The following is a 72089-nucleotide window of genomic DNA, read 5'->3' on the forward strand; positions in this document are numbered from 1 at the left end:
TTGAGGAAGATTAGCCCTGAGCTAACTACTGCCAATCCTCCTGTTTTTGCTGAGGAAGACTGGCCCTGAGCTAACATCCATGCCCATCTTCCTCTACTTTATACGTGGGACGCCTACCACAGCATGGCTTTTGCCAAGCGGTGCCATGTCCACATCCAGGATCTGAACCGGCGAACCTCGGGGCGCTGAGAAGTGGAGCGTCCAAACTTAACCACTGCGCCACCGGGCGGGCCCCTAGTCTTTTATTCTTTACTGTCTCCTTTCTGGGGCTCAAAGGAGGCTTGCTATTCCAGTGTCAAAATGGAAGTTAAAGAGATCAGAAAGAACAACAAATAAATGTTGATTTAAAGGATGATTTACTTCCTCTTTTCCACCATCCTCAGGTAATTCATCCTACAAAGAAATGTCAGCAAAGCTTATCTGTCATATAAAAATGTAGATACTTCCTTTCCTGCTGCTTCAATCTGATCTCTAGGAGATGTTCATTTTTAAGTCATCTCTTTTGTGGGAGGAAGAACACAGGGGAGACTACACATACATTTGCTGACATATTATGAGTCAGATGCTTTTTGAAGGTTTGCTTATTTCTCCTACTAACAGCTCTCTGCAATACGCCCATTTTACAGATGAGCAAGTTCAGCATCACAAAGGGTAACTCACTACTTCAGTGTTACACACATCTACTCAGTGGCAGGAATGGAATTCTTAAAACAAATGATGAGGATTATATCTATCTATATCGAGATATATAGAGATGGATACATATATATCTTGAGATATATATATATATATCTCAAAACATGTTTAATTATATATATTCTTTTCCCAAATTACTATGTTATTCTATTTTTAAGCAACTTGTCTTTTTCACTTAGCATGATAGCCCAGGATATTAATTTGCATCTCTTTAGTTAATTAATTTGCATAACACACATCTACTTAGAGGCAGGAATGGAATTCTACAAACAAATGAAGATTATATATATATCTCAAAACATATTTATTTACATATATTTAATGTATTTATATATATTAATATATCTAATATATTTACATATACTCTTTTCCCAAATTATTGTTATACATATTTTTAAGCAACTTATCTTTTTCACTTAGCATGATAGCCCAGGACATTAATTTGCATCCCTTTAGTTATTATAACTTGGCATACTTTTAAAAAGTTTAATGGTCTGTATACTGCTTGTTATGTGAATTATCTGTTCATGTCATTTGACCATTTCTCTATTCACTAGTACGACTTCATTCTGTAGCAAGGATATTAAGTAGGGTGGTTAAGGATTTAGTGCAAAAGTACCACTAGAACCAAACAATAACCATTATCAATACTAAATAAAAAGAGAGAGTAAATAAAACACACAGTCCAGTGTAAGAGGATATAATTTCTATTTGTTTATAAACAATATGACAGAACTGAACACAAATGACCAAAGACACAGATCATATCACTAAATGGAGACGTGCTTAACTCTCTGAGGAAAAGAAAAGTGTTTTCAGATTGCCTATTGAAGCAATTCCAAAGCTATGCTTTTACAAGAGATATACGTAAAACAAAGGAATTCAGATAGGTTAAAAATTTTAAAATAAGGAAATATATATAATAGGCAATTGCCAATAATGAGAAAGGAGGGGTTATAATCTTGACATTTAAGACAGCAGAATTGAGACCAAAATGGATTTTAAAAAACAAAAAAAGCACCATTGTTAATGGTAAGGGCTAAAATTCACAAGGAAGATGTGAGATATTAATATTTATGTAGCCAATCACGCAAAGTATTCCTAGAGCGAAAACTACAGGAGGTGCCAGGGGAAACAGGAAGAGACACACTCATAATAGGTGATTCTAACACACTTCCTTCAACCAAAAATGGTCAAGTGGAGAGAGATGAATAATTGGAGAGACGACCTAAACAACCTAATCCCAAGGGTACATCTTATAGGTAGATCTGCTGAACTGTGAAGACTGTTAGACAATGCACGCTTTTCAGATGAGCATGGGACACTCATGAATGTTGACTCTGTTGAGGCTGCTAAACAAATCTTGGGTCCAAATGGAAATATCAATTAAAATTGCAGAATTTGATGAGGATAATGATAATGAAAACACAGCGTATCAGAATCTAGCTAAAGCAGCCATCATATGATATTTTAAAGCATTAAATATCTATATCAATAAAAATTAAAATAAATGAATTAAACATTCAATTAAAAAAGCATGATAGGGGCCAGCCTGGTGGCATAGTGGTTGAGTTGGTGTGCTCCACTTCGGCACCCCAGGGGTCACCAGTTTGGATCCCGGGTGCAGACCTACTGATGGCTCATCGGCCATGCTGTGGTTGTGTCCCATATACAAAGCAGAGGAAGACTGGCACTATGTTAGCTCGGGGACAATCTTCCTCAAGCAAAACGAGGAAGATTGGCAACAGATGTTCGCTCAGAGCCAATCTTCCTCACCAAAAAAAAAAAAAGCATGCTAAAGAACCACAACATAAACAAAGACAATGAGGTGGAAAAAAGAGTTAAAGGTAAAAGAAGAAATGACTTGGTTAAGAAACAACATCTCTGTTAAGGATCAGAGCAGTTGGGATGGGAATGCAGCAAACACTGGCATTGTGGGTGATGCGCCAAATACTGTGCTGGGATCTTGAGGGAGGTTTCCTCTTGACCTCCTCACAACACTCCCTTGAGGGTGAGGATCACGTTTGCGTGTATACATACATACACATTATATATATATATATATATATATATATATATACATACATACACACATCATATATCCACATATATTACAGATATACACATTATGTATACCTATATACATACACAGGCGTGTGTGTGTGTGTGTGTGTGTGTATGAGTGTATGCATACATATACACACACACATAAGTTTTGGAAAGGTTGTGAGGGTTGGAACTCTCACACAGTAAACGCAGTTTTTTAATCATCTGTAGCTTTTTTAGCAAATTGGAGGATAAGGGCACCTACTGCCTTTCTGTGTGTGTGTGTGTGTGTAGTGAAAACATCCAAAACAATACTGTATTTTGTTTGGGGAAGCTCTCATATGGAGCAAAAGGATAAGGCAATGCATGGGAATGATAATCACCCCATTCTGGACAGGGAAGAAGGAAGAGTAAAGTTTTTTCTCAACCTGAATCAATTTCATAGCTCTCTATGCTTTTTAGCTGAAATATTTCATATGTGACAGAGCATTAGAGGCTACAGTTTTTATCATAAATGTAATTTATACTCATTTCTGCAAATGGTTAACATTGAGCTAAGTGCAGAGGTTAAAAATATCAATTCCCAGCAATCCCATCATGACCAAAATTCACATTGTGCTATTTCATTCCATTGTGGCTTTTTGTTGAAGGGTGCGTGCACAGGTACTACATATGTCCTACATATACAATTCATGTAACTGTTATCATACCATATGTACAGATTAGTATCCTGTATTTTTTGTTATTTTTGGTTTTGCTTTTATCTTAAGTACTAACAAGTGGATAAAGTATTCTGATTAAATGACAAGGATGAGATATGATCTAATTTTGCTTGTTAATGACCCCTTTACCAGCTGACCCAACCCCAGTTCTTGAACAATGCCTCTGATTGGAATGCCATCCCTATAGCATATTAAATAATGTTATATGTCTAGGTCTGCTCATGAGCTTTCCATAGACTTCCTTCAATCTGTATGTCAACCATTCTATTCAAAATTATAAAATTATAGGCTCATAGAACATTGTGATATGTGGCAATGCAATCCTCACTCCTATAATTCACCCTTTGGATGGGTGGTAGGAATAATAATAATAATAATAATAATAATAAACAATGATAAAGACATAAAAGATTACAGAACACTTAGATAAATTTATAAAATTGTAGGCTTATAGAACATTGTAATATCTGGCAATGTAATCCTCATTCTTAAAATTCACCCTATGGATGGGTGGCAGGAATAATAATATTATTTTATTTCTTGATTTTTTTATTTTATTGAGGTCATATTGGTTGATAACATTATGTAACTTCAGGTATATATTACTATATATCAGTTTCTGTGTAGACTGCATCATGCTCACCACCAATAGTCCAGTTTTTATCCATCACCATACATATGTGTCCCTTTACCCCTTTTGCTCACCCCCACCCCCTTTCCTTCTGGTAACCACTAATCTGTTCTTTTTGTCAATGTGTTTGTTTATTTTCCACATATGAGTGAAATCATACGGTGTTCGTCTTTCTCTGTCTGGCTTATTTCACTTAACATAACACCCTCAAGGTCTATCCATGTTGTTACAAATGGAAGGATATTTATCATTATTAATAAACAATAATAAAAGATACCAAAGATTATAGGGCATATAGCAGATAAATTGCTCGCTCTAGATCACATAACCAGAAGTAATAATTCCCAGTGTCACATTGTGGTCTTCTCACCCCAAAGTCCATGCCCTTAACCACTGTTTCTATATTGAGTGTTCTTCTGTGTTAAGCTGGAGGCCAGCAAAGGGAGGGACACACCAAGGCCCTGTGGTGACTTAAAGGGTCTGGCAAGTGGGTTACAGGTTTGGTGACTTCCATCTTCTATCTAGCCAACCCATTATTATTCTTTGCTCTTCTGTACTGTTTTTGCTTCCTAGGACTCAATGTGAAATTGTTTCACCCAAACGGATCTCATCAACCAAAATGGATGATGAGATAGGACCAAAGTTCACTTCTTGCTGCTACATTTCCAGATGCATTCTGTTCCAAACCTTCTATTTTATGGGATGTACATATTTTTTCTTGGAATTAGGAATCTCTCTTCTAAGAATCTATCCAAGAGATACCGTGCAAAGAGACAAAATGTCATAAGCACAAAACCATTCCTGGCAGAACAAATCATAAGAGCAGAAGACTAGAAACATGACAGATGTCGACCAATAAGGGACTGGTTGAATAATCTAAGCTACATCTACATCCTAGAGTACTATGCAGCCATGAAAAGGAATGAGGACTCCCTCTCTGTACTGCTGAGGAGTGATCCCCAGGATAGATTAGGTAAAAAAAGGAAGTACGGAAAAATGTATAGAGCTGCTGCTGTTCAACATGGTAGGCACCAGCCACATGTGCTATTTAAATTTATTAAAGTGAGATGAAAATAAAAATTTAGTTCCTTTGTCCCACTCATTACGTTTCAGGTGTTCCATGGCCACAGGTAGCTCGTGTCTCCAATGTTGGACAATGAAGACACAGCAATTTCTATCTTTGCAGAAATTTCTGTTTGATGGTGTTGGTGTGAATATGCCATTTTTTTACGTACGAAAGGGGGAGAAAACCAACATACATCTTATATTTGCTTATATTTTTAAAAACTGGAAAGATAAAACGAAAAATTGACAAAAAGGATAACCTGTAATGGGATGGAGGAGCAGCCCAGGATGGAAGCAGATCATGCATATATATTCTCTTTAAAAAAGAATATATATTTATAGGCTCCATGCACAGGAAAGTGCAAGAAACAATGACCAACCCAGTAGCAATGAACAACTCTAGTCCCCAGAATGAATCCTCAAGAACATTTTCCACTAAAAGGAACCTGGAGGCCTTGGAGAAATGGCAGATTCCAGGTCTGGGTAGAGATTGTACCAGGTGAGTCTGGACCAAACTCTCCTAACAGCAAGCTCGTCAAAGACTCAGAAGCCAACATGAAAAGGCCCCCACTGGCCAAAGATAGAACAATTTGAATTCCAAATGAAATAATGAGTGCAATGGATTAAAACACATCAAATATAGAAAAATCTAGAGCTCATGATGACATTCTAAAAGAAAAAAATCCCAACAAACCCAACTTTTTTCACTTTTGAAGGACCCTAAGGAAACAACTCATTGTTTTGAAAAGTGGAAATATTGCAAAAGAATCAAACGTTCATCCTCTCCTTCCTGTGTGAACCATACCTCAGTGGAACCTAATAGTTGATGAGGGGAATTTCCTTTTGTAGAAGAATTCCACCCAATAAATGCAGAAGAAATGACACTATTAGAACATCACCCATGTTAAAAAACAAAATTGAACTGAGAAAATTTTGAAGATCTTATTGGCTTTATTCGATGACTCATGAATCAGGCAACATCCAATCCAGCAGATAGAAAGGAGTTCTGAGGAGCTGAACAAGACGAAAGACTTTTATAAGCAGAAGGGAGCAGGAACAAGAAAGTCACAGTAGGCGAAAAAGCAGCTTGGTTATTGCAAGGTCACTTTCCTTTATGGAATGGCAGGTGGGTAAGAGGCAGTGTATATAACTAGTCCTGATAGGAGATTCTTAATAGATTGGTTTAAATTCCATTTCTGGGAGAGCCACAACTGAAATTAGGGTAAGTCTCAGTTTGGTGATGTGGGGTTTAGCATAAGCAGCTTGATTTGGGGCCAGTTGTCTTGTTTTTAACACCTTTTTGTAGCCTTTAATGAAATGCAGATCTAGGAAATGATCTTGGATGCTGCAAAAAACTTAAAGGTAAAAGCAGATGGGAAACTTTATAATGGCTGGATCAGGCTGACAACACCTGAGCCCAGCGATCAATCTCAACATCCCGAGAGGACACACAATGAGACACAATGGGCCTCCTGGTGTAATGCTCTAAGAATACACAACAACACATCTGAGGTCCTTTTGCCAAGAAATCTGAATGGGATCAAGCTTCTAAATCTAATCACCAATTTAATAGAAATAGCAGAGAGAAGCAGAAGACCATAAACAACACAAGCGGGATATAATCAGCAAAATCCAGAATGCAAACTCCATAGGACAAGAGATGCAGTTTCTTCAGCAAATAAATTGGAAAGTATGATAGTTAATTTCATGTGTCAACTGGATTGGGTCACAGTGTTTAGACATTTGGTCAAACAGGATTCTGTGTGTCTGTGGGCGTGTTTCTGAATGAGAGTAACATTTGAACTGGTAAAATGAGTACAGCAGATGGTGTACTCCCTAATGTGGGGAGGCATCATCTAATCACTTGCAGATCTGAATAGAACAAAAAGGTGTCTTTTACTGCCTTCAGACTCAAACTAAAAAATCAGCTCTTTTTGGGTCTCACGCTTGCCAGCTTTTGGAATGGAACTCACACCATCGCCTCTCCTGGTCCTCAGGCCTTGGACTTGGACTGGAACTACACCAATGGCTCTCTTGGGTTTCCAGCATATCTTGGGACTTCTCAGCCTCTATAATTATATGAGCCATTTCCTTATAATTAATCAATCAATCTCTCTCTACATACTATTTACAAGACACACAACTAATCACATACTATTGATTCTATTTCCGTGGAGAACCCTAATACAGATTTTGGTACTTAAACTGGTTCTAAAGGAACAGAAATTTAAGGATGAGTTTTCTGAATTGGTTCTGGGGTTCCTGGAATTGGCTCCCTAATTTGATTAAATGTAAAGATGCTAATGAATCTGTTTCCAGTGGTAAAGAGAGCACTGATACTCATGGTGTGACCTGGGAATACAGGTAAACAAAAGTACAGGCAAACAAAAATCACCACTGGATACTCCTAATCAACCGCTTATAAGAAGAAAGGAGGTGGGTGACTGTGTATATGATACTTTTGAACATTTTTGGAAAACTAACAAATATAGTGAGATTGGCAGATTGGTTCTAATGTCACTGGGCAAAACGGAGAAAGAAAAGGATGAGTTCAGTAATTGGAACTCCCAGCTGAAGCACCACATAAATCACCAGTAAGCTTCTATTTGTGCCCCGAAGGAGATTCTTATTTCCTGTAGCCACAGGGCTGGGACTTCCAAAAAGCAAACACAAATCTCATCCTGTGAAAGGACAAGCCATTGACTGGAAGAAAACAGTTGCAAATGATACATGTCATAAAGGACTTGGGTACAAAATAAAGAAAATCTCTCAAAAGTTAAGAAGAAAATAGACACTCCAGTAGATACAAATCGACAAATGATTTGAAGAGACACTTCATCAAAGATATAGAAATGGCAAAGAAGCACATGAAAATATTCATCATCACTAGTCACTAGGAAAATGTAAATGAAAAGTACATGAGATACCACTATAACCCATTAAGAATGGCCAAAATGAAAAAGTCTGACCATGCCAAATTTTGGCAAGATTGTGAGGGATGGAACTCACATACAGTACTGGTGGCAACGAAAAATGGTGTGAGCACTTTGGAAAACAGTCAGTTTCTTAAAATGTTAATCTTACATCTACCACATGATCCAGCTGTTGTGCTCTCAAGTATGTATTCTAGAGGAAGAAGGCATATGTTCGTGCCAAGACATACACCAATATTCATAGCAGCTTTATTTCCAAGAGACTCAACTGGGAAACAACCCAAACGTCCTTCAAGAGTTAAATGGAAAGAACAAATGTTGGTATATCCATATAATGGAAAACTACTCAGCAATAAAAACGAAAAAACTATTGACACATGCAAAAAATTAGGTACATGAAAAGATAAACAGGTGTCCAGTTTCTTGTCTGGCATGTAAGGAGCTTGGAAGTCGGCATTCCATCCTAACAAGTAAAGAGTCGAACAAACTGAAAAATCTGAAACTGGAAAACAACTCTTCTTAGATCCATCAGAGAAGTGAGGTCACAGGGCAAACCAATGCCCCCCAGTTGGAGAGACAGACAGGCAAATATAGATAATCATAACTTGCCAGAGCAGAAACCCATGAGCAGAAAACTCCACACGAACCAGCAGTGAGGTAGGAAAACCCAAAATCTAAGTGACAAATTCTAATGAGGCTCAGTGTGGACAAGTCTGAGAGTTAAAAACTCCAGTCATAAGCCTAGTCATCAGCCCCTCCCACTTTTGTGAGTTTTACCTCCTGGATTTCTACTAGGTCCTCATAGTGAATGCTGGAGAAAAATCCCCTTGTGTTCCAACCAGGGGCGGGCAAAGGAACTATTCTGAAATATGCCAGAGCATTCTGTTCTTAACAAGCCGGAAGGTCTGCCGCCACAAGAAACCATTTAACCAGAGCCTAAGAAGCTGGGGTTTTATCAGATTCTACGTGACTTGGGGGAAGGGAAATGCCCAACTCCAGCTGGTTCTAGCCTTCCACGTGGCAGAGGGGAATACCCAAGTCCAGCTGGCTCTACACATCCTGTCCCATCGAAGTGGAGGATAAAAAGCTGAGAAGCAGCATGTGTGAAGTACACAGTCCAGAGGCACAGGCTCACTACCAGCCTGAGACCTAATCTGGACCATAAAATGCTCTCCCTACCCCCATGGCCTATCACCACATGACCAAAGGCCTATTTACACAGTTCCTTTTACCCAGGACATTATGGCCAGCTATTAAAAAGAATTTCAAGACATACTAAAAGGCAAGAAACACAGTGGGAAGACATATAGCAAGCATCAGAATCAAACTCATATATGGCAGGGATGTTGGAATTATCAGACTGGGAATTTAAACTAATTACAATAATTACGCTAAGGACACTAATGGATAAAGTAGACAGCATGCAAAAACAGATGGGTAATGTAAGTAGAGAAATGGAAATTCTAAGAAAGAACCAAAAAGAAATGCCAGAGATCAAAAACACTGTAGAGAAATGAAGAATGCTTTTGATGGGTATATCAGTAGACAGGACATGTCTGAAGAAAGAGTCTCTGAGTTTGATGATGTCTCAGTAGAAACTTCCAAAACTGAAAAGTAAAGAGAAAAAAGACTGAAAAAAAAAAACAGAACAGAATATCTAAGAACTATCGAACAACACAAAAGGGGTAATATACATGTAATGGGAATAACAGAAAGAGAAGGAAGAAAGGAACAGAAGAAAGATTTGAAAGAACCACTAAAAATTTCTCCAACTTAACCTCAGACAACAAACCACAGATCCAGAAGCTCAGGGAACACCAAGCTGGATATATTCCAAAAAAATTATACCTTGGCACATCACTATCAAACTACAGAAAACAAAAGATAAAGAAAAAATCCTGAAAAAGCCAGAGGAATAAAACATCTTAGCTATAGAGGAACAAAGATAAGGATTACATCTCACTTCTCCTCAGAAACTATGCAAGCAAGGGGAGAGTGGAGTGAAATATTTAAAGTGTTGAGAGAAAAACCCCAGCAACCTAGAAATCCGTACCCTGTGCAATTATACTTCAAAGATGGAGAAATACTGACTTTTTTAGAAAAACTGAAATTGAGAAAATTTGTTGCCAGTAGACTTGCCTTGAAAGAAATCTGAGTAGAAGTTCTTTAGAGAGAAGAAAAATAATATAGGTCAGAAACTCAGATCTACATAAAAAAGGAGGAGCATTGAAGAAGGAATAAGTGGAAGTAAAATAAAACTTTCTTTTCCTTATTCTTAGTTAATCTAACAGAAAACAGTTTGTTCAAAACTATAATAGCCACAATGTATTCGATTATATGTTTTTATATAAATATATATGCTTATGCATAAGTGAACTGAATGACAGCAATGATACAAGAGACAGGAGGAAGGAATTAGGATTTTTTTTTTTATTAGAAGGTACCTGCTCTACCTGTGAAGCAGTATAGCATTATTTGAAAGTGTACTTGGATTAGTTATAAATGTATATATGAAGGGAGGCAGGGTCCGTCAATGAGCAGCTGCTCAACTCTGATCTCTGCCTTGGAGATCAACCCATTGGAGCTGCAACCCATTAGCGGGTTGTAACATCAATTTAGTTGGTGTTACCACCAGCAGTTTTTAAAAGGAAACTAAATGAGAGTTTAAATATGAGTGGAATTAAATATATACTAGGCTGTAGGTATTTTTATTGGTTTCAGCTATAAACATATGTATGTTTGTACTAAGTCAAGATGTAAAATATATTTTTGTGGATTCTGGTCCAAAAAAGAACTGAATAAAATGTAGTCTACAATAGCTAGTAAAAATCTCTGATACAAACACTAACATTACATAGGCATAACACAATGTATTTATTAAATTCTTCAGTATGTAGGATAAAAATTTCCATATTTATTAGCCCATATACATGCAAGAAATTGTATCTAAAGATATGTTACATGAAATACCTATAAAATAAGTTTCTGAAGTTAAAAATATTCATTCGATTATTACTTTCCTACTAACTTTCCTATTCTTGTAGTTAAATATTTATGTAGGAAACAAAACAACCCATTTCTATGCTTTGGTTTTTATCATCGTCAAAGAACAAAATTTTGCATTACAACTGGAAGAAATACTAATCTCTATTGTGACTTCTTGGGAGAGTTTAATAACTCCAACTTGTTATATTCATTTATTAAATATTTACTGTATCTCAAATCTGAAGATATTTCTGTAGGTTGTTCTACTTCAGCGTATAGGAAATAAATGATTTGGTGATTTACAAAAGAATTGGTAATGTATGTGATTCTCCAACAGGGGTCTTCTTCTAGTGGATATTAGGTATTCAATATTCAAGAAAGTGTTTCCCAAGTGTTCATAAATAACATATTCATGTCAAATAAAAGATAATTTACAAACTATAAATAAACAAATAAAAGGCTGAATGTAACTAGCCAGATGAACATAAACTGCAACCTGTGTGATTGCATTTACATAAAATTATAGGAAATTAAAATAATTTAAAAATAATTAAAATAACCTATTGACAGAAGATCAGGCTCTTAAAAAAATTTCATTATAGTGTGGATAAAACCAAAGTCACCAGGAAAGAATCAATGTTGTGATCTCAAATTGGGAGGAAGACCTTGTAATAACTGCATATGTTCACATCCATTTGAGAAAAACATAGAAATCATTAATTATTATTCATAATCAGAAAATATACATCTATATTTATTGCAAATGCAGGTGAAAGATCATGTTTCTTTCTCAAGCCAGACAATTCACTGCTTTCAGACAAAAGAGGGCATCTCTAGGATGGCTCTCAGGGCTGCTACAGAGCATGCAGCTGCTGAAGGAATGGAGTCCACCTGCTAAACCTCTTCTCTCATGATGAGATCAAAGTAGCTTCTCTCCTTTGAGGCTCCTTTGTGAACCTCACAGGACGGATTCCACAACATGCTTTTGTTCAGATGTATGCACTCACTCGGGCCAGGCTTCATATCCCAGCAGGGATGTGAAGTGTTGGGGTCTCCTGAGGACGGCTGCCCTGGAATCTGGAGCAGATGGTTCAGCAGCCAGCAGGACACAGATCCTCAGAAGCTGTCTCCTTCAGACGCCTGATATGGGCTCAGCCAACGGCACGAGGAGCTGCACAGGGAGAGACAGATCCAGCAATCACTCTGCTTTCCTGGAGTAAGTGTGCCCTGCACCATGCTAGGCACTGGGTTAGTGACAATGACACTGATACAAGTGGGTAGTGATCATAACAACCGGAACACACAAAGGGCTTCTCACCAGGGTCTCTTTTCTCTTTTCCACCTCTATCCCCTAACAACAACGTTGAAAAGGAGTAACAAGTGGTCGGAACTCATGCAGACATTTACGGTCCCGCAATAACCACAGGGCCATGGGCTTGCTCATGTGTTGTCACTGAACGCTCACAGCGAGCTTGGGGGTTGAGCATTCTCATCCCATTTGACAGAAGCGGGAGCTGGGGCTCAGAGAGAGCCGTTCCCTGTGTCACCTCCCGCGCCCTTGCCTTTAGAAGGAAAGTATCTCCAGGACACCCCTGGGGCAGGAAGCCACACGCACTAGGACCGGTGGGACCCCGGTGTCTTTACCCACGAGCCCGCCTGGGCACCAAGTCCCAAAGCGGGAGAGAGGCAACTTGGATGTGGGCCCCTTTGTCTCCCCCACACCCCGGGGCAGCTCAGCCCCCACCGCAGAAACCCACACCCTCAGCTGATAACCAAATACCTGAAGGTGAAACCTGCACTTCCCATCAAGCACCACTTTCTCTATAGAAAAGTCGTGACGGGCGCCACGATGACGTCAGATTTCTACAGCAACCGCGAAGCACAGGCAGTTCCTCCGCGCCGGAAATGCTTCCTTTCTTGCAGCCATCCTTTGCCGAGTCCCGAAAAGGTGCATCCTCTCAGCCAATCAATACCATGGGGTCAGTCATCTGCATGAAGAGCTCTGCCCTGGGAGATAAAAATCCATGAATTCCCAGCACGTGTTTGACACATTTTGCATCCGTTCATACAGTTAAGAGGCATTAAAACCAAACTGTACACCATCTCGTTGGTAAAGTTTTAGGCTTCTCCAGAATGGAAACAAGGGAGTAACGTGTGGTGTGGTAAATTCCGATGTTAAATCTAAGAAGAGAGGGCTCCTTCCCATTAAGATATCACCCCGCTCAAGGCGCCTATAATTTATTATTTTAGAACATAATTTAATGCCCTGGACCTCTCTCCACAACTCTAGTTACTGTCCTCTTTACATATTTTCTCCCCCTTGCACCAAAGTTCTAGGAAGAATTCTCAATACTCAACTCTCATCCCCCTGCACCTCACCTCCAACTCAGTCTGCATCCCTCATCTACTGGGGCTGTGTTCCCCCTCACTGCCACTGAGATTAACCTTGACAAGGTCAACAACCACTTCTTTGTCACATTTATAGATCAAGAATGTTGAAATAATTATTCAAATGGAGAGAAGCATTACCCCAAGTGGAAAGGATTGACAGAATTCAGTTGCTTGGGTATGGACAAGGATTATATTGCAGTGCGATCAGTTATGTAAAACCTAGAGTTGTCAATACCTTCCATAGAGTCAGAGTCTGATAACGTGAAAGCTGTGCTTTAGACCCTGGGCTTTCACATGAGTCACACATTTTCTCTGACATATCTCATCCTGTTGCTTCATTGAAAAGGATTTTGCAAATATATTTAGCGCATGTTAGCAAAAATTTTTATAGTCTTTTCAATAACCTTTGTCTTATCTTTTTTATTTCTTTATAAATGGACTACCAAGTATTAAATAAAACAATCTGAAATTATAATGTTCTAAACTCTGCCATGTTGAAATATATTGTCAAATATGCCATATTTAGACAATATAATAGCAGTAATAGGGAACTCTTTTGCAGTTTCCTGACTGTTAAGTCAAAATTCTTTTACTGCACCATAGAAATAATGATACAGGACATTCTTTTGTGATGTATTCATTAAGTAAAAAAGAAACCAACCTAAATAATACATATACATGAATCCATAATGATATAAATAAATGTTTGAATTAATAAAAAAGTGGGTGACAAGAGACAAACTGTCTTTATAAAATATTTCCAAATAATATATGTAGATACCCCGTCCCTACAAGGTGAACCTTAATTCTACCTCCCACCCGAGGACAGGGAAGACTTAGTGTCTCCCTTCTAAGAATAGAGTCTGGGAATGGAAAATAGTGTACACTAGAGAACCTTGACAAACCCCACCTTAACTCAGTGATGCGGGTCAACATCTCCATTAACCCAGTGATGTCATGGGTGTCTCATATCCTCCCAGATATGATGTGACAAGAAAGGCACTTCAACTCTGTGGCATTCTTTCTCAAAAACCATAACCACAGTCTAATCATGAGACAAATTACAGACTAATTCTGCACCCCTCAAGACTGTCAGGGTCATGAAAATGTTCTGGCAGTTCCTCAAACAGTTAAACAGAGAGTTACCACATGACCCAGCGATTCCACTTCTAGGTACACAGCCAGGAGAAACGACAACACATCTTCATAAAAACTTGTGCACAAATGTACCTGGAATCATTATTCATAACATCCAAAAGTGGAAACAACTCAAATGTTCATCAGTTAAGGAATGGACAAATAAAATGTGGTATGTTATTGGGCAATAAAAAGGAATGAAGTACTGCTACATGCTACAACATGAGTGAACCTTGTAAACATCATGCCAACTGAAAAGACAACTATGCAAAAGAGCACTTCTGTATGATTCCGTTTATGTGAAATGACCAGAAAAAGGCCGTCAGTATAGCTGTACCCAAGGAATTCTCCCCTTTCTACCCAGACTTCCAGAAAGCTCTGTCTGGTGAGTTGGAGCCACTTCTCCCTCCCACTTTCCTGCCCTGCCACGTTCAAGCTGCAGTTCGGGCTTCTGTCACGAGGTGGCACCAACGCACCGCCATTTTCAAATTTCTCTACAAAGAAATTTATTCAAAGAGCAACAAAATACACTACCCTCCCTTACAATCCAGCCTACGAACCTAGGTACAGACTGATTCTACAATGTCTGAAAAACCGATAGGTGTAAAAAGACCGTAAAAACACGTACTCCGGGGCCTGCGTACGATGAAACACCAGGTGGCAGAAGCGCCCCTCGGCAGTGGGCGGTGGACGGGCTGGCGATAGCAGAGCAGGGCAGGCGGAGGTGACAGAGAGGATGGGGGCGTCAGAGGCGGGGCCGGGCAGTTGTATCCGGTGTCTTGGACAGGGGATGACAAAAAGAGTCATCCCCTGAAGAAGAACAAAGTGTGACCCTCTGTCAGTCCACACTGTACATCAGGCAACAGTGATGAGGGAAGAGATTAATGAAAGTGATGTAGATTTGGGGTCAACAGTAAATGGAACTGCTTTAACATACACGTGAATTTCCCAAACAGAACTGGTATCATAGTAAACAAACCGTTTCATGATATTTTTTACTCTTTGTAACATGTATTCATTTCATTACAAAAGAACAACAAAAATGGATAGATGTGATGTCACCTGGTGGCCAGATAAAGGATCGCAGCACTGAGTGTCTCAGCAAGCTGGAGTGAGGGATGGAGGTTGGGAGCTTGACCTAATAGGCTCAGCCAATGTTTTCTAGATTTTCATTCAACTGGAGCAATCCCTCTGAATCCGTCAGTTTCCCAAGATATAAAAAGCACATTTCCTGGGATATCTAAACCCGAGCTTGGAAGTCCAGCTCCGGTCTGAATGAGGGTAAAGCTGCAACTGTGAGCGTCTACTTTAGGTGGTAGAGCTAGAGGACATGGATGGACACACACACACACACACACACACACACACACACACAGCAATTCGATCTTTTTATCTACTTCATTTCCCCATGAAATTGAATACAACGAATACTCTTACAAAGTAATGAAGATATGTGCACATTTGTCAATCTGTTCACAAATACTTTTTGTTTTCAAAGTTTTACGAAGGTACCATTTGTCCGGAATATAACGTTTCAAACAATAGGTGAAACAGTATTTATAAACTGTAGTTGTCCTGCATCTCTCACTAGCGCTACCCCTGTTGTCAGAGAATGGTGCCTCCTAACCCAGTATCTGAGGTGTTAGTTTGCAAATATTTTCCCTAAAGTGTTGACAAAATTCTTTGTTTTTTAATTTAGAATTTGCTTTTTTAAAAACTTTATTTTTTTTTTAAAGATTGGCACCTGAGCTAACAACTGTTGCCAATCTTTTTTCTTTTTCTTTTTTCTTCTTCTCCCCAAGGCCCCCCGGTACATAATCGTATATTCGGCTTCTGAGTGCCTCTAGTTGTGGCATGCGGGACGCCATCTCAGCGTGGCCTGATGGGCGGTGCCATGTCCGGGCCCAGGATCCAAACCGATGAAACCCTGGGCCGCTGAAGCAGAGCACGTGAACTTAACCACTCAGCCACGGGTCTGGCCCCTAGAACTTGCTTTTCAAGTTCAATAATATTGACTTGACATTTTCTTGCATCATAATTAAAAAAAAGTTGAACAACACCTGGGAGCATGAAATGGCCTCTACAGGCAGAGTAGAGCATCCAGAGCCCCAGAGGCATCAAGACAAAATGGAAAAACTTCAGTAATTCCAGAGTGGGCTGCTGATGGGAGACCACAGAAAGCGTTTTTTGATTTACATAAACTTTACAAAATTCCTTTAGAGTTTATGTAAATCATATTCATACCCTACTATGAATATTGGTCATAGTGAAGGGTAACTTGAATAGCTTCTAGGATTCAAGGAGATGGAATATAAAGTACAATTTCTCATAGCTGTTCCAAATATGTTACTTTCCTTCCCTCTAGATCGCCTGTCCCAAGGGCAACATCTGAGCTTCTGCCAAGCCCCACTCCCCACTTCAGGGATCAGCCAACGGATGTGGCCCGACACCCAGTCACTTGGCACAAAGGGTGAGATTTCATCTCCTCTGTCATCTTAACCTCTCAGAGGGATTGTTGAATGACTACTCCCAGGGCCACATTATCAGGGGAGTGTCATGGACCGTTTCTTCAGCCCTGGAAGCCCATTTCTGAAAGGGAGGCTGCTCTGTGTCGTCTGAGGAGGGCGAGGGATGGAGCCTCATTCCTGTCCTGACACGTATCTGGAGAGGGGACTTCAGCTCGGTCAGCCTGAGCTTGGTCATCTGTGAAGTGGGACTCAGGACACCTTCGTCACAGAGCTGTCCTGAGGGATAAATGAGAAAACCTGCCCAGAGTACATGGCATGTGGTGGGACTTCTGTGGCCCTTTAAATGTTGGGAAACAGCAACAGGGGCTGGCTGAGCCTCGGGGCTGAGGCAGGCAGTGTGAGTCGTCATTTCTCTCAGTGAGAAGACAGATATCTTTATGAAAGAAGCAAGTATCTCTTTGATATGCTGTGAGTTCAAAGTTTTGGAGAAACAAGATTCTCTACTTTCTTGGATGTTTCAGAAGCTCCTAAGAGCTGCCCCACATCGTGCCTCTGCACAGACCCTAATCCAGTTCCTCACCTGCTGAGCTCAGGGAGACGTGATACCAGGGCAGCAAGGTGTGGCATTTGCCTTACTGCTGCTCTGGACTGACCTGTGTCTTAATACATTGATAGGAAAATTCTGGACCCGCCCCAGTCACCGGTGCAGGGGTCCTCAGATTATGCAAGATCCAGGCACATCACACCAGGATTTCAGCCATCTGCTGCCTCCCTGACAGGCAAAAATCCAAAAATTACTGGCATTTCTTTGCCACAATTCTCCATTCTTTCATTCACTGATAGCAAAATATGTATCGAGCTCAAAATCCATACTGTTCCATTGGAGACGTCTCATTAACTCTAAAGTGGAAATAAGAGAGAAATATGGGAAAATTCAAGGGGTAAATCTGAGATGCGATGGCTCCTGCACATTAGCTTTTATACTTTCTAGAAATTGAAGATTTAAAAAAAATCCATCTTTGGACCTCGCACTCCATTCAGTAACAGGCTCGCTTTCTCTTTCTCCCCACTCTCTTTCAAAATCAAAGTTCCAGAAAGCATTTTCTGCATTCCATGTTAACATTCTTCACTTCCCACTGACTCTTTATCTCACTTCACTATCAATTCTGTTCCCATGATGGCAATGAACAGGCTCTCACCAAGGTCACAAGTCACCTTTTGTCACTAGGGCCAGATATTTGTATAAATATATTAATATATGAATATTGCTCTTATTTTTGGTGAGGAAGATTGGTCCTGAGCTAACATCTGTGCCAATCTTCATCTATTTCTTCGCCACCACAACATGGCTTGACAAGCGGTGTATAGGTCCACGCCTAGGATCTGAACCTGTGAACCCCAGGCCACCAAAGCAGAGCATATGAACTTAAACACTAAGCCACTGGGCCGCCCTGAATATTGCTTGTAATGATCACCTATAATATGCATGCTGTGCAGAGTGCGTCTGTCACTTAATAACAAATCTTTGACAGTTTCCTAGACTCTGGAGCATGAGGTGCTGGGTACAAACCCAAGCTGTCCTGTTCCCTTAACTGTGAAGTCCTGGGCCAAGTCCTTATTCTCTCTGTCCCTCAGCTTTTTGTCTATCAAATGGGGATTAGCAACAGTGTCTACCTCATAGGGGTGTTGTGAGCATTAAATGAATCAATACAAAAATAAATCATTAGCACATACGAAAAACTTAGCCATATTTATTTTTATCATATATCTTTATTAGCACTACTATCTGCTTAGGCATGAAAAAATAGGATACAGACTGATGTTTATTCACAACCAATGACATTTGGAGTATTTGGTTAGTGAGTGTGAAACTGGGGGCCAACTTGCTTTAACTATATTCAGTTTCTGTTTATAAAAGTAGTTAGGTATTGCATTATTTAAACCCACCCTATAGATAACATCTTCTCAGCACCTGTGTTACCATAGTAACAGATGCTTGAGTTGTTTTTCAGGAAATAAGAGTCAATTTCTGTCCAGTTCAGGCTGGTCAAGACCACCAACCTACCAACTGGGCATGTGCAAGCATCTGATAGGCAACCTCCTGACATCAGGGAGATAAAAATTCCACCCTCAGATCATGCCAACATCACCATTTTGTGAACATGCGTCCTATGAAGAGCCATGAAGCTTGACTACGCTCATACAGATTATCAAATAATTCACTCCTCCTTACCTCTAATCTTTTATTCTCTCACTTCAGACCACTCTGCCCCTTTTTCTATAAATATCCCTAAATCCCCATTTTTCAAGGATGTGGATTTGAAATTTGTCCTCCTGTCTCCTTGCTTGGCTGCCTTGTGAATAAACCTTTTTTCTGCTGCAAACTCTTCATCTTGGTGATTGGCATATATCATGTGGCAAGCAAAATGAACCTGGTTCAGTAAGAAGTGTATTAGTTCCTAGGGCTGCTCTAACTAATTACCAGAAACTTCATGGCTTAGAACCACAGAAATTTATTATCTCATACTTTTGGCGAACAGAAATCTAAAATCAATTTGTCAGCAGAGCCAAGATCCCTCTGAAGCCTTGAGAGGAGAATCTTTCTTTACCTCTTCCATCCTAGAAGCTCCTGGCTTTCCTTGCTTTGCAGCAGCATAACTCCAGTCTCTGACTCTGTCTTCACATGGTCTTCTTCTCTGTGTGTGCGTGAAACCTCCCTCTCCTATTATGACCTCAAGAAAAACCCATCTTTGAATGATGGGGCTGGCCCTGTGGCCTAGTAGTTAAGTTCAGTGTACTCTGCTTTGATGGCCCAGGTTTGGTTCCTGGGCACAGACCTACAACACTCATTGGTGGCCATGCTGTGGTGGTGACCCACATACAAAATAAAGGAAGATTGGCACAAGCGTTAGCTCAGAGCAAATCTTCCTCAGCAAAAAAAAAAAAAAAAAAAAAAAAAAAAATCTTTGAATGCGTTGTTCATTTTTTTCGTTGTTCAGTTGTATGAGTTCTCTATATATTTTTCTATGTTAGGGCTGAGGCCAGTACAGGGGAAGTGACTACCCATGGTCCTATAGGCAAGGATTGATCTGGTATCTGGGACTCAAGACTCCTGATTTTAGTCTGTAGTACAGCAGATCCATCTTTATACTCTGTTATTCTGTACTGTTTCCTTTCAATGTATAGATAGAAGGTAAAAGAAGATGGCAAGAAAGGACATCAAATAAAAGCAATAGAGGATAATTTGCTTTCTCTTCCACACCATCCTCAGGTAACTTGTACTACAAAGAAGAAACACCAAAGCTTATCTATCACACAAATATGTATATACATTCCATTCCCTGCTGCTTCAAATCTAATTGGTCTCTATGAGGTGTTCATGTTAAAGTCATGTCTTTTGTGGAAGGGAGAACACAGGGGAGGCCATTCATATATTTGCTGAAGTAGTACATATTAGACACTTTCTATAGGTTTACTTGGTTCTCATTTTCTCCTCACAACAGCTCTGTGAAGTAAGTATCAATAGGCCTATTTTACAGATGACCTAGGTCAAGTTCACAAAGGGTGTCTCACTAATACAGGGTCACACACATCTAAGTAGAGGCAAAATATACACAAACACACATATATATATGAAATATGCAAAACATGTTCACTTACATGTACTATTTTGCAAAATTGTGATCACATTTTTAAGCACTTGCCTTTTTCATTCATTTAAGAGGGAAGAATTGAAACCAAAATAGATTAAAGGAGACAAAAAGCACACTTGATAATACTAAAGGCTAAAATTCACTAGGAAGATGTTAGTATCAATACTTACATATCCAGTCACACAACAAAAATATTCATATAGCTAAAACTAAAGGAGGTACAAGGAGAAATATGAAAAAACACACTAATAATAAATGATTCTAACACACCTCCCTCAATCCAAGAACATTCATGTGGAGAAAAATTTAGTAAGTATAAAGAAGATCTAAACAACAACCTCAAGTGTAGATGTTATAGATAGACATATTCAACTCTGAAGCTTGATATTAGACAATACACATACTTTTCAAATGAACATGAAACATTTGTGAACACTGATTCTATCTTAGGCTGTTAAACAAATCGTGCTCAAATGGAAATTCAGATTAAAATTGTAGAATTTAATGAGATTAATGATAATTAAAACACAATGTATCAGAATTTACAGCTAGAACAGTTGTCAGAGAATATTTTTAAGCTTTTAAATACCTATATCAATAAAAATGAAAAAAAATGAATTAAACATTCAATTCAAAACACCAGATTAAGAACCACAATGTAAACTAAAAGAATGCAGATGGCAAGAATAAGTAAAGCTAAAAGTGGAAATGAAGAGGTTAGAAACCAAAACTGCAGTACAATTTACACATAAAGATAAAGGTAGGTTTGTGAGGGGGCGGATAACAAAAATATGAAGAAATCACTGGGTAAATGAATCAAGAATGTGAGAGAAAAGACAAATACACAAAATTTAAAGTGACAAGGGTGACATAGTCTCTAAAAGAAAATAAATTTTCAAGTCTCTTTAGTAAAAATGTGCAGAAACACATTCAAATACATTTGAAAACAGACAAAATGGATAAATTTCTAGAAAATTATATCTTACTCAAATTGGCTCCAACAGAGACAAACAAGCTAAATAGGCCAATTACACAGAAGAAACAGTGAATTAGGTTAAATAATTCTCCCATGAAAAATCACCAGGCTCAGAACTTTCCAGGGGAGAATTCTAGCAAACCTCTAAAGGTAACATAATCCCAATTTACTTAAACTAAGAGCATAGAAAATATGTAAAATAATGAAGCAAGCATAAAATTGATTTAAAAAATAGCAAAAATTGTACCAAATATGAAGTTACACATTAATATCATATAAGAGTATGGAGTGTTCTTAAATAAAGTATTAGCAAACACAATTAACAGGACATAAAAAATAAATCATGACGTTATAGAGCTTATTCCAAGAACACAAATGTGTTTCAATATCAGGAAATCTATTACTATAATGTAGTGTAATAACAGAGCCAAGGAAACAATTATGTGATAACCTGCACATCAGAAAGGTATTTAACAGCCTCAATGCCCATTTGCATTTAGAAAAACTCAATAAAATAGGAATTGGTGAATACTTTCTTAATATGACAATATGCATACATACCTCAGACAAAAAGCTAGCATCCTACTGAATAGAGAAACACTAGAGGCATTCCTGCTAAAGACAAGGCCACCACAAACGCCCACTTCTCTCCTCTGATATTTGTCATTGTGTGGAAGGCGTCTTTTGCTATTCAGTTGACAAGATCAGGCAATTAGAAACAAAGAAAGTGGTAAAATCTTTTTATATTTGTTGATGATATGATTACAGATTGGAAATTCTCCCAAAATTACTATAAACAAAAGGAGAAGGTAAAACTATGAACATCAGAAACCAAAGGCCTCCACGTGTACAAACAAAAAAACTTAGAAGATATAAAAGAAGAGAAGGAAATGATTGGACACCAACTTAAGAAGTAATGTCTAAAACTATATAAAACAAAAAACTAAACTTGAACAAATAGAAAGATGTATGATAGTCTTTGGTAAGAAGACTTAATATTATAAGGATGCCAATTTTCCTGAGTTAGTTTATTAATTTAATGTGATCTGAATAAAAATACCACTGGCTTTTTTACAAAGTTAAACTAGTTGATTATCAAATTTATTTGGCAGAAAAAACAGCAAGAATAGTCAGATAAACCCTGAAAAAGAAGAATGATGGCTGACAAAAGGGAGTGGCAGCTGATCATACTAGATATTAAAACATATAACAAAGTTGTACCAATATGAGTGTGGTACTGTCCCATGAACTGACAAAAAGACCAATGCAACAAACTAGAAAATACTGACATAGGTTAAATTATATTTGGAAATTTAGATTATGATTAAGACAGCATTTCAAATCATTAGAGATATAATGAATAATTTAATAAGTGGTATTGTGATAGTTAGATAACAATATGTTTAAAAAGGTAAAAATAGTTTCATTTCTATGTCTTAAATCAGAATAAATTCCATGGTTCAGACTTAAATGTAAAAAAAAGGAAACCATTCAAGTATTAGAAAAATCTGGAAGCTCTAAGAGACAAGAGACAGATTCTCCCCTTGAGCTTCCCAAGGGAGCATGGCCATGCTAATATCCATAATGTGGAAGTGAAGAAAAATTTCCTAACTGTGATCAAAATCCAGGAACATAAGGAAAAGCGTTAATAAACTGATTACATAAAAATAATAATTTTTTATGGCAAAAAACATGGTAGCCAATTAAAAAGACACTGGGGAAAATATCCACAACTAACATCTCTAAAAGAAATATTGATTTCCCATACATATACAAGTTTATAAATAGAGAGGCACAAAAAAGACAACAACCCTATGAAAGACATGTAAAAACTATAAACGGTTAGGGAAAAAATATAACTTGTCTTTAAACACACAAAAAGACACTAACTTGCTTTTAATAAGAAAGATGCAATTTAAACTATGGTAAGATACCATTTTTAAATTGTTAGACTGGCAAAGTTCCAAAAGTCTGTCAATACACTCAGTTGGTAAGGATGTGAAAGAACATGTACTTTCATAGACTGCTCATGGCATGCAAAATAGTATGATCCCTGTATGAAGCTTAATAATGCTTCTCAAAGATATCAGGTCCTGATCCCTGGAACCTGTAGATCTTACCTTATGTGGAAAAAGAGTCTTTGTAGATAAGATTAAGTTAAAGACTGTGAAATAAGGACTTTATCTTAGATTATCTGGGTGAGCCCTACATGCAGTCACAAGTGTCCTAAAGAGGGACACAGAGGGCGAGTTGACAGAAACAGAAGAGGAGAAGACAATATGACTATGCAGTCAGCAATTGGAGTGATGCAGCCACAAACCAAGGAATGCTGGCAGCCACCAGAAACTGGAAGAAGGCAAGGTACAGATTCTCCCCCAGAGCCTCTAGAGGGAGCGAGGCCCTGCTCACACCTTTATTTTGGCCCAGTGAAACTAATTTCGGACTTCTGGCTTCCAGAACTGTGAGAAAATTAATTTCTCTTGTTTTAAACAACTAAGTTTGTGGTAATTTGTTACAGTAGCCATAGGAAACTAATATAACCAATATGGAGGGGAATTGGATAATATCTAGGAAAATTATATATGCCTTTACCATTTGATTCAGTAATCCAATTTCTATAAATAAATAAATATATGTGTGTGTGTGTATGGACAGATATATGTGTATGTGTGTATATATATATCTTAAAGATCTATTGCTATAACATAAAATGATGATAGATGTAGACATAGATACACATAGACATATAGATATATAAATATATATTCATTTGTGGTGCTATTTTTATTGCAAAAGAATAAAAGAAACCTAAATATAGATCAGTAGGAGGTGGATGACTAAACCACAACATAACCACACAAGAGTGTACAAACAGAAGGCTCAAAAGAAGAATGATGACTATCTCTACATAGGGATTATAGAAGGATCTCCAAGATATACTGTTAAGTAGAGAGGTCAAGGTACACAAAAGTGTACAGCACGGTACTTTTTATCTAAGAAAAGGGGAGATGCAAATATACAAATTTTTCCTTGTATTAAAAATGAAAGGAAAGGACTCATGGTTTTGTTCTAGGATATGCTAGATGTTTCTCTATTACTCATGCTAGGTACAGTAAAAAAAAAAAACCTGGACAGTATATATAAAACAAACACAAGAATACTTCGAAAGGTAGAAAGAAGAAGGAAGACCAGCTAGGGACCTTGGGAGCCAAAGAACAACACGGCAGTGAGTTCTCCGCATTATATCACTGCCTCAGATATTCCAGACTAGGTGCTGCAGAAGCAGGCAACCCAGAAGTGCCAACAATCACAAACAAAAACAGCCCCAAGAAAAGCCTGCTGTCTCTATACAACAGACAAGAAAAGGGGCAACCTCTCAAGACAGAAAGCCTTTGTGCAACAACGGCCCAACACCAACCAAACACCACAGGAAAGACAATAGCACTATCCCTAATTGGAGCATAAACTTCAACTCTCACTTGACTGTAATAAGGCACCCCTTTCCACTATCTGAGTTGGTATCAGAGAGACCATGCAGGAAACCATGACATTCATCTCCACCTGGTGGACATGAGCTTCTCACCCCAAAGAGTCAGACAAAGCTGAGTGGAGAACCTGGACTTTCACCCTCACTGGACAGTTAAGAGACAGCAACCTCCTTCCCCTACTAGTATGGTGTCACCAGAAGCTTTCCAAAACAGACAACTTAAACAAGATAGAGAGTCTCAAGTCATAACACCCAAAATGTTCTGGATACAATAAAAAAATCTCTATTCTATCCAAGAACCAGGAAGATCTCAAATTGAGAAAAGACAACAGATACCAATACTGAGATGACACAGATGTTGGAATTATCTGACAAGGATTTTAAAGTAGCCAACAGAAAAAATGTTTCAATAATTACAAACATGTTTTAAACAAATGAAAAAATATAAAGTCTCAGCAAAGAAACAGAAGATATAAGGAAGAACCAATTAGAAATTTTAGAACTGAAACGTACAATAACTGAAATTAAAAACCCAATGGATGGACTCAACAGCAGAATGGAGAAAAGAATTAGTGAACTTGAAGATAGAAAATAAAAGAAACTACACTATCAGAACAACAAAGAGAAAAAAGATTAAGAAAAAAAGAACAAAGCCCCAGGAACTCATGGGATGACAACAAAGGATCTAATATTCTTTTCATTTTTGTTCTGGAAGGAGAAGAGAAAGAGTGCATGGGTGAAAAAGTATTTGAAGAATAAAAACCAATACTCATCAAATCTAGCAAAAGACCTAAACCTACGTTTTCAAGAAGCTAAGTGAACCTAAAACAGAATAAGCCCAAATAAATTCATGAAAAGACACATCACAGTCAAACCTCAGAAAACTAAAGACAAAAAAATTCTTGAAATCAGGGAAAGAGAAGCAATGAATTATCTATAGGAGAAAAATGGTATGAAGGACAGCAAATTTCTTGTCAGAAATCATGTAGTCCAGAAAAAAGTGGCAAAACATTTTTCATGTGCCGAAATAAAGGCACTGTCAACCTCAAATTCTATGTCTGCTGAATTATCCTTCTGGAATTAATGGGGATAAAAAGGCATTCTCGAATGAAGGAAAACTAAGAAACTTTGTTACCAGCAGATACACTGTAAAGAATGGCTACAGGAAACAGAAAGGAATTGATAAAGAAATCTAGGAACATCTGGAAGGAAGAAAGTAGAAAAGCAAGCACAAAAATATACTTAAATATTTTCCTTTTCCTCTTGTGATTTCCAAATTCTATTTGATAGCTGAAGCAAAAGTATCACACTATCTGATGCGGTTCAATGTATGCAGAGGACATATTGAAGACTATATTACTACAAATGGTAGATGGTAAAGGGACTTTATTGACCACACCAGTGGAAAGAGCTGGGCATGCAGGCACTCACCGTTTGGGGCACCTCTTATTCATGAATGTGTGAATCAATGAGTGAATGAGAGACATCCTGAGATAAGGGCACATATTTTCCCCATATTCTAAGTAGACAGTTAGGAATCGAACATTACCTCCTTAGGTATTTGGTTACTTTGGCCTCAATGATCTTTTCTCTTTCCTTAAAAAATCTCTCTAAGGGCTGGCCCACTGGCATAGTGGTTAAGTTCACATACTCTGCTTCGGCGGCCTGGGGTTCAGATCCTGGGCATAGACCCACACATCGCTCATCAAGCCATGTTGTGGCAGTATCCCACATGCAAAGTAGAAGAAGACTGGCATAGATGTTAGCTCAGTGACAATCCTCCTCAAGCAAAAGGAGGAAGACTGGCAACAGATGTTAGCTCAGGGCAAATCTTCCTCACCAAAAAAAAAAAGAACAAAGAAAAAATAATCTCTATTGAAATGCAATGCTTTCCAGATGTTCCAAACTGTGCAAACACCACCTATTTCATTTTGTCAGATCTATTCCCTGGTTATTAGATACTTCTGCTCTAACCTCAAAGGACTCAGGGCAGCTTAGAAATCATCTTTTGCATCTTTGTTAATCCCTACCTTTGGTAAATTGGCAGAGAGATGAATTTAGAGATAAATGAAAAGGGCATTGTGGGTCTACCTGGTAAACCACTGATGTTACTCCCCCACAATCCAAAGCGATAGGGCCAACTGTGTATGTGGTAACATGTGCAGGTAACATGGTTGAAACCCAGAAACAAACCATCACATCCCAGAAAATCCTGTGCAGAGATTCTACTGAACAGTTGAAAAGATCAGGTAGTGTGGAAAATAGAAAAATGCAAATTTGAGTAAAGTATATAGAGCCCATGTGTCTACAACAGCGCGGTTACCCAACCATAAGGGGATGCTTGGTCAACAAATGAAGTTCTGTTTGGGGGGTGGTCGTGGTGTCAGATCTTCTGCAGAAATGATAAGTGCACCAAAGCAATATGTAAAAGATAGTGAAGAAGAATGTTAAATTTTGCCTAAACTTGTCAGAGCAGTGTGGTGCTTGATACAACTCACTAAGCTGGTAAAAGAAGGTGAGGCGACAAAGGAGGAGAAAAGCCTCACTGAGTGATCTCTGGGAGGATGCAGAGATGGAACAAACAAGAATGTAGAGAGAGTGCAACACATAGCTAGAATATTCTGGTTAAGAATATGACTCCTGGAGGTAGGCAGAAACTCACTGGCAGAGGGGAGGCCATGGGACCTGGGTCAGTGAGAAACTAAAGAGGGTGTATGATTTCCAGGCAGTGTGGGGGAACTATTAGGTATAAACTTTTCCCCTTGATGTCAGCTTCCTATTTTAATGGAGGTTGAGAGAGCTGAGTATCAACTCAGCTTCACTACTGTCAGTGCTCCAGGGTCTTCCCTTGCCGTCATGGAGCAGTGTCAGATGTGCAGGGCACTTCCCTTCTTACCAACACTTGCGTTATTTCAGTGTGTAAAGAGGCTACGTAGCATCCCATGGAAGCAAATGTGTTCCTTTCTTTATCGGTCCTAAACCTGAATGACCTCAGACCCCTGGAGTCTCCAGTCAGGCACCTCTGAGCCCTGTCTGCTCACCTGGGAGCCCCCACTCCTCACACCAGTCAGGCTGGACTCCCCGCCCCCTCCCTCCCATTCAGCTCCCGTAAGTCCTGCCCACTGTACCAGCCCAGCTCCTCTTTGAGGAGACTCTGACAACTCCAGTGAGCCCTTCCTTCTCTTTATAGATTAAGGAGGCTCTACAGAGGTCACCATAACTTCCACAAGGACCCGGACCATGTGAAACAATTACCATGACCTCTGCAGCCCCTGGGCCACTGGAGGTGTGAAGAATGACGGATGCTCAGTGAACACCTGTGTGATGGTGCAGATCACAGCAGGGAAAGGAACTCACCCTGAGGTGGCTCAGGCACTGGCACCCAGAGAGAGCTCCTGACTCTTGTTCTAGGGTCCCTCCCTGCAGACCCCCCGATCATCTCTTCCTGGAGCCTTAAGGAGGTCCCAGACTCCACGTTAAGTGCACTCCTGATGCGAACATGGGGGCACCAAGAGAGAACAGGAAAAGCACAATTATTCCATGGAAAAGATGAAGACTTTTCCCCCAGCCCAACTCCATACACTGCAAATCACAGAGATGGCACCAAATTTCCTACAGCATAGACAAGTGTGTGTAGTTCCCTTCTTACATTCCCAAATACTCACTAAAATATAGTAATTCTATTGAGATTAAGAAAAAACATCCCTGTTAAAGATTGGAAGAGTTGGAATTAGAAGGCAGCAAACATTGGTGTTGTGGATGACAAATACTGTGCTGGGATCTTGATGAAATTTTCCCTTTGAACTCCTCACAATGCTCCCTTGAATGTAAGGACCAGGAGACTTACTGATGTTAATTTAGTTAACACTGTTAACATATATATAAAGTTAGATCCTATATATATACTATATATAACAATAATAATAAATATATATTAAATAAGCAAGCTGGAAGATAACTGTGTTTGTAGGTAGTGAAAATGTGCAAAACAATATTAAATTTTGTTTAGGGAAGCTAAGAGAATAGATCTTATCATCAAAAATTTCTCATCAAAAATTTATACCTGGTGCTGGCCCCGTGGCCGAGTGGTTAAGTTCGTGTGCTCCGCTTCGGTAGCCCACAGTTTTGCTGGTTCAGGTCCTGGGCATGGACATGGCACCGCTCATCAAGCCATGCTGAGGTGGTGTCCCACACAGCACAACCAGAGGCACTCACAACTAGAATATACAACTATGAACCGGGGAGCTTTGGGGAGAAGAAGAAGAAGAAATAAAAAAAAAAAAAGATGGGCAACAGATGTTAGCTCAGGTGTCAATCTTTAAAAAAAAAAACTGTACCTATGTGTGGTGATGGATGTTAACCAGACTTGCTGTGGTGATCATTTCACAATATATACACCTATCAAATCATTATGTTGTACACCTAAAACTAATATGACGTTATATATCAATTATACCTCAACAAAAAAAGGCAATGCACACAAAAAGCAATATAAATTCCCAACAAATACTTGGAAATACACCAAAATAAATAAACAAATGAAATGAAAACGAATCATATTTAGTCAATCAGGTAAGCCATAAAATATAGAATATGGTCTCATTACGCAAAAGCATATATACACATCAACATGGGTTCATAGAGGTATGAGATTAAACATAAGTTAGTGTATTACATATAAAGAAAAAAATCTGGAGAATAAGTATCAATAAATTAACAGAAACTACCTTTGCATTATACAGGGGGAGAAGGTGAAGACAGAAAAGAGAGACAAAATAATTTAAACTTCTAATATACATTTGATATTGTTTGATATGTCAAACAACAAAAGAATTAATTGGTAGTGTGATAAATACTGAAAGGTGGAGTCGTGCCTGAGGGCCACTGGTGCACACCCTTAGGCAAAACAACGGTGTACTCACTGAATCTGAAACAGAAAGGCCACAAGCCTGGCATAGGCTGTGTGGGTTCTTTATCTCTTGGTAAGGAAGTGTTCCAGGTCCAAGGCCCATTCTTGTGTACCTGAGTTGAGGCTGAAAGAGTGTGCACATGAGACTTCCTTTTCCAACAGGGGGGAATTAGCAGGATCACCACTAGTGTATAGAAAATTCCAGAAGGCTTTGGCCTACACAATGGAATGCATACACTTCCTTTACTCCCTCTCATTACCTCACCCTTTGCCAAGTTCCCTTGAAGAGACTTTTACACCTGCAATTCTGACTCTGGTCACCAGGTGACATCTTTCTCCATTTTCTAAAAGTTATTTTTTTCCCAATGAAAAGGCATAATTTTTATAAACAGAAACAAAATGCTTTCCTCTAAGCAGATTATGAAACAATAAGTACTGAGTGATCACAACTCCCTTTGAAAAATTCATATATCTATAAAAAGATTGAGAGGACATTTACATAGTTTCCTTTTCTGCTTATTCCTGCATCTACATCTCATTAATTTCTTAATGTGTATTGGTTGTTTACTGTGTGCCAGGCACTGTCAGTGCAATTTGATATCTGCATCCCACATATTCCCTCTCTTGATCTGTAGATCTGCATAATTGCAAATGTCCACAAGAAGTAAGATGGATGTTAGCACCCACCCCATGCTGTATGACCTTGAATAGACTCCATTTCAAGCAAATTTAGTCCAACTTTCATCCAGAGTCCTGGAAACTCAGCATCTAAACAGGAAATCATGTAGTTGAGAGGGAGAAGTTGAACCTTGGGGAACTGCTGCACCTTGTAACCCACACCTCCCTCCTCTTGCATAGCACTAACAGGCTACTACCTTCTCACAGGACCTCCCACCAGATAGAGAGTGAAGGACAAGGTAACCGCTGTATGGTTTCAGTCTTGTTTCTTCTCATGGCAGGAACTACCTACGAGTTTTACTTTTTCCTTTAGCCCTTTGTTAGATCAGAGTGGTGGATTTCTGAACTGGGTTTACGCCTGCCTTATCTTTAGAGAGAGGTCCCTCCCACTTAGTATTCTGAGGTAACACGGAGTTTCTGCTTCACATTAAGACCTCCTCGCTCAGTTCGAGGGGCCTGGACCTAGATCCATAGGAGACAGAAAAGACTAGAGTCAGAGTTCTCAAATATAAGCACAGGACTATGATCCTTGCCCAAACATCTGATTCTCCTGATTTAGTGAAATGGTTTTTACAGATTTCTCACATCATATTCACCTCCTCTCAGGGTTTGTCTTAGATAGTCTGTGAGGAAACAGGCATTCTCATGCATTGCTAGAGATAATGTAAAATTCCTGTGGAGGGATTGATGCTATCCAGTAAAATTACATAGGTATTATAGGTATTTATTCTTGGAACCAGGAATCACTCTTCTAAGAATCTATCTCACAGAAACAATGCAAAAAGACAAAAAGGCATAAGTACAAAACCATCCCTGGCAGAACAATTCATATCAGCAGAAGACTAGAAACATGACAGATGTCGACCCATAAGGGACTGGTTGAATAATCTAAGCTACATCTACATCCTAGAGTACCATGCAGCTATAAAAGCAATGAGGACTCCCTCTCTGTACTGCTATGGAGTGATCTCCAGGATACACTGTTTAGTGAAAAACAAGGTGTAGAAAAGTATGTAGAGCTGCTCCTGTCCAATACAGTAGCCATTAGCCAGACATAGCATTTAAATTTAATAAATGAAATTTAAATAAAATTGTAAACTCAGTTCCTCACTAGGATTCACCATATTTCATTCTGGACGGTGTAGATACAAAACATTTTCATTTCCACAGAAATTTCTATTGGAGTGCATTGATGTAGAATATGCCACATTTTACCTATGAACAGAGGTGAAGACTAATATACATGTTATATTTGCTAATATTTTAAAAACTAGAGGGATAAACAAAAACTGATAAAAATGATTACCTATAAGGTGATGGAGGAACAGCCCAGGATGGAAGCCAATGATGTATATATTCTCTTAAAAATATATCTATATATAATATAATTTTTAAAAATCTCTTAAAACAGTGTTTTTGGTTTCTGGTCTGGCATGTAAGAAGTTGGAAGTTGACATACTATTCTAATAAGTTAAAAAGCCGAATAACCTGAAAAAAATCAACAACTCTTCTTAGATCCATAAGAGAAGTGAGGTCCTAAATATCAACCTAAAATTCTGTACCCTGTGAAATTATCCTTCAAAGGAGAAATAAAGACTTTCTCAGAAAAACAAAAATTGAGGGAATTCGTTGCCAGTAGATGTGCCTTGCAAGAAATGTTAGAAGTTTTTTAGAGACAAGGAAAACGATATAGGCCGAAAACTCAGATCTACATAAAGAAAGGAAAAGCACTGGAAAGGAATAAGTGAAGGAAAAATAAAAACTTTTATTTTTTTAATTCTTAATTGATCTAACAAGTAACAATTTGTTCAAAATAATAACAGCAGGACTGTATTTGGCTATCCACATTTATTATATACTTATGTATAAGTGAAATAAATGACAGCAATGATACAGGGATAAGAGGGAGGAATTAGGATCACTTGGTTATTATAAAGTACTTGCATTACCCATGAAGCTGTATAATGTTATTTGAAAGTGGTATACTGCAAACTCTAGGGCAACCATTTTAAAAAGTATAATGGATATGCTAAGAAAGGAGAGAAAATGGAATAATATAAAGTGTTCAATTAAAAGCACAAAATGCAGAAAAAGAGTGGGAAAAAATAGAAATAGAGAACAAGGGCAATAAATAGAAAATAGTAACAAATATGGTAGATATTAATCCAACTATACCAATAATCACTTTGAACATCAAAAGTCTAAATGGGAAGGTGGTCAAAAGATACAAATTTCCAATTATAAGATAAATAAGTACTAGGGATGTAATGTAAAAATTGATGACTATAGCTAACACTACGATATGACATATAGGAAAGTTGTTAAGAGAGTAAATCCTAAGATTTCTCATCACAAAGAGAAATTTTTTTCCCTTCATTCTTTTCTTTTTATTGTATCTATATGAGAAGATGTATATTAGCTGAAACTATTGTGGTAATCATTTCACAATATATGTAAATAAAACCATCATGCTGTATGCCTTAAACTTATATAATGATGTCAATTATTTCTCAATAAAACTGGAAAAAAAAGATTTATCCTTTATCTTTACCTTCAGGGGAATCATTGTATAAATGTGGATATCTTTCAGTATGGCTCTCCACTTTCAAGGGTCAAATCTCTTCCAGTTTTTGTCTGCTTATGATCATTCTTCAGAATAGTCAGTTTTTTTATTATTTCCAGAGTTTATAGTTGTTATCTGTGAAGTTAGTCTAATAAAAGCACTAAAACAGTATAACCAAAACAAACTAAAAGGTCTAAATGTACCAATTAAAAGACAGATATTATCAGAGTGGTCCAAAAAGCAAGACCCAACAATATGTTATCTACAAGAAATCTACTTTAAATATAATGACACATACAGATTAAAAGTAAATGGATGGAGAAAGATATACCATGCTAACACTAATTAAAAGAAAGTGAGAGTAGCTATATTAATTTTAGACAGAGCGGACTTCAGAGTAAGGAAAGTTATCAGCGATAAAAAGGGCATTACATAGTGACAAAGGGATCCGTTCTCTAAGAAGACACAATGAGTCTTAATGTATATGTGCTTAACAACAGAGTGTCAAAATTTGTGGGGCAAAAACTGATAGAACTGCATGTAGATATAGATGAATTCACTATTATATTTGGACATTTCAAGAGCCCTCTATCAAAAATTGACATATTTGGCAGGCAGAAAATTAATAAAGCAATAGTTGAACTTAACAGCACCATCAATCAACTGAATATAATGGACATCTATAGACTACTTAATCCAACAACAGCAGAATATACATTCTTCTCAAGCTCACCTGGAACATTCCTTAAGATAGATCACATTCTGGGCCATAAAACACATTGAGCAAATTTAAAAGAATAGAAATCACACAATGCCTGCTTTCAGACCACAATGGAATTAAACTAGGAATCAATAACAGAAAGATAGCTGGAAAATACCAAATACTTGGAGATTAAATAACACATGAGTCAAAGAAGAAATCTGAAGATAAATTTAAAAGTATTTTGAACTAATGAAAACGAGAACTTATCAAAATTTGTGGGATGCAGTGAAATCAGTGCTTAGAGAAAAATTTATAGTGGTCAATGCATATATTAGAAAAGAATAAAGAACTAAAATCAATAATCTAAGTTTCTACTTTAGAAAACCAGAAAAAAAGGAGAGCAAATTAAACCCAAAGTAAGTAGAAGAAAAGAAATAATAAAACTCAGAGCAGAAATCAATAAAATTGAAACAAGAAATCAATAGAAAAAAACAATGAAACCAAAAGCTGATTCTTTGAAAAGATCGATAAAATTGATAAGCCTCTAGCCTGGCTCACTAAGAAAATATAAAAGAGGACACAAATTACTAACATCAGAAATGAGAAAGGGACAACACTACAAATCCCATGGACATTAAAATGATAATAAAGGACTACTATGAACATCTCTATAACCACAAATTTGATAACCTAGGTGAAACAGACCAATTCCTGAAAGACACAATCTGCCAAAACTCACACAACAAATGGACAATCAGAGTAGGCATATATCTATTAAAGAAATTGAATCAATAATTAATAACCTTCCAAAACAGAAAGCATAAGGCCCAGATGGGTATGCTGGTGAATTCTACCAAACATTTAAGGAATAAATTATACAACTTCTCTACAAACTCTTTCAGAAGATAGAAGCAGAGGGAATATTTCCTAATTCATTCTATGAGGCCAGTATTACCCTAATACCAAAACCACACAGAGACATCACAAGAAAAGAAATCTACAGACCAATGTCTCCCATGAACACAGATGTAAAAATCCTCAACAAAATATTAGCAAATCAAATCCAACAATGTATAAAAAAATCATTCACCATGATTAAGTGAGATTTATACCAGCTATGCAAGGCTGGTTCAAAATTCAGTTAATGTAATCCATTACACCAATAAGCTAAAAAATAAAAATTACACAATCATAGCAAGAGATGCAGAAAAAGCATTTGACAAAATCCAACACCCACTCATGATGAAAACCCTCAGTAAACTAGGAATAGAGGGGAACTGCCTCAAATTGATAAAAAAAAATCTACAAAAAACTTACAGGTAACTTCATACTTAATGGTGAGAAGCTTGAAGATTTCCCATTGAGATGAAGAATGAGACAAGGATGTCCCCTTTTACCACTACTTGTCAGCATTATACTGAAAGTCCTAGCTAATGCAATAAGACAAGAAAAGGAAATAAAAGGTATACATATTGGGAAGGAAGAAACAAAACTGTCTTTCTTCACAGATGACATGATTGTCTATGGAGAAAATCTAAAAGAATCAATAAAAAAACTCCTGGAACTAACAAGCAATTATAGCACGGTTGCAAGAAACAATGTAAATATACAAAAGTCAACAGCTTTCCTATATACCAGCAATCAACAAGTGGAATTTAAAATTAAAAACACAATAACATTTATATTAGCACCTCTAAAGTGAAATCTTGAAGTATTTTTAATGAAACATGAAGTATAAATCTAATGAAATATGTGCAAGATCTATATGAAGAAAACTACAAAACTCTGATTAATGAAATCAAACAAGAACCAAATAAATGGAGAAAAATGTCATGTTCATGGACAGGAACGCTCAATATTGTCAAGATGTCAGTTCTTCCCAACTTAATCTATAGATTCAATGCAATCCCAATAAAAATCTCAGGAAGTAATTTTGTGGGTACAAAAAACTGATTCTAAAATTGATATGGAGAGGCAAAAGACTCAGAATAGCTAACACTATATTTGAGGAGAAGAACAAAGTTGTAGGACTGACACTACCAGACTTCAAGACTTACTATAAACCTATAGTAATCAAGACAATGTGTATTGGTGAAAGTATAGTCAAACAGATAGATGGAACAAAATAGAGAGCCCAGAGATAGACCTACATAAATATAGTCAACTGTTCTTTGAAAAAGGAGGAAAGACAATACAATGGAGCAAAGATAATCTCTTCAACAAAAGGTGCTGGAAAACTGCACATCTGCATGCAAGAGAATGAATTTAGACCTTACACTCTTCACAAAAATTAACTCAAAATGGATCTTAGAGCTAAATACAAAGAAGGTAACATAGGAAAAAATCTAGATGACCTTGGGTATGGCAATGAATTTTTAGATACAATACCAAAAGCATGATCCATATAAGAAATAACTCATAAGCTGGACTTCATTAAAATAAAAATCTTCTGCTCTATAAAAGAAAATGTCAAGAGAATGAGAAGACAAGCCATGGACTAGAATAAAACATTTGCAGAAGACACATCTGATAAAGGACTGTTATCTAAAAATACAAAAAGAGTTCTTAAAATACAACAATAAGAAAACAAACAACTCGATTAAAAAATGGGCCAAAGGCCTTAACAGACATCTCACCAAAGAAGATACACAGATAGGAAGTAAGCAAATGAAAAGATGCTGCCCGTCATGTATCATTACAGAAATGCAAATTAAAATAACAACGAGATACCACCATACACCTGTTAGAATGACCAAAATCCAGAACACTGATAACACCAAATGCTGGAAAGGATGTTGAGTAACAGGAACTCTCATTCATTGCTGGCGGGAATGCAAAATCGTATTGGAAGACAGTCTGGCAGCTTCTTAAAATCTAAACATCCTCTTACCATGTGATCCAGCAGTCACATTCTTTCGTATGTACCAAAAGGAGCCGAAGACTTGTTTGCACACAAAAAACCTCCACGAGGATGTTTATGGCAGCTTTATTCATAATTGCCAAAACCTGGAAGCAACTAAGATGTCCTTCCGTAGGTGACTGAATAAATAAACTGTGATACATCCAGACAATGGAATATTACTCAGCGCTAAAAAGAAACGAGCTATCAAGCCATGAAGACATGGAGGAACCTTAAATGCATATTATTAAATGAAATAAGCCAATATGAAAAGGCTACATACTGTATGATTCCAACTATATTATATGACATTTTAGAAAAGGCAAAACTATGGAGACAATAAAAACATCAGTGGTTGCCAAGGGTTATAGTAGGAGGGATGAACTGGTGGAGCACAAAGTTTTAGGGCAGTGAAACTACTCTGTATAATACTATAACGGTAGACACATGTCATTACACATTTTTCCAAACCCATAAAATGTACAACACCAAGAACAAACCCTGATGTAAACTATAGACTTTGGGTGATAATAATGTGCTAATATAGGTTCTTCAAGTATAACAAGTTTATCACTCTGGTGGGGGATGTTGATAATGCGAGAGGCTATGCATGTGTGGGGTAGAGGGTATATGGAAAATCTCTATACCTTCTGCTCAATTTTTCTGTGCCTAAAACTGCTGTAAAAAATAAAGCCTTAAAAATAATAAAATATATATGATATATATTTGCTGGCTCCATGCGGTAAAAAGGTCAAGAAACAATGGCCATTCAAGTAGCAATGAGCACTTCTAGTACCCTGACTGAATCCTCTGAGATGATTTCCCACTGAAAGGAACCAGGCTTCCTTGGAGAAATGGCTGATTCCAGGTGTGGGGTAGAAATTGTATCAGATAAGTCTGGACAAAACTATCATACCAGAAAGCATGTCAAAAAGACTCAGAAGCCAAGCTGATGGAATTCCCACTGCCCAAACATAGAACATTTTGAACATCAAAATGATTAATGACTGCAATGGATTAAAAAATATCAGGGGCCAGCCCTGGGGCCGAGTGGTTAAGTTCGCACGTTCCACTTTGGCGGCCCAGGGTTTCGCTGGTTTGGATCCTAGGTGTGGACATGACACCGCTCATTAAGCCATGCTGAGGTGGTGTCCCACATGCCACAACTAGAAGGACCCACAACTAAAAAGATATGCAACTATGTACTGGGGGGCTTTGGGGAGAAAAAGGAAAAAAAATAAAATCTTTAAAAAATATCAAATATAAACATCTATGAGTTCATGATGACACTCCAACAAAAAGCAAAACCAAACCAAACCAATTCACTGCTCACCTTTGGAGGATCCTAGTGAAACAAATCATTATTTTGAAAAGTGGAAATACTGCAAAAGAATTACACATTCATCTTTCCCTTCCTGTGTGAACCAAGTTCAGCATAACCTAAAAGTTGATGAGGTTAAGTTTCTTTTATAGAAGAATTTCAGCTAATGAATACAGAAGAAATCAGAATTAGAACATTACTATTTTGCAACCTTTAATGAAATGCAGACCCAGGCAATGATCTTCAGAGATTGCATAAAACCTGAGGTGAAAAGATCATGGGAAACTTTATAATCGCTGGATCAGGCTGAGAACACTTGAACTCAGTGATCAATCTTAACATCACAAGAGGAGAAACAACTAGACACAATGAGCCCAATGGTGTAATACCATAGGAATAAACACCACCACATCTAAGGCACTTTTGCCAAAAACCCTGAATCTGAACAAGCCTCTGAACCTAATTATCAACTTAAAGGCAATATGAGGGGCCAGAGGAATAGAATAAATGACATAAGCTGATACAATCAGCAAAATCCAAAATTCAAACTCCACAGGACAAAGATCCAGTTTCTTCAGCAAATAAATTGGAAGGTTAAAAAAAGGATGGACCTTCTTTAGATTAAAAGAGACTAAACACTTCATAGAGAGTTGAAGAGAAATTAAAACAGTAAAGTTAAAATTAAAACCACAATGATATACCACTACATGCCCACCAGAACAACAAAATGAAAAAGATGGAAAATACAAAGTGTTGGCAAGTTGGAGAAACTGAACTCTCACCCTGTTGGTGGGAACACAGATTGGAACAACCACTTTGAAAAACTGCTTGACAGTGTCCATTGAACTCAACACATACTCTATGACTTAGAAATGTCACTCTTTAGTATATGTTGAAGAGAAATGAAAATAAATGTCCGTTGAAAGATATGTGGAAGAATGTTCATAATAAGTCAAAAACTTAAAAATACATAAATACCCAAAATGGCTACATATATTGTGAAATATTCACATAACGTAATACCATACACCAATGAGAATTACAATCTACAACTGTAGACAACAATAAGGTAAATCACACACACCTTATGTTGACTGAAAGGAGCCAGAAACAAAAAGTACATGCTGCGTGATTGCAGAAATTTTTCTTCTAACCTCTCAATAGAGTCTAGGGAAGGAGAGGATAATCAACACCTTATTTCTTTTTATTTGAAGATGCTAGCATCTTCTTCTATTACCTGAAGAGTAACCTCAGAGAAGGGCGAATCCTCTGAGTCCTTGAAAAGTGATTCACTATACACAGGAACAAGGCTAGTGCCATGTGTGACGGACAGGCAACTGGGTGTGAGACAGGAGACACTCCTGGCCCCAGGGGCAGACCTAACCCACGAACTCTGGGTGACCTCGGGTAAGTCACCACACCTCCTCTGGCCTCACCTATCAAAGGGGGGTCAGACCAGCCCTGCTCCCCAACCAACAAAAACTGGAGCACAGAGCGATGTGATTCCCATCTGAAAAGCACTGAGTTCATAAAAGAGAAAAGAATCCACCATGGAAGTCCAAGGAATTATTTTAACAGCCAAGTTGTCTAATGTATAGTAACTATAATGATTATTCCCTTTTTCTGTTTTTATAATTATTGCCCTTGACAAAGATTCTCTCCCTGAGCAAACTCTAGCCAGACTCTTCTTTGCCATCTTCTCGACTAGGCCTCAACTCTGGCTAATAAAAGTCTTGAACAAAATACTAACATCGTTTCTAACAGCTCAAGGCCACATTCCTAAGATGACCCTAAATGTCCTTAAAATGATTGCCTGAGAAAACTCAAGGCTGCCAGAACAATTTACTGTTTGTTCCAGCCAACACGTGAAGACAGGGCCTCTGTCTCCCAGCCTCTGTGGGAGGGGAGAAATCTAACTTCAATACGTGCCACTTAGCAAACCCAGATGGGTTTCACATAGATGAACACATCCTTCTTGCTTTTTGTAATTTTTCATTTCCCTGACTCTACTGAGCCCCTACTCACCCCCACCCTATTCCCTCATACTCCCTTTAAAATGTCCAGTCACGTCTGTACAAACTGAAGTTGAGAACAGTTCATGCTGGACTCTTTTCCCTGTTGCAATAGTATATTACTGATTAAAATGTGTCCTTACCACTTTAACCAGTAGGGGCTGGATTTGTTCATCTTTGACACACTTTTGTTTCTATAATTATTACCTTTTAGTTTTTCTTAAATAATTACCAGCTGGTAGAGGGCCCTTGGAAAATCTCAAAGGATTTGTCTCTAACCTTGTAAAAGAGTGATGTTAAAATAATTAGGTTTATTTGATATATTATAGTGTGTGGGAAGCATTGTCAAATAAGTGATGATAAACCTTCTTTAGGTTATATTTGTATGGATATATGTTATTAATATAAATATTTCAAAACTGTATGAAGTTCAGTTCCGTTGATGTCAATACCCTTGATGTTCATGATGTGTTCAGCATCATGTTATCAGTCATAATTCTGGTTATTATGTTAAAATATTGTATGTCACTGAAATAAACAAATTTCCCTGTCAATTAAAAAAAAATACCAGCTGGTAAATGGCAAAACACCTACTGAAACATAGTTTCCACCCAAAGAGATATGGATGGCCCCAATTCAACACCATGAACGAGCATAGTTCAAAACAAGTCTTTTTCTTCTTTCTAAGCGTACTGTTTAGGTGTGGGGTCTGGACAAAGACTGGATCCAACCCATAGTTCTGCCACGTAAAAACTGTGTGAGTTTGAATACTTTTACTTCATCTTACAGTCACTCAATTGCCTCATGTATAAAATGGGGATTATGTAGTACTTTCTGTAGAAGACAAACATTTTAAAACAAGTATTGCTTTGTGTTTTGGTCTTTACAAGGATATATTTGAATATCCATCATTTGAATAATTTCTACTGCAGAGACATTGGGATACCTAGCTCTCCGTGATCTTAGGAAATTGAAAGAACCTCTCTGTGCTTCAGTTTCCTCTTCTGTAAAATAAGGAAAACAATCATCCCCATGTCATGGGTTGTTGTTGTGAGGATTAATCGAGTCAATACACAAAAACACTTACAACACTGCTAAGCACACAGTAACAGCTCAACAAACGTTAGCTGTTTTGAACAAATACAAGAGGAGATTTTTATAGTTTATAGTTTGTATGTGTGTTTAAAAAAGCTTAATAGTCTTATGACTGAATCCTATTCACCAAATGATGCACGTTTTAAATCACTAACTTTCACTATAACCACTGGTGGATGACCTAACTCATTATGATGAAAACGTCTCAAAAGCACTTGGAACAACAGGTCTCAGGAAACAGCGCCACCGTTTGTGCACGTGGCGGAACAAGAAGGTGAGAGCTCATCCAGGATCCTGCCTTATCCTCACAAACCGCTCACACACAGCCACTGCAGGTCCTGCCTGCCCCACCTCCTACATGCCCTGTCCAGGGCCATCCCGTCCTCTGCACACTGCTGCAGCACTGGGCCAATCCACCCTCGTCCCTCCCCCGGACTTCTGCAAGATCCCCCTAATGGTTATCCCCACAGCTCTCCTGTCCCTCTCCAGTCCATGCTCCACAGTGGCCAGAGTCACCTTGTGAGCACATGAATCAGAGCATGTCACCCCCATACTCTACTCCTCCACCCTTAGAATAAACTCCAAACTCCTTACACGGCCCAAATGATGTGGCTCCTGTCTGCCATTTGACCTCATCTGCCACCATCTGCACTTTGTCTGCCAGGCTCCAGCCACTCTAGCTTGTCATCTGCTCCTGGAACACCTGGAGCTTTCCCACATCACAAGGCCTCTGACCAAAAGGCCTGTCCAGGCCTGGCTGACTCTTGTCGTTCAAGACTCAGTTCAAATGTCACTACCAGAGAAAGAGCTTCACTGACAACCCATCTACAATAATCTCTGTCCTTGTCATTTCTACTCTATTAATGTTTACTTTCTTCAAAGCACTCATCCCCATATGGAATTGCAATCCTTATTGATTTATTTACCTGCTCATTGCCAGTTTTCCCAAACTAGACTCAAACTCCAGGGACCCTGCCTGTCTTGTTCTCTGAGCTGTGACCTCAGTGCCTAGTTCAGTGCCTCACACATAGATCACTGACTTAATATTACATAAATGAAGGAAGTGCTACCTATCTGACATTCCAGAGAGGACAAAGATATTTAAAGCTGCATTGCAGAAGAAGTTGACAAGGAAATTACACATCAAAGGATTCAAACTTTTAAAAAGTGTTTGTTGCAAATCCATAGCAGTGCTTTTTAAACTTGGATGAGTACCAGAAACAACTGGAAATATTACTCAGAATGGAGACACCTCCCATTCCATGTCCCTCTTTTTGCTTCAGCAGACCTAGGGTGGGCCCACAAACCTGCAATTTTAACAAGCGCTTCCTGATGATTTTAATGAAGTGGTCCAAGGACCACACTTCGAGAAATCCTAACCTAAAGAGCTGATGTTTGTGTGCTATTAATTTGATGTCTACCACGCAGAGTTCATGATATCTGGGGTGTCTCTGTTAACGTAATTACTCTAAAGTTCACTGATTCTTCCTCCCACCTACGACCACGGATTGCTTTCCCACATGGGATCACACTTAAACTCCAGAGTATTCCTGGGTGGCCGGCAGCAGTGGGTACTGTCATCCTGCTGTATAGACGGGACTGGTGGAAGGTGAGTGACTTACCTACAGTGTCCCAATGACGGGACTCTGATCTCCTTACTCTTGCTCCAGGAACCTGTCTGCACACTCGACATCACACTTGGTTCTTCTCTGTCAGCTCCTGCTTCTGAGGCTCAGAGTCCACACCCTCCTCTGACGGTCCACTAGAAGGAGAGTCAGGGGATAAGACGGCACATGGACTGGAGTAAAGTGAGAGGATGGGAAAGCACATGAACACGGGGAAAGGGGTAAGGATGTCCTTGCCTGTCTCCACTTGTCCACTGGAAGCTGTGCAATGATGCTTCGCCTCTTCCCCAGCTCCATCACACAGCCCCACCCACACACGCAGTGACACTGAAGCTCATACATCACAGAAATGGGGGCTTATCCCTGCTGGTTGTTACATGTCCAAATATTCTCTCTGGTAGTCATGCTATTATGTTATGTCAGAGGCATCACACTGACAGAATGAAGGAGGGAATGCTGGAATGGGGAACTAACATTTGCTGAGGGCCTACTAAATGCCACGTGCTGTAGGTTGTTATTTTCAGACTTTTTCTCTTCATTTTCTCAAAGTAATGCTCTGAGGTGGGCATCATAATTTCCTTCCTACAGAGTAGGAGAGAGTCTCAGAGAGCAAAGTACATATTCAAAGAATTCTAAAGAGGTGTCAAGTGGACATAGAAACCAACTTGAAGGGGCTTTCACTGGCCAATTCTGGGACAATTTGAGCATCAAAATAAATAATTATAGCATCAGATGGTAACCCTTTGAGCAAAATAGGAATTTAAGTCATACTGATATAAATAAAAACTATATACAAATAAGGAGAAAAAGCTCTACCTCTAGTCAAATTTCAACAAATAAACTTGCAAGAAATGAGGAAATTAGAGAAGCAATATTTGACAACTATCATAGTAAGAAATGCTTCAGGCTGGAATTACAAAACAAGGCTGAATCTGCACCAAATTCCACAGCAGTTACTGAGTCACCATGGTAACCATGCTGGCCAAGCTGGAATAAAACAACCACCACTGTGAGTTGGTTCGTATTATCTGCTAGGAAGTGAACAGGACGGACACGACCACAGTAATTAACCTCAAGTATTCCTCACAATAAACATTCCTGGCAGCTTCAGCAATACACATATAGATATATACATACTCATATATGTACATGCTCTCTCCTGCTATCTGTCTCACCACCCAAGAACCCAGGAATTCAGTGAGGTGAATTTGCTGGGGGGCAAAAAAGAAAAACCCCACAATTCAACTGGTTCAATTCTAACTACACATATAAAGTTGAAAGCTACCATAACTATTTTCTTTTAGTGATTGATTTTTCTGGAGAAGACCTGTAAAATTGTCTATGTGACGTTTTTCTCCTTAGTTTCAGTACATTGCCAATAATGTCTAAACGCTGATATAGAAACACAGTCAAATGCATTTTATGCATCAAGTAGCATTTCTTTCCTAGAGCAGCCTTTGCTTTCGACCAAAAAGATCCCCCAGTGGCTATTGTTAAACATTTGGCTGCTGACAGTTTAGTGAAAACATAATAATTGGGACCTGTAATCACAAAATAATGCCATTTACAATGGCAGTAATTACAAAATAATGCCATCAAAAAGTATGAAATACATATGGATAATCTGTGCACAGAGGTGCAAGTCCTGTTCACCGAACATTACAAAACACTGCTCAGTGAAATTAAAGAAGACCTAAATAAATGGAGAGACAACTGTTTTCAGGGGTTGGAAGATTCAGTATTGTTAAGATGTCACTTCTCCCCAAATTGATCTATATTCAATGCAATCCCAACAAAAATTTTAGCAAATATATATTTTTAAAAAATTGACAGGCCAACTCTGAAGTACATGTGGAAATGCAGAGGACTTAGACTATGAAAAACAACTTTAAAAAAGAAGAAGAAAGTTGGAGGATGAATACTCTCAGATTTGCAGACTCATTATAAACCTACAGTAATCAAGACAGTGTGCTATTGTAATCAAGGTAGATAAGTAGATTGAAGGAAAAGAACAAAGTGTCTAGAAATAGATGCACACATATACGGACAACTGATTTTCGAAAAAGGGGCAAAGGCAATTCAGTGAAGAAATGATAGTCTTATCAACAAATGGTGCTGGGACAAGTGGATATTACATACACAAATATAAACTGTGATCCATATATCAAACCATATATAAAAGTACACTCAAAATGGATCACAGACCTAAATATAAAACCTAAAGCTATCAACCTTCTAGAGAAACACAGGAGAAAATCCTTGTGACCTCAGGTTAGGTGAAGATTTCATAGATGAGTTACCAAAACTACAATTCATAAGTGAACTAATACATAAATTGGATTTCCTCTAAATTAAAATTACTGCTCTCCCTAAGACGCTGTTGAGAGAATGAAAAGACAAGGCACTGAGTGAGAGAAAAATACATGCAAACTACATATCTGACAAAGGACCTGTATTCAGAATATAGAAAATGTATCAAAAGTCAATTAGAATAAAGTAGATACTACAATAAATAAGTGGTGGAAAATTTGAATAGACACTTCACCAAAGAAGATATAGAAACAGCAAATATGCACATGAAAATATGCTCAACATCATTAGGGAATTTTAACTTAAAACTACAATGGGATACCACTATACCCCCATGAATATGACTATAATTAAAAAGACTGATCATAGCAAGCATTGGCAAGGTTGTGGAGGACGGAACTCTCATACACTGCTGGTGGGAATGAATGGTATGATCAGTTTGGCAGTTTCTTAACAATGTTAATCTTACATCCTCTATATGATCCAGCCACTGCACTCTTAAGCATTTACTCGAGAGAAAGAAAGCATATGTCCATGCAAAAACTTATAGACAAATGTTCATTGAAGCTTTAATTAAAAAAAAATTCAAACAAATTGCAGTATATCCAGATACTGGGATACTACTGATCAGTAAAACAGAAGGGACTATTGATACATGCAACAAAACGGACAAATTTAAAATAAATAGGCCAAATGAAAGAAGCCAGGCCAAAACCAAACCAACAAAAAAAACCTTTATGATTCCATTTTAATAAAATTCTAGGACATGAAAACTAATCTATAGTGAGTGAAGATCAGTGGTTGCCCCAGTACACAGCAGAGGGGAGGGGTAGGGAGGCCAGGTAATAGAGAACTAAATCTGTTATGTACTGGGAAAGTAAACATAACTATATTTAAGAGTATCTGGTTATTTTAGGAGATATGACTGCGTATCATTATAAGATACTCTATTTTTGAAAATATAAATTCTTATAACTGACATTTTAAACTAACATTTGTAAAATTTCTGGTTTCTTAAAATTTTTCATTATAGAATGGATAAAAATGTGGCTACCAAGCAAGAAACTATATTACAATCTCAAATTGCTAGGAAGACTTTCTAACCAAATGCATACTTCAACACCCATCTGAGAGAAACATGGGAATCACTGAATAATCTTTACACAGTGAGAACAATTTAGGTATATTTACTCCAAATGCACGTTAAAGATCATGTTCTTTTCTCAGGCTGAACAATTCACTGCTTTCAGAGAAAAGAGGGTGTCTCCATGATGGGCCTCAAGGGTTGCTACAAAGCACGTAGCTGCTGATGGAACGACATTCCACCTGCTAAACCTCTTCTCCCATGATGAGATCAAAGTAGCTTCTCTCCTTTGAGGCTCCTTTGTGAACCTCACAGGAGCGATTCCACAACATGCTTTCGTTCAGATCTAGGAACTCACTTGGGCCGGGCCTCATATCCTACCAGGGATGTGAAGTGTCGGGGTCTCCTGAGGACGGCCGCCCTTGAATCTGGAGCAGATGGTTCAGCAGCCATCAGGATACAAATCCTTAGAACCTGCCTCCTTCAAACGCCTGATAGGAGCTCGGCCAGTGGCATGAAGAGCTGCACAGGGAGAGACAGATCCAGCAATCACTATGCTTTCCTGGAGTAACAGTGTGCCCCGCACCATGCTAGGCACTGGGTTAGTGACAATGACACTGATACAAGTGGGTAGAGATCCTAACAACTGGAACATACAATGGGCTTCTCATCAGGGTCTTTTTTTCTCTCTTTTCCTCCCCTATCCCCTAAGAACAAAGTTAAAAACAATAACAAGTGGCCAGAATTCAAACAGGCATTCACGGTCCCGCAATAACCACAGGGCCATGGGCTTGCTCATGTGTTGTCACTGAACGCTCACAGCGAGCCTGGGGGTTAAGCATTCTTACTCCGTTTGACAGAGAGGGGAGCTGGGGCCCAGTGAGAGCCAGTCCCTGTCTTACCTCCCGCGCCCCTGCCTTTAGAAGGAAAGTATCTCCAGGGCACTCTTGGGGCAGGACGCCACACTCGCTGGGACCGTCGGGACCCCAGTGCCTTTACCCACGAGCCCGCCGGGGAACCAAGTCCCAAAGCGGGAAAGAGGCGACCTGGATCTGGGTCTCTTTGTCTCCCCCACAGGCCAGTGCGGGGACTCAGCACACTCAGCTGAATCCCGAACACCTCAAGGCAGGAGTCTGCACTTCAGGCCAGGCCATTTCTGTCTCTACCGTAAAGTCGTCACGGTCGCCATATTGACGTCAGGTTTCTATGGCAACCATGCCACGCAGGCTTATCCTCCACACCGGAAACCCCTCCGCATGCTCCTCCTCCCCCACGCCTTTAGCTGAACGCAAAACTTCTTCGCTCTTCAGGCTGCGGTCTGAGAAAGCAGGCTATGAGAGGCGCTAGACTGGAATCCTGGCAATTGGTGAAAATCTGCCCATGTTGTTGGAACAAAGCATGTCCCTGTCGTCAGGAATTTTGTTTGCTTTAAAGAGACAGTATGGGAGTGTTATCAGTACACAGACCCCGGGAGGTGTCCTAGGGTTCTTGGAGATGGGATAGCCTAGGAAGGTGGACGTGTAAAATCACACGCCATGCTAAGTGGCTAGCCATCTGTGGAAGAGAACTAAGAGACTGTCTATAATCATGTGACTGAATGATCTAGGAGCATGCACAAAAGATGTCATTTAAGCAATTTGGGAATTATTTCAACGAAGCAGGCCTAGAATATTATAGTTATTTAGTAGGCAGAAATTTAGTCAATTGAACCATACATTGGTTTGTCCTGAGGGAATTGTGATTATCCATTCTTGATAATTTCTTCCATTTGGAGGGGCATTCATGACCTAAACACTTCTAGCCTCTCTCTACACTCACTTCTCTATCGCAGGAATGACTTACTTAAGTAGTGAGATTGGAAGGAGAAACAAATTACAGAGCCCCGGACCTCTGCCTTCAAAACTCTTGTTGATAAGTTGCCTTTATGGAGCACCTGTTCTGCTTTGCCCTCGGAGGTGAGTCTTACAACTGGCCCACAGCTCTTCTCTCCTTTCTGTGTCTTGCTGGCTCCCAACTATTCATATGGTCTTGCTCCAAAATGCTTGAGGTTTTAAGGGGCCCACCCCCTGCTTCCAAATATATCCCTGCTCCATTTCTGAGCTCTAAACCAACTAAGAAATGTGAAAAAAAAATAAGGAGAATAATATATTGACTTTATTCTTTATAGAAGTGATATTGGAGAAAGTGGCTTAGTTCTGCAGGCGAGGCGTTTTCTATTAATGAACCCCAGAATTAATCAGAATTGTCCACTCAGCAGTGCTGTATTGGGCCTGTCACAAAGGCCACAAACTGCAATGCATATCACTCTGCTGTCTGGTGAAGGAGCCCTGTCTATGTGTGCTTGAGGAAGAAACTTCCCTTGCAAAGCTATCCCTGTATAGGAGAAAGTGTTTCAGGATGTCTTCTTTAACGAATACTTCTGAAAGTGAATAAATACTCCTTATTCTTATTGCATACTCATCAAGCAAACTTCTGAGGATATGGCTTTTCATGTGACTGATTGAACAGTTTTGAGCAACAGCTTCTTGGTCTATTACCAGGCATGATTGGTATAGAGGCTCATTTTATGGCAGGGTATTGGAATTAGATTCTAAATTCCAAGAGTAGGGTGAAAATTATATATCACAAAAATTTTCATTGGAGAGTTCTTCAAGAAGGAATTGAGGAAATGTTCAAAAATCTATACCCACACATAAATCCAAACGCAGACTAGAGATAAAAGTGGTAACGAAGTTCTACGAAGCCTTCAAGGATAAGAGAATCTCTGTCTTATCCAATGATTACAGATCACAAAAAAAGAGGGAGAGTTCAACAAAACCGCATGTTTTGGATATCCATTTCTGCTTAACAAAATGCTCTCAAAACAATAGCTATTTATAATCTCTCAGGATTCTCTGGGCGGTCTGGGCTTAACTGGGTGGTTTTCTGCTCCACGTGGAGTCTGTCACCTGGGCTGCAGTCATCTGGAGGCTCCATTTGGCTGGGACATCCAGGAGAGCTCACTCACATGGATGAGGATTGGTGCTGGCCTCTTCTGGGGACTCAGCTGGGGCTGTTGATCCACCTTGTTGAGAACCTTAGTTGTAGCCCAGAGCCCTCCCTGTGCAGGGTTGCCAGATTATATTTAACCCAGTTAAATTTGAATTTCAGATAAACAAGTAGTAATTTTTAGTGTAAGTATGGCTCATGTAATGTTATTTTGTTTATCTGAAATTTAAATTCACCTGGGCATACTGTATTTTTATTTGCTAAATCTGGCAACTCTAGGAGATGAGCCTGTGAATCTGTAAGTTTAACAATCATTTGAGGAGGCTCTTCCAGTGAGGCAGGTGTGAGGAAAATAAGCATCAGATTGACAATGAAAACATAATGGTGATACCTGATGTTGGGGGAATTAAGGGGCAACGGACACTCACATACAATGTTGGTGCCAAATGGGCATATTTGTTTTCTGAGGCCTGTGTTATTATGGCTTAATAATTTGAATGGCCTTTGATACAGAAGCTCTATTTCTACCAACGAGGGAGTTGCAGGTGAGCATTTAGAAAAGAATGATTCTGACCTGCATCCAGGTTAAGGTGCCCTGACTGAGGGGACAGTTCAAGGAGCCACATGAGTTTCCTGCTCCAGGGAGGAAAGACAGCTATTATTTATGGACCAGATGGTTGATCTTGGTCCAGCTCTTCATTCTTCACTTAGTGGCTGGATTTAGTCTCAGGACAACCCTGGTAGTGAGGTTTCTCTATCATCTCTTCATGGATGTGTGTGACTATAAAGTACGTGCTCCTGTGCACAGAGTTGGATAGCAAAGAGGTTGCTCCCCATGCCCACTGCCAGAGCCAGGGATGGGACCTGGAAGGCTGGGAAACTTTAGTTGCTGGTGGCAGAGCTTTAGTGAAGGTATCAGGACACAGTATGCTGAGGTGCTTAATCTCTGTTCCCACTTTGTTTACCTACCTGCACCAGGGAGCCAGGCTTGGTGCCCCTTCCCCCTGCTGCAGGGGAGGTTGGTGGCAGGGCTGGAAGCAGAAGCTGTCTGAAGCCAGTATTTCTTCTGTCCTTTGTGAGAACTTAAACTTTTGAAACAATTGTGCTGCTTGCACCTAGTAGGGAGGGGAGGGCCTCTGAGGACAGAGACAGGGCAAGGAAAGGAGATTTCTCCCAGACGGAGATGAGGTTGGAAGTCTACAGGTCCCTCCTGGAGTAGGAACCTTAGTACTTCTCTGTACCAATGCTTGAGATGGCTCCATCGAGTCTGGGCATCCAGATTGCCTGTTTGGATTGCCTGTGAGACAGATTGTCCTGTTTGGGTCGAGAGATGGATGGCACGGGGTCAGGGGCCTGAAGACACAGAGCCAGCTAGGGCAATGGTAAGCTGAGCCATGTGCAGTGTGGACAGATGAGTATTGATGGCAGGGGCCTCCCCAGACTGTATGTGGAGGATAAATACCCACAAGTGGGACTGCTTTGTCAAAGAGCATGAGTATTTAACATTTAAAATAATTATTGTCTAGTTGAAATTTAAAATCTCTTAACTAATATATATCCCAACCAACTAAAAGGTGAGAGCATGTATTTATCCAGTAAACAATAATGGGCTTCACAACATTATTAATATTTGCTAATGTGAATTCCTGTAATTGGAATGTTAGATTACTTTTCATTTTTCCCTTTTTTCAATATAAATGGCATAGTTCACATGTGCTTTTCTAAATGTAAACATAATGGTCCAATTTTATGTCTCAGAATATGGCCTGGAATAATTCTAGAGTTAGACAAGAAAACCTGACCAGTGACTTTGTATTTATGCTGCATCCTGTTTATTGAAATTATGGCGTCATGAGAACTCCATACACTTCTGGGAGAGGACAGATTGGTGCAACCTCTTTGCAGAGACATTTGACAACATCTATGAGAGAAGAACGTGAGGTCCTGTCAGCGCTGCACCCTTATGTCTGGACTCTAGAGTCCCAGGCAGGTGTGAAAGCATGCTCATGGTAGCAGGGCTAAAAATAGCAAAACAGTCCCAAAGTCACCTTATTAGGGAAGTCTTAGAAACACTATTTTCAGAGACTAAATTTCAATAAGTTATACATAAATATATTACTTATAGTCAGAGATAAAAATATGTAAATCACTTAGGTGTTTTGTTTGTGTTTCATGACTAAACAACAAATTCTGGATGGAGGATCCCTCTGGAAGTGAGGCAATCAGAGAATTTCACAGAGGCATTTACTTTCTCTGATGTTTTCCTTCATAACCTTGGTTGTGTACATGTTTGCCTATTATAATATTTACTATACTTTTTTAAAAGTCTGAAATATAACATATTTGACATGAATAAAGCTCTAATGGACTTTATCTCTAATTAGCAAGTAACCCATTGTCTATTTTGAAAATGTACAAAATGTATCCAAATACCAATGTCTATATATTCATAACTTTCAACCCCATGATGCACTAGTAACAACTGTTATCTTGGTAGTGTATTTTCTCCAGTTAGCATCTACACCCAAACTCCGTGGCTGAAAGCTACACCCATTTATTAACTCATGGATCTGTGGGTCAGAAGTCTAGTACAGCATGATTGTGTTCTCTGCTCAGGGTTTCATGAGACTGGAATCAAGGTGTCAGTGTAGGCTGGATTGAGGTCTCATCTGCAGGTTCTGGGGAAAATCTTCCAAGATCGTTCTTGCTGCTTGCAGAATTTCTACGATCATTCTTGTTCCTCATGGCTGTTGGACTGTGGTCCTCATTTCCTTGATGGCTGTCAGCTCCGGGTTCTCTCAGCTCCTAGAGGCTACTCTAATTCCTTGCCATATGGACCCCTCCCTTTTTGAACTAGCAACAGTGCATTGATTCCTTCTTGTACTTAGAATCTCTGATGTCCCCTCCTGTGGACAGCTGGAGAAAATTCTCTGCTTTTAAATGGCTTGCCTGATTAGGTCAGGCCCACCCAGATAATCTGCATTTTGCCATATAAGCTAACATAATCATGAATGTGATATGTCTTCGTATTCATTGATTCTACCCACACTCAAAGGGGGTGGGATTATACAAGGATGAGGATCGTTGGAGGTCATTTTAGAATTCTACCTACCACATGGAGTTTCAGACCAAAAAAGAAGTCATGCAACCTTCAACTATTGATGTCAAGATTTAAACTGAGTTTTCTGACCCAAAGCTCAGGCCACTGCTATAGAGCATCATAGTGTTAGGGCCGAGGCCAGCACATGAGGAATGACTCTCCTAAGGTTCTGTAGTCAGGGATGTGTCTGGTCTCCTGATTCCAGTCTTCTGTCCAGCATCCACAATATTTTGCTCTATACTGTCTCTCCTACCTTGGAATCAGTGGGAAACTGCTCTTCCTCCAGTGTCAAACTAGATGATAAACTAAGGGGACAGGAAAGCATATGCTTTAACAGGAGATGATACGGTGATTTTTTTCTCTTTCCCTAACTTCCACAGGTAACTCATCCCATTACTCAGAACTGGCACCAAAGCAAATACATTATGGGGATATTGCTACATTTCCAGATGCTTTCTATGGCACTTATGCTCTTTGGTTTAGGTCAGTGTCATCTCCTCTCTGGGAGGGAGGAGGCTGGTGGGCCAGGACTGATAGGTGTTGAAGTCCTACCGTGTCCCATATGTACCTTACAGGTCTTCTCATTTACACCTCAGGGCAGACTGTGAGAAAGGTATCATGAGTTCCACGTCACAGATAACCAAGCTCAGCCTCATGGAGACTAAGACCCTCACCAGAAAATGGCAGGTTGGATGAGGTTCTGACTCTTGCCCTCCCCACAGTATAACCATCAGCTTCCCATTTAGAAGGTGATAGTTTTATACTTCCCCGGCATTGTCTCCTCATGAGTACATACTCAACAACCTCTTTTGTTCAGGAAGAGAGGTGATTAAATCTTTCCCCTTGGGCCAAGAAGCCTAGCTGTGGGGTCACATGAATTGACTGGTCCCTGAGGTCTCTCCCACACCCAGTGATCCCATTCCACTGACATCAGGCACAGGCATGTGACTAGATGTGGCCAATGAAATGTAAGAGGAAATGGAGTGTGCCCCTTCCAAGCAGAAGTGTTAAGACTCATTGAGAGTTTCCACCAGTACTCTTTTTCCCTCTGCTTCAGCAATGTCCCAAATTTCTTGTGAGGTAGTTTAACTTGTTTAATCCTCCAGTAACACTAGAATATGAGAATTTAAATGATGATAGGAATGCTTGGGAAAAGGGAAGCTAAATGGCTTATATGCTTATACCCAAATTTGGCCTACTAGATGATCAATTCAAATCTTATGCCCTAAAACTGAGTCAGTAGCCAGGAGAAGGTACGTGTCTTACTTAACATCATGTAGAAAATAGTCAGGGACCAATGTTTTCTTCCTTTTGCTCCATTGCTTTCTCCAGAAGACTCATCATCATGCCTTCTACTTCTCTTGGAATTTGTGTTCACTGTGCCACAAGATGAACTCAGATACCAAGTTAGTAGGCACTCCTGATGTGAACTCTCCAGGAGCACCCCAAAAGAGGTCAGTAAAGGTACACTGATTCCATGGAAACAGTGTAACAACTTTTCCCCTATCCCACTTCCATTAGATAAGTCTACAACACAGAAGTGGCACCAACTCTTATACACAATGTGGGTCTGTGTGTGTTTAATTTTCCCTCCTGTCATCATATTTCCAGAAGCTCTTTAGAACATAGTTATGCCTTTTAGGGCTATGTAGTTTAGCTTAAAGTAATCTTGGAAGCAGAAGTTAGGAAGTGGAGTGGGAAGGAAACTAACACTTCAGGGGCCTGCTCCTGGTCAGACACTGTGTTAGGAACTTTACATACTGTTTCTCTAGGTTTTTAGAACTGTTCTGTAAGTTAGATATTAGTATTCCCTGTTCTAACTCATTCCTCCCCCAAGGAATGCTCTACTAAGCCTCATAGAAGTTAAATACAGGGGCTGGCCCCATGGCCAGGTGGTTAAGTTTGCACACTCCTCTTCGGCGGTCCAGGGTTTCACTGGGTTGGATCCTGGCCAGAGACATGGCACCACTCATCAGGCCACGCTGACATGGTATCCCACATGGAACAACCAGAAGGACCTATAGCTAGAATATACAACTATGTACTGGGGGGCTTTGGGGAGAGAAAGAAGAAAAAAAGATTGGCAACAGATGTTAGCTCAGGTGCCAATCTTAAAAAAAAAAGCAGTTAAATACATTTTCCAAGGACACATGCCTGATAAGAGGCAGCATGGTTATGGTAATCCAGGGTTGTTGAACTTCAAGGTTGGATTCTACCCTGAATCTATGCACATAGAGTGGGTAGTAACACTTACCTTGCTCTAGAGCAGGTTTTCTCAACCTCAGCACTATTGACATTTTGGGTCAGAGAGCTCTTTGTTGTGAGGGCTGTTCTGTGCATTGTAGTGTGATGTTTAGCCTCTACCCAACAGGTTTAAGTAGCACCCCTAGTTGTGATTACCAAAAATATCTCAAGACATTTCCACATGTCTCCTGGAGGTGGGGAATCATGCTGGCTTTGGCCTTACATGGGAAAGTATTTCCCTTTTAGAAACTCAAGATGTTTTTCTGGATGGAAATGACTTTATTCTCTGGTCCAGACCTAGCTGGCTGAGAAAGAAGGCTGGTATGATCCTCTTTGACAGGTGAGGCCACATGTTGTGAGGTAACTTACCCAAGGTCATCGCAGAGTTGGGAGGTGAGGTCTGCCACCAGGATCCAGGGAGATCTTTTGGCTGGTACTGCAGGGTCTTGTCCAAAATGCAGAGAACTAGCTTTTGATCCAGTGTAGCACCTCACCTTTCAAGGGTTCAATGGAAAAATGCTTCGCTGAACTTATCTGCAGGGAGAAGTAATGGAACATGACAGCAGGTGGAACAAGAGGAAACAGGGCAATGATTTTCTTCCTTTTCCCCAACTCTGCCAGGGGAAGAGAGCAGAAAATAGCAGATTTCCAGGGGCTTCTGTCTTTGTCCCCTTTCCTAACCATTTGCCCCCACCCTTTTTGACAGTAGAGGAATGTGGACAGAAGTCAGGAATCTGGGGTTCCCTGAGAGGGAAGCAGAAAGATGGAAAGTGCCTGATAACCAGTATGGTGCATCAGGAAACACAGGTACTGGAGCCCATGCCCTGGGAGTTGGTTCATCCACCAAGCTCTCAGTCTCCCCCTGTTTCTGTTTGCAGTGCCATCACTCTAACACATAGCAATGAAGCTCACACATAACACAAATACGTATTTCCTAAGGGAGGTTAAGAGGGGTGAAGTAAGTGACTTACCCATGAGACGTGAACATCACAGAGTTACTGTTTGGGACCTGGTATTGGGTCCTGGGGAGATGATCTGTCTGTCTTGTTCCAGTGTCCTCTCTAGCAGACAGAGTATCTCACCCTTCAGGAGCTCAAAGGAAACACTCTTCTCTCATGTAAAACAAAGGAGTAAGATAAGGGGACAGGAAAACATGGGGAATAGGGCATGGGGCAGTGTGACTTCATTCTCTTACCCAAAACTCCACTCATGGGATACGTGACTCCATTGAATGGAAATGGTGTAATCGCCTTCTCCCCTTCCCCCAGCCCCATCAGGGCACTCATTCCACCACAGAGAAATGACATTGACTCACGGTCAAAATATAAACGTGTGTGTATTTTCCTTCTTCTCTCTACGTGCTCTCCGGATCATGCTGCCCCTCAAATGTATTCACATCTGTAGTTCACTCCAGCCCCCTCCACTGCTAGTGGGGCAAGGCTCTGCTGGATTCCTGACTCTGGCAGGTCCATCCTCAGAAAGTGGGAGTCCCTCTTCCTTTCCCTTCAAATGTACTGCCCAGCCTCTGTCTTCACGGGCCCACTGAGGCTGGAAGAAAAAGGGCCGTGGCCCCCTGTCAGACAGTGCTGTGCAGTTCCTGCATTCCCAGGCCGTGGATGCCTGCTGATGAGCATCTTTGTGAGCCCAGTGGATCAGTCCAGGAGAGCAGGGAGGTAGCAGGGTCCTCCTCTGGGAGAGAGCTGCTTCTGGGCAAGAGTTGGAACTCGTGGGTTTTGTTTGGTCCAGCAGTTTTAGACATGGAGAGAGTTACTCAGAAAGTAAGGCAGTTCATGGGGTAGATTGTTTTAAAGGAATTAATCTAAGTCTCCTGGCAAAGTAGGGGAGCTGCCTCTGTTGGGGGCCAGGTAGAGTGCTTCTGAAAAATCCCCCTGGCTCCCCAGGAGCAATTGGGAAGGAAGATAGAAAGAGGGGCCTTGGATGAGTCCTCTCCTCGAAGTTCCTGGGGGAAGAGGAACCCCATGTCCAGCACAATCCACTCAAAGCAAGAGTAAGGATTTATGGTGCAGCCCAGAAGGAGATAACTGCATGCGGTAAAGCAGTGACTGCACACTTTTAATGAAAGCTGTGGCATTTCTCTTCCCTCCTGATGTGCTGGCAGAAAAGAATCACAGGTCATTTTTTAGTTCAAAATGAGGAGCACCAAATAAATCAGCCAGTGAATAAAGTTCCTAGGAAAACTAGCAGTAGCTCCTCCACCCAAGGCTGAACTGGAAGCCAGGTGTCTGAGGAGCAGCTCTGAATGCTAGCTTCTTAATCAAGGTTCCGGAGGGAACACCATGGACAGGTAGTAATGAGGCCACTCCGTTGCCAGGTCAACAGACATTGACCTCCTCTGGTTGGACTCCTTTCAACCTCTGGCCCAAATCTCCTGTTACTGTGAACTTTGAGTGAAACAGGAGACAACAACCTGGAGGGTTTGTGGCTGTGGGAAGTCTCCTCTGTCAATGCTTCAAAATGATGAATTCCCTGCTGGTGGCAGAGTGAAGAGAAGGCCTTTTTTGAGTGAGAAATCTGTCCAGCATAATGAGTGGTTGGTCAGACATGATTCCCTATCACTGTTTCAGGTTGCAGCTAATCCTTTCTCTTCTGCTCCTCATCACATTAGCATCACGCTTGGCGTTTCAAACATGGAAACAGCTTCGGACAACTTCACTCCAGGAGATGCAGCCTCTCTAAGATGAAAGATTCTCAAACTCAGTTGACGTCTGCAACCAACTTTCAGAAGAAAAGAACAAAGAACAAACTGAAAGAGGGAAGATCGTGTAGTCCCTTGCCATTGCCTTTCGGTATTGAATAGCTGCCTCCAGCTTTGCTCACAGAACCGTGGATCTCCACACCATCTGGCATACGAGCAGAAAATACAAAGATACAGCGAATTTCCTTGTCTCTGCCTCTGCATATTTTTGTCACAATCTTCCTAGAAGTTTCTCATCTTGTACAGGTGTTGTAAGTAAACTTTACTGTAAATATCCTTTACTATGTGACAGGGATTGTGTTAAGAGCTCTCCTTGCATCATCTAATCCTCAGCACAAGCCTATGAGGTAGGCACCACTCCTATGCCTGTTTTACCAAAGAGGAAATGGAGGCTGAAGGGGCTTGTCCGCAGCCCCAGCTAATTATAAGTGGCAAGACTGGGACTCAAACCCAGACCAAATGACCCCCAGACACACACTCTCAACTCCTAGGATGTTCCCTGGTGGGCAGGGAGTGTGATAGCTCGCTGTAGTCCTGGGGGTACAGCTTGGGGAAATGGAATGATGGTCACCTCAGTGTTTTCTTAGCTTAACACGAACTCCTTTGAGGCTGTAGCCTGGTGCAGAGGCAAGACAGCCAAACCTCTTAACATTTCTAAGTAGCCTGATGACACAGTTGCATAGAGTAGAGGGATTCTTTACACATCACAAATAACGTTCTTGTATTTTTATTTTTTAAGATATTCTTTGAAACACATTTCCTTGCAAGTTCACTTGGAAGTTGTTTAAAAGATAACAAAATGTAGGTTCTTTGGGATTTTCTATGCAGGCAATCATGTCATTTGCCAATAGGGACAGTTTTATTTTTTCTTTTCCAATTTGTATGCCTTTCATTTCATTTTCTTGCCATCCTGCAATGTCTAGAACTTCCAGCACTATGTTGAATAAGAGAGAAGAGAGCAGACATCCTTATCTTGCTCCCTATCTTAGAGGGAAAGCACTCAGTCTTTCACCATTTAATACAGTGTTATCTGTGGGTCATTTGTCCATACTCTGTATAAAGTGGAGGAAGTTTCCCTCTATTCCTACATTATTGAGGGTTTTTTTTTTTTATCTTGAAAGGGTTTATATTTCTGCACCAATTGAAATGATAATATTATTTTTTTACTTGGTGGATTACATTGGTTGGTTTTTCAGTGTTGAATCAGCCTTGCGTCCCTGGAATAAACCCCACTTGGTCATGATATGAACATGTCTACACTCCACATATTTTGATAGACTGTGTTCTCATGATTATTACTCAGGTCAAAAATATTTTATAATTCCCTTTGTGAAGTCTTCATTGATCTTTGGATTATTTATAATCATGTTTGAATTTCAAATATTGGAGGATTTTCTGATATCTTCCTGTTATTTGTTACTAATTTAATTCAGTTGCCAGCAGTGACCATATTCTGTATGATTTTAATCCTCTTATATATTTTTTAAACTTGTTTATACTTAGAATATGGTTGAATGTTAATGAATGTTCCATGTTCACTTGAGAATAATATTTATTCTGCTGTTGTTGGTCGAATTGTTCCACAAATTTCAGTTAGGTCGAGTTACTTAATAGTGTTGTTCAGGTTTTGTTTTTTTAATTGATATGCTTTATTTTTTAGAGCGGTTTTAGGTTTAAAAGAAATAGTAAATTGAAAGTACAGAGAGTTCCCATATATATCCCTCCCCCCAACAATTTCCCCTATTGTTAACATCTTGCATTAGCTTGCTACCTTTTTTAAAATTGTGAGCCATTATTAATACATTAACTAAAGTCCATAGTTTATATTAGGGTTCACTCTTTGTATTGTACATTCTGTGAGTTTTGACAAATGCATAGTGACATGTATCCACCATTATAGTATCTTACAGAATAATTTCACTGTCCTAAAAATCCCCTGTGCTCTGCCTGTTCATCCTTGCCTTCTTCCCTCTGAACCCCTGACAACCACTGATCTTTTTACTGTCTCCATAATTTTGCCTTTTCCAGAATGTCATACAGTTGAAATCATATAGTATGTAGCCGTTTCAGATTGGCTTCTGTCACTTAGCAATATGCATTTAAGTTTCGTCCATGTCTTTTTGTGGCTTGGTAGCTCATATATTTTTATTGCTGAATAATATTCCATTTATGGATGAACCACAGTTTGTTTATCCATTCACCCTTTGAAGGACATCTTGGTTGCTTCCATGTTTTGGCAAGTACAAAATTGCTATAAACTTTTGTGTGCAGACTTTCATGTGTTAACGTTCAGGTTTTTATATCCTTACTAAATTTTTGTCTAACTTGCTCCATTAATTATTGAGCGAGGAGCATTGAAATCTACAACTATAATTGCAGATTTGTCGATTTCTCTTTTCAGTGTTGTCAGGATTTGCTTCAATCATAATGAAGCAATATTATTGGGTACAACATATTTAGAATTTCCGTGACCTCTTGATAAATTAATTCTTCTATCATTATAAAAATGTCTTTCTTCTTCTTTAGTAATCTTGCTTGTTCTGAAGTATTCTTGTCTAATATTAATATAACCACTCTGCCTTTCTTATGATTATTGTTTTCCTTGGTATATACTTTTCTACCCATTGAGTTTAGCCTATATGTGTCTTTATACCTAAAGTCAGTTTCCTGTGCAGAATATATATTTGGGTCTTGCTTTTTCATCCAGTCAGGCAATCTACCCTTTTAAATGGAGTATTCATTACGCTTATGTTTAATGTAATTTTCACCAGAATTTGGTTCAAATTTTCCATTTTGTTATTTGTTTTCTATTTGATTGTGTCTCTTGTTTGCATTTTTTCCTCTTTTCCTGCCTTCATCTGAATTACTTGAACATTTTCAGTAATTTATGTTTTCTCCTCTGTTTGCTTGTTGGTACACTTTGTTTTATTTTTACTAGTTTCTCTGAATTTTACATACTATATTTTTAACTTATTGCTATCTACTTCCAAATAATAATTTAGCACTTCACATATAAATATAAGAATCTTACAACAATCATATTCCATTTTCTTCTCCCTTTTGTGTTATTTTTGTCATATACTTTATTGGTACATATCATATACATTCCATAATATATTTATCTTATTTTAGTTTTAAAAGTAATCTGTCTAAAATATTGAAAATGGAAAAAAAAGTGTATTTACTTACATATTTACCATATATGGTGTTCTTTATTCCTTTGCACAGATTCAAGGTTCCATCTGGCCTCATTTTCCTTCAGTCTGTAGTATATTTTTTAAAAAAATATTTCTTGTATTTCTGGTCTACTGGCAACAAACCATTGCAGGCTTTCTTGAATACTAAAGTATTTAATCATTATTCTGAAGGCTGTTTACATAGAATATCAAATTCTAGTTTGACAGTTTTGTATTCTTAGCACTTCAAATATGTCTTTCCATTGTACCCTGGTTTGCACTGTTTATGATAAGTAATCGATGCATTGTGATTTTTACCTGTGTTTTCCTTTGTGTCTTGTGTCATTTCTCCAGCTGCTTTTATGATTTTCTCTTTATTATTAGTTTTCAGATATTTTGTCATTATGTACTTTGGTGTGGTCTTACTTCTGTTTATCCTGCTTGGCTTCATTAGTCTTCTTGAATCTTTGTGATTTTAGTTTTCCTTAAATTTTGAAAATTTTCTTCCATTATTTTTCAAATACTTTTTCTATTCCCTAATTATAGATATAGTAGATATCCTGATATTGTTCCACAGATCACTAAGGTAGCTCTTGATAGTTTCTATTCCTATGCCAGCCAACTCAATGGTCTTTTCTTTTGCAGTGTCTAATTTGTGGTTAATATCAAACAAAATTTTCATTGAGAAATTGGATTTTTTTAAATCTCTAAAAGCTTCATTTGGCATCCTTTATATCTGCCATGTCACTTTTCATTATATTAATATTTTCCTTTAAATTCTTGGGTATATTTATAACAGCTGTTTTAAGTCTTTAGATGTTAATTTCACCTTGGATGCTGCTGTAATTTCTGGGTCTGTTCCTACTGACTATTTTTTTTCTCTTGATTATTGATCACATTTTCCTACCATTTTTGTATTGCTAGTAATTTTTTATTAGGTGCTGGACATTGTGAATTTTTTGTGGTTGAATATTTGGATCATGTTTTGTTCCCTTAAAGGGTGCTGGATTTCATTTTGGCAGGCAGATCATCTTCTCTTTTGCTTACCTTTAGACTGTATCAGGCATGTTTACAGTAGGTTTTACTCTAGGGTTATTTTATTACTAATTCTAAAATAGTTTCCTTCTGAGAACTGAATGCCTTCACTGTTCAAGGAGGACTCTACAATTTGGCTGATGAAAACTGAATGATTTCCCACCTGTGCAAGCTGTGGAAATTTTTCAACTTTAGCTCCCCAGTTATTCAATAGTTGTTGCTTGCTGGGTTTACATATGTGAATAAGGACAAATATGCTAATTATTTTGTAGAATCTTCACTATCCTTACTGATATTTTTCTGATAATACTATTAGTTACTAAGAACCTTATAGTATTCTTTCTCAATACGATTGTGTATTTTTTTGACTTGTCCTTTTATTCTGATTTTTATTTTTTACTTTATTGGTGCATATAAAGGATTATGATACCATCGTGGTGTATTGATATTTTTTCTTTATTACATGTCCCTCTTTATCTATATAAATACCCATTGCCTTGAATTATACCTTGTTTGATATTTAAAAAACAGTACCAGCTTTCTTATAGACACATTTGCATAATATACTGCTCAACATTCTCTTAGGTTCACCCTTTCTCTGCTCTTTATTTGATGTGAATCTCATAGAACTATTTTATAGTTTTACTTTTACTTGGAATACTGAGGTACAGAGTGGAGATTTAGACCCAACTAGAAGCAACAGTTTCCAACACCTTAACTCTTAGATCCTGAGCTATATTGCTTCCCTAATATTGCAAGTTCTCTCTCTTCTCTGTCTCCATATTCTCTTTGGCTGATCCCATCCACTTCTGAAGTTGTCACTACAGTCTCAGTGATGAGGGCACTCAATTCAACATCTCTAGCCCAGACTGCTCTCTAGCCCTACAGACTTTTGTCCAGTTCTCTAGTGAAACTCTCCTTCTGAATGTCTCAAGGGTACTTCAGTCTCAACAGGTCCAAAATTTGTTCCCCCATTAATCAACATTCACCCTGTTTCTCTGCCCCAGGATTCCTGCTCAGTGATGCTCAAGCTGCAGCATTGGCTCTGGTCACAAGGTGGCCCTTTACTCTAAACTTTTTAAGGCTCTCCAGTAGCCATCCAAGTTTTGTTAAAGGAGAAAAATCCATCATCGTTACTTAAAACAAGTTCGGAAATATTTACTGCAGAATACCTATTCATTTTTGAAAATGTGTGTGGATCAAAAACATTGAAGGAAATTACTTGGCACATTTCTCTCTCGTGGAATGTGTGTTCATATAACAAATGTCTGTCTTCTCCCAATGCTAAGAGGTGTCTTAATTTTCTACTGGATAGCTTTTCTCTGTGTTCCAGCTTCTGCTTCTTTGTAGTTTCTGCTCCCTCCTAACTTCATCTTTTCATAACTTGGACTTATTATGATGACCACTCAAGTCCTTAATATCAAGGACTCCACATTTTTTCCTTCGTTTTTTTCCTTGATGATTCCCACCATAAATTGCCTGATTATCTCCATTATGCCCAGTTTTATTCAACATGAAAGAAAAGACAATTCCTTTTAGAAGAAACATTAGGGTTGGGATTTGCCACTACTAAAATATCTAAAAAGTCAACACAATTTAAAAATTATATTTCAGAAAATAGGTAGCTGTCTCCAGCTGTTCCAAATATCATTTTAATAGATTTGTTATTTATTTTATTGAGAGGCTGAGAGCACTGATTCTGGAGCCCAACAGTTTTGGCTATATCCAAGTTTTGCAACTTACCAGCTGTACAACCTCAGGTAATTTGCTTAACCTCTATGTGCCTCAATTTCCTCCTATGTAAAGTGGGGACATTGATAGTATACCCCTCACAGGTTTGTTTTGGGGAATAGATTGATTAGTACCTATAAATAGCTTAGACCACTAGAATATGTTGCGCACCAAAAGTATGTTATGAATATTGCTATTATTGCTATTATTTTCCGCATATTTCAAATTGACATATATATTCAGAATTGCTTTAATGGCCATGATATTGGAAGTGTGCAAAAATTTAAAATATGAAAACCTGACATTGAAGTAAATAACAACAGAAAAATCACCTTTAATCACAAATTTATTGCCAAATGTTATCAGTAATGAGTTTTATCAACACAAATAATTCATAGTCAATCTATAAATCAGAATTGGGGTGAGTTTATTAAATGAGCCTGTTTTGAGGACTATAGCCCAAGAGAATGCTTCCACCAAGGAAAGAAACTCTCCAAAGAAGTGGTATACAGAGTGGTTATATACCATCTTGAAACAAGGAACATACATCACATATGATAGGAATGTCTCTTTTACTCCTGTCACAAGATGCTTTGCTAGCACAGTAGGTCAGTGGTCACAAGGTGAGCACAGCAAACCAGTGGTCAGCAGGTCATTGGTCACGACATGAGCACAGTAGGTCAGTAATTAACCGTTAGTTTCTGGGAAGAAATGCCTATCTATAAAGATAATGCTGATATAGAGGGAAAGCAACATCCCTATCTATAAGGGCATCATTCTCGGCTTTGGGATGTTGTATATGTTTAAAGCAGATGTATAATGCTTGCATGCTTGACAGGCCACATCAGGCCTTTCTGGAAAAACAAGGTCAGGCCAAATTAGTTTTAAACCAAATGGCTTCCTCATATACACCAGTATCTTTTACTGATTTTCATTTATTCATCAGTTTCTTTAGGTCTTTGTATATGCACATGCCCATATTTATTTATATACCTTATTCTTGATTATTAGACTACAGCATCTGTAACATGCATCATTGATTAAGAAACACTTTTTTGAGAAAAATAAAACCAATGACATAAAATCTACGCATCTATTTTATGATGTATCCCAACGTGAGACATGTTCAAAGATTTTTAAACATAGATCCTAACATAGAATAAGGCAATTTAGGTCATGTGATATGTGCATTGCCAGGATCTCTGACATTTTGATGTATTTCCTTGAAGTCTTTTCCTAGGCATGTTTATGTTCAATATAATTGTGTTTCCCCTGCAATACCAGTGGTTCTTCAGTGTTAGTGTGCATTAGAATTTCTCGGGGAAGCATGATAATCATGCGTGTTTTGGGGCCCAGTTGGAAGTGTGTTTGATTCACGGAATCTGAGGAAGGGGTGCCAAAGTCTGCACTGTTAGCAAGAGAAACAGGAGATTCTGAAGCAAGTAGTCAGTGTAGCATACTTCAAAAATCACTGATACAAACTGACAATGACTTCCTGTTAAACCAAAACTTTAGTGGCTCCTCTGCGCCTTCTTTTCGACTAGGCTTTGTCCTTGGTCCTGGCCTTGGCCTGCTATGCCCAGTTTTAGCAAGGAATCCTCGTTAGCCAATTTACCAAAAATCCCTCCAAGCTTGATATCCAAACAAGCTTGATATCAAATCAAGTTCCTCTTCCCCCACCTTGATATGTAACCAAGTTCCTCTTTGTAATTTTCCATCCTCTCCCTCACTCTTCCCATTGGCTGTAAATTCCCAGCTGTCCTTGTTGTATTTGGAGTTGAGTTCAATCTCTCTCCCCTATTGCAATAGTCTTGAATCAAGTCTTCCTTGCTGTTTTTAACAAGTATCTGGTACAATTTTTCTTTTACAACACAATGCAAAATTTTTATTCATGTTTTAATTTGCTGTGTCATCCTGCCCCTGCTAGGCTCCTTGGGAAATGCAAGTCTTTGCCTCTAGAGAAATGAAGTGACTTGCCTGTTATTCTTTTTTTTTTTTTTTTAAGACTGGCACCTGAGCTAACAACTGTTGCCAATCTTTTTTTTTTTTCTTTCTGCTTTATCTATCTCCCCAAATGCCTCCCCAAGCATATAGTTGTATATCTTAGTTGTGGGTCCTTCTAGTTGTGCCATGTGGGATGCCTCCTCAACGTGGCCTGACGAGTGGTGCCATGTCCGCACCCAGGATCCGAACCCGAACCTGTGAAACCCTGGGCCACCGAAGTGAAGCACGTGAACTTAACCTCTCGGCCACGGGGCAGGCCCCTTGCCTGTTATTCTTAAGTCAGAGGTAGAACTGGGCTAAGGACTTGAAGACCCCCACAGAATCATAAGGGCACATTAAACGTTTATTCAAGATATACCAGGATTTCTGCTCCTGACTAGGATAGAGTAACAGAGACTAGAATTATCTTCCAATCTGAAACAACTAAAAAAGTGGATGAAATCTATGAACCAACTGTTCTAAAGACACTGGACATTGGGCAACAAAGGTCAGTGATCCCTGAGACACTGGGAACAAATGAGGTTATTCCTATGATTGCCCCAGCTCACTTCCTGGTGAAAGTTTTCAGGCCATAGTGCAGTGGGTGGGAATCCAGGAAGAGCCCAGTGGTATCCCATAGTTTAGGATGAGGAGTTGGGAATCTGGGGAGGCCAAGGTGGCTAGAATTTTCAGGACAGAGTACCACAAAGGAAACAGCTCACAGAGAAAGAATTTCAGAGCCCTACAGAGGGTCCCCCTTGAATATTTAGCTGAGTACTGATCATTACATGCCTGTCAGGAAACTACCCAAAACCAGGAAAAGAACCACCCAAAAGGATTAAGGAAACAATTTCTCAAGTTCACACATGTTTGGGAATAGTGTATGTTCCTACTAGCCAGACTTGAAGACCTGATAATTCACAGGACATCAGATACAGTACTCAGAAGGGTTTTTCATCATTAGTGGGGTACAGTTAACTCTAAACTAAACATTACTGTGCTCCTACCTTACAAAGGTTAAAATAAAGAACCTAAAAGTTCCGACTGTTTACAAGTGACTTAACTGTGTCCCAGAATAAAAATATATTTGAAGGATACAAAAATATCTAGCACTCAATAGGTAAAACTCACAATGTCTGGCCTCCAATCAACAATGACCAGGCCTGCAAAGAAGCGTGAAAATCTAAGCCATCATTAGGAGATAAATCAATCAATCAAAACTGACCAACAAATGACAAAGATGATAGAATGAGACAAGGACATTAAAACAGATATTATAACTGCATTACATATGCTCAAGAAGCTAGAGGAAAGATTGAACATGTTTAGTATAGAGATGGAATATAAAAAATATAAAAAGACCCAAATAGAACATCTAGAGATAAAAACTACAATGTCTGAAATGAAAAATATGGTAGATGGGGTTAATGGCAGATTAGACATCGCAGAAGATTAATGATGCTGAAGACAAAGAAATAGAAACATTTCAAAGTGAAACACAGAGAGAAAAACTGAAAGAAATGAACAGAGCACTACTGAGTTGTGAGACAACCATATTGGTAATCACTTTAAATGAAAATGACCTAAGCCCTCTAATTGCATACAGAGATGGTCAGAGTGGATAAAAAGCAAGACTCAGGCCCTAATATCTGAATTTATGGAGAAGAGAGGGCTGGTTGCACACACAAAAAAGCACAAACACAAAGAGAAAAAGGCTTTTTTTTTGCTAAAAATATACAATGTACCATGGTCCAAGCATCACTAAAATAGTACCTGCCTAAGCTAGTACAACTCCAAGTCAGGTAGAAAGTCTTTATGCACACCTCTGTAAGAGACAAACTGGGACACTGGCACATTAAGGTGTCTAGAGAAATCTAGTAGTGCTGAGCGGGGTGGGGTGGGGTGTGGATCACCACAGCAGAAGAATGGAATTGACTTGTGACGTACAGTTTGGATGCTACTTCCAACAACTGAGGGGAATCTGAAGAACTTGGGTCATGCACGTGCAGATGAACATACAGATCAAAAGCTCTTTACCTCTTGGCTCTCACAGCAGCCCAGGAAATTATTATCACCATTTTACTAAGGAACGGAGTAAAATGAACTAGGCATTGTCATGGTAATATCTACTAAGTTTATATTACTAGCTAAAGAATTCAGAAGTAATGTGAAATTCATTATTCTTGATTGTTGCTTTTTCACTAAGTTTTCATTAAGCTTTTACTGTCTTTGAGTTGATTGACACATTTAGTTTGCTTCCTCTCTTAAAATATCAAACTTTAATATAATTAGAGATTAAGCAATACTTATTAAATTAGGGAAAATAGATAAAAACAAAATTAATTTATACTCATGTTATCTTAGTAAAGGAAACAGGATATTGAAAGTAAGATTTTAAAATTTCCTTCTTGATACAGTTTCTCTTCTGTTCCAAAGTAACCACAAGAATAAAAACCACTTTAGAATGCATATTTTACAATCACAAACACAACAAAGTTCTTTTCTTTTGTGGGAAAATGATTATTTTTTAATTGGCATACATCTGAAGATTTCTCTCTTCATGTGAAATTCAAAGTTTATTTTTACTAAATAGAAAATCTTTTCCATCAGCTACAAGGGAAAGAGTAAATTTCCAAACAGGTTAATTTTAACTTTTAAAACAATTTTGAGGTAAAATTAAAAATACAAATAAATATTATCAAGACTTTTGAATTTACAAGGATGCCTTATTTATTTGGTAAGGTATACTGATATCTCTTAGAAAGCATGCTGACTGGTTACACATGAGATAGCAACTACATTACATGCTATCTGCTTGAGAAGTTAAAAATGGAATCTTTCTAAATAAAATCAGTGTTCTTATCATATATGTGAGGTGAGGAAAGGAGGCAGAATCAACATGGGACTTTGTCTATTTCATTCATGTAATCCAGTCCTTTTCCTACTTATGGGACAACCTTTTTTTGGTGAGGAAGATTGGCCCTGAGTTAATACCTGTTGTCAATCTTGCTCTTTTTGCTTGAAGAAGAGTGGCCCTGAGCTAAAATCTGTGCATCTTTCTCTATTGTGTATGTTGGATGTGGCCACAGCATGGCTTGATGAGCAGTGTAGGTCCATGCCTGGGATCTGAAACTGTGAGCCCTCGGGTGCCAAAGTGAAGCATGTAGAACTTAACTACTGTGCCCTGTGCCAGCCCCAAAGGAACAACTTTTAAGTTTCATAAATAAATAGTTCTGTCCTGTTCTATTAAATAAATGTATTCACTTAATGTTCCCAAATTTGCCAACTGAGAGTGGACCTGCTAAAATGTGATAACTGTTTTTTTCACAGTTTTGAAAAACAGGAGCTAAGCGAAAGTTGGTCAAATGTGATCCAATTAGCTTGATGAATGGAGAGGAAAGATAAAAAATAAACATAACAAGCAAAAATGTGTCTCGTTGGCAGGGGCTTTGAAAGAGGCAGTATTTATCTTAAGAGGCTCTAAGCCTGGCTTTATCATGACTAAATATAGGATGATGATTAAAAACCTTTAGAAGTATTTTCATTTGGATGATTATAGTTTTGTTTATATTCTTCCTTATATCTTTTACATAATCCAAATATGTATAATCACCTTGTATTACATAATTATAAAAAGTATTACGTTTTAAAATATTCCTCATAGAAACTTTTAAAACATGAAAGTGTAAAGAAATAAACCACCCACAAACTCAATAATGTTAATTGTTGTTATGTATTATTTTAGATAAATTACAATTGTTAAAAATTAATAATTAAAATAATAAAAGAAAATTAAATGCATTGTTATTAAATATCTACTATATCAGGCACTATGCTAGAAACGGAGCTCTAGGATGATCAAGAAAAAATCATTGTTGTAAAAGGGCAGAGGCTTGCATAGAAATGATAATGCCTAATTTATTTAATAATTTTATAATTATTATAAATTTATTATTAATAGATTCATGATAATGCATTAATTTAATATGTATTTAGAAAGATAAAAATAGTACTGGTTTAAATATAAACATACATTGATTGTTTAGTGCAGTCCAATTTTAGAAATATTGTCTTTTGGACAGGTATATTCATTGTGGAATCAAATAAGTAAGGTAATTTAGATCACGTTTGTAAAATGGTGTGCTCGCTGTCAGTGTTTCTCTCTGCCTCAGTTGTCAGAACTCAGATGCATCAGAATCACCTGAGGAACTGTTAAAACAGTGGTTCCTGATCAGGTGATCATGGGGTGACCACGGGGGCTGGGAGTGGGAAGGGCACCAAGTGTCAGCATTTTTAACCTTTTCCCTAGGTGCTGATGATGCAAGTAAGGGGTCTGTGTTTATGTAAACACTGGTGCATACAAGCTTTAAAGAAAAAAAGAGTACAGGTTTTGGTTTAGAGACTTCTTGCTATGTTCCTTTGGAAATAAAAATACTTTCCAGTTAAGTAGTTACTTGCCTTAGGCAACGTAATTAAGGACAGTTAGGAACAGTACTGAGCTGGGTTCTGAATTCCATTATAGTTAATAATCAATCAAAATAATTAATAATTAAATATCTATCATGTCAGGCACTACACTAGAAACCCAGCTCCAGGATGATTTAGACAAAATCATTGTCTCACATAAAAATGATAATGCCAAATATTTAATATAGCTTTTACGAACTTACAAAGTAGTTTCATGTTTCAGGTGTGGAAGGGATAGAAATGGCAAAGGAGTGTTTCAGTTTTAAAATGTGTCCCCCTAATGTAACTTACATGTCTTCTGGCTAAGTCTGTTAAACTGGTTGGGCAGGCCTGTCCAGATGGTTTTGAGAAAATCCCTGCGAAGGATAGAAACACAGGCAAAACAAAGCTTTCAGCCTGTGTTTTGGGGGTTTGAAGCAGTGCATTCTGGGCACACCACGGTGAGACATTTAGATGTATCTCCTGAGCTAGGCCCCAGTGGATTCATGTCTCAGTTCTTTGAAGAGGAGCATAAAAATAAAACCAAAAAGGGCTATCTTGTTAAGAACCAATGTAAGACCAAGAACCACAGGAATGGTACTCACTTGGATAAAGATAACTGTAAAGTGGGGACAAAGGCATTCTTCACACTTCTATGGAGGTCAAAAGGGTGATTTAGCTTACAAGGAACCCCAGAGAAATCAGATTTTTGTCACCTTGAAGACTCTAGCACATCAGCAACAGAACAGAAACAGGACCCAGCAGAAGGGAAAGTATGCCCAACTGACATGGCAGTAATCAGGGGAGGCGTATTGGAAATATCAGAGGAATAACAAGGTGGAATCCACTTATTTTTGCCCTCTGGACTTGTGAGCATGGGTGAAAACTCCCTTTAGTCCTTCCCAAGTGCCTGACAGAGGCCAGGGTCCTATTAAATGCTGGGGAGTTGCATGGGAGGTAGCCCAACACAGTTCCACAACTCATCTATTCTACTCAGCAGCTCAGTAAGGCAAGCATTAGCCCCCATTTCACAGAAGAAAAGACTGACTCTTTAAAGAAATGTATCTGTAATAAAGGGTTTATTTTTCCAGTTAAGGCTGGAAGATACTTAAAGTTCACTCTTCTTTAAGTTTGTTGAACCGGTAATTATCATGTACCTGAACTACGTTCAGACTTACCAAGAAATTGTTTTCATTGCTTCTAAAACTCCAGATAATAAAAGGAAAAAAGTCACATGTTATCCAACCAGAGAAATGTACCCCAATTAACACCCTGGGATATTTGATTTCAGATTTTTGGGAGGTCCACATACATACATACACACACATATATATATATATAAATGAGACAATAATGTATAGATTGCTTTTTAAGTGCTTTATTAACTTTACATTTTTCCATGCAAATGGGTGAAACTTTACTGATGACAGAAACTTAGACTGGGTGCCAAGGCAATCTCCAATTAGAAGCTGGTAACACAGAACCCATCGGACACATGGAAATTACATAAGGTTCACAGCAAACGATCAGTAAAGGCATAACAGGAAAATGCAAAGAAAACAATAGTGGGAATCACAGTATTAATCTCATGGAAAATGGCAGGAGTTAAGGCATAAGGCAAAATTCATCATGATGGTCATGGTGATTAGAGAGCTCCCCCATAAGGATACGCAGACAATTCCTCAACTGCAGCTCCCTAAGTTTTCTCCTGATTTCTCTCATCTCCTCCATGAACATTTCCATATCATCTCCATCTCCACCCATCCCATCATTGACCTGCCTATTGGGTATGGCCCATCGGAAATTAGGGGCAAGTCGGCGAGCCTGTCCCCGTCTGATATTTCCTGCAGGCTGGTGGCCTTCGCCCCCTGCCAAAGGGCGGTCTTCCTCTCCATTCTGCATGGGCTGCTCCATTTCTTCGTTTTCCTGGTGGATATTGGCCATGATGAGACTTTTTTTTTTTCTGGTTGTTTTTCTTTGAACACAAGTAAGACAAAGGCAAGGAGAGAGACTGAATGCTTGGTACAATGATCAGCAGGATTCAGAGCCCTGATAGGAAAGGCTTTTTTAAATTTCATGTTTTCCCCACCTTCGGAGCTTCTTGCGCCCTCTAGGGGGCCTCCAATTCGAGCCCCTCCCTCCGGCTCTCTCCTTTTCCCTCCCCCACCAAAGCCCACCATTTTTCCTTTCCCAGGATTCTTTCCCAGAGCGCAGCAAACACCAAAATGGAGGACGGGGGACGGGGAAGTTGAGAGGGGGTCTCACACTGGGCTCTGCCCCC

At 38.9% G+C, this 72089-nt stretch overlaps 1 protein-coding gene and 1 long non-coding RNA gene across 3 annotated transcripts in view; both read right to left on the minus strand.

Annotated features, from left to right (window-relative positions):
* Positions 1-10539: 10539 nt before the first annotated feature.
* LOC124245269 (uncharacterized) lies at positions 10540-47542 on the minus strand. 2 transcript variants are annotated; one of them, XR_006890253.1, is made up of 5 exons: positions 47292-47542; positions 46771-46911; positions 42993-43132; positions 12859-13085; positions 10540-12249 (listed from the first exon to the last, which is right to left on the minus strand). It is a non-coding gene; the product is annotated as an uncharacterized LOC124245269 (long non-coding RNA). The 2 variants fall into 2 exon arrangements; XR_006890254.1 differs by having other exon boundaries at positions 46748-46911.
* A 23624-nt stretch (positions 47543-71166) lies between these two features.
* The window catches only part of BEX3 (brain expressed X-linked 3), a 1714-nt gene continuing 791 nt past the window's right edge, over positions 71167-72089 (minus strand). The window contains exon 3 of the mRNA XM_046673339.1: positions 71167-71783. Coding sequence (XP_046529295.1) covers positions 71414-71752 — 339 coding nt within the window. The 5' untranslated portion in view covers positions 71753-71783 and the 3' untranslated portion in view covers positions 71167-71413. The remainder of the gene's footprint in view (positions 71784-72089) is intronic.

Source organism: Equus quagga, chromosome 10 (genome assembly GCF_021613505.1).
Source record: "Equus quagga isolate Etosha38 chromosome 10, UCLA_HA_Equagga_1.0, whole genome shotgun sequence".
NCBI lineage: Eukaryota > Metazoa > Chordata > Mammalia > Perissodactyla > Equidae > Equus > Equus quagga.